The sequence below is a fragment of the Nicotiana tabacum genome, chromosome 13, assembly GCF_000715075.1.
Source record: "Nicotiana tabacum cultivar K326 chromosome 13, ASM71507v2, whole genome shotgun sequence".
Taxonomy (NCBI): domain Eukaryota; kingdom Viridiplantae; phylum Streptophyta; class Magnoliopsida; order Solanales; family Solanaceae; genus Nicotiana; species Nicotiana tabacum.
Genome location: NC_134092.1, coordinates 53,787,301 through 53,859,389, shown reverse-complemented (window position 1 = coordinate 53,859,389; position 72,089 = coordinate 53,787,301). Strand labels below are relative to the sequence as shown.

The window sequence follows — 72,089 nt, the reverse complement described above, 5'->3', positions numbered from 1 at the left end:
TTTACCAAAAATACCAAGTACAAGTAATACATAAAGCAAAGTGATAATAACAATATATACAGCTGAGAAAGACCCCTAAAATTTCGTAAAACCCGGTGTCACAAGTGTATGAGCAATCTAGGGAATATACAAAACTACTACAGTTACTGTCTGAAATGAAATAGACAGAACAATAATTAAGCTAAGAGGGAGACTCCGGGTGTTGCAGATTAAAGCATGGAAGACAGCTCACTACTAAGTCTCCGTGTGATGCGTCTACGTGCCCGTGTGACCACTAAGAGTACTTGTCTCAGTACCTACACAATTAGTGCAGAAGTGTAGCATGAGTACGTAAATTAATGTATACCCGGTAAGTATCTAGTCTAACCTCGAAGAAGTAGTGACGAGAGATCGACTTGACACTTACAAATGGTAAAATAATAAAATACATAAAGTAGATAGGTATGAAACACACCATGTGACAAAAAAATAATTAAGCTTTAATAATAAACTTCCAAACATGGATTATCACGAAATCACTAAAATGTCATAACTGGCCTCGAAGGCACAACATCAACTGATACCAATACCAAATCAACTCTCAAGTGCTACGCACTAGTCTGCCGAGGTGAACAACCCGATCCCATAGGAATGGTGTTATACAATACCGCCAAGGCGAACTGCCCGATACCATAAGAATAACTGACAATATTGCAGAGGCAAACAACCTGATCCCATAAGAGTATTTATAATCCTGCCGAGGTGAACGACCCTATCCCATAAGAGTAGAGAAACTCTCTCGCTTGCAAAAATACATGCATGTAGAGAAGACATGGACCTACCATTCATCAAATATTTTATGATTTCCAAAGTAAGAGACTCGGTCAATATTTTATTTTAGTTTCAATCCCAGTCATAAATTGAAGAAATCAAATATACAATATTAATACACACAGTACATTTAAGGAATGGTATGAATCTAAGTCTACTTAAATATAAACATGAATACAGCTACATACGAACTCTCATCACCTAGTGCGTACGTATCCCCCACAACAAGTAGAACACAACAATTTATATACCTAAGGGGATAATTCTGTGATGACCCAAAAGGTCATCTTTAAATTTAATTAATAATTATGTATTCTAAGACCTCGAAAAGTACTATTCATCATTCCTCGGCTTGCATGTGTAGTCCGTATAATTTTTCGGAAAGTTTTTATATGAAAAACTGATTAAATTGTGAAATAGAGCCTTAAAACTCAACTAAGTTGATTTTGGTCAATATTTTGAGTAAACAGACTCGGATCAGTATTTTGACAGTTCCGGTAGGTCTGTATCGTGATTTGGGACTTGGGCGTATGCCCGGAATTTAATTTGGAGGTCCCTAACTTGAATTATCACCAGTTGGCGAAAACTAGAATCTTAAAGGCTTAAAGATTTCAAAGTTTGACTATAAATTGACTTTTATTGATATCGGGGTCGGATTCGAGTTCTGAAAATTTTTATAGGTCCTTTATGTCATTTATGACTTGTATGTCAAATTTGGTGAGAAACGGAGTTAATTTGACGTGATTCGGACGTTCGGTTGTAAAAATAGAAGTTTTAAGGTTTTCTTAAAAATTTCATTTGATTTGGTGTCCGGTTTGTAATTCTAGGTGTTAAATTGGTGTTTTGATCGCGCGAGTTGAACAAGGCACGAATGTATATAGATTATCGGCAGTTGAATAAGGCTACTATCAAGAACAAGTATCCACTGCCAAAAATTGATAACTTATTCAATCAACTTCAGGGTGCCAAGGTGTTTTCAAAGATCGACTTGAGGTCTGGTTACCAGCAGTTGAAGATTATGGCATCTGATGTCCCTAAGACAGCTTTTGAGACTCGGTATGGGCATTACGAATTCCTAGTGATGTCATTTGGGTTGACAAATGCTCCAGCAACATTTATGGATTTGATGAATCGGGTGTTCAAGCCTTATTTGGATTCCTTTGTGGTTGTGTTCATTGATGATATCTTGATTTACTCCAGCAATCGAGAGGAGCATGGGCAACATCTTCGGAGTGTGCTCCAGATGTTGAAAAATAATCAGTTATATGCTAAATTTTCAAAATGCGAGTTTTGGTTAATCTCAGTTGCCTTTTTGGGGCATGTTGTATCGGCAGAAGGCATAAAAGTGGATCCTAAGAAGATTGAGATTGTTCAGAATTGGCCTAGACCTACTTCAGTTACAGAGATCCGGAGTTTCCTAGGTTTGGCAGGTTATTATCATCGGTTCGTGGATGGGTTTTCATCTATAGCAAGCCCATTGACCAGACTGACCCAGAAAGGTATCCCATTCAGATGGTCAGACGAGTGTGAGTTGAGCTTTTAGAAGCTCAAGACTGCATTGACTACGGTGCCAGTGTTGGTATTACCCACAGGTTCAGGATCTTATATGGTGTATTGTGATGTATCTCGCATTGGTCTTGGTGCAGTATTGATGCAAGATGGAAAGGTGATTGTATATGCGTCGCGGCAGTTGAAAGTTTACTAGAAGAATTATCATGTTCATGACTTAGAATTGGCAGCCATTGTTTACGCGCTGAAGATTTGGAGGCATTAGCTCTACGGCATCTCATGTGAGGTATTTACTGATCATCATAGCCTTCAGTATCTGTACAAACAAAAGGATCTCAATTTGAGGCAGAGAAGATGGTTGTAGTTGTTGTAAGACTATGATATCACCATTTTGTATCACCCCGGAAAGGCTAATGTGGTGGCCGATGCTTTGAGTAGAAAGGCTGTGAATAAGGGCAGCGTTGCTTATATTCCGGTTGGTGAGAGGCCATTAGCTATAGATGTCCAGATTTTGGCTAATCAGTTCGTGAGGTTAGATGTTTCAGAACCCAGTCGGGTTCTAGCTTGCACAGTCGCTCGGTCTTCTTTATATGAGCGCATCAGAGAGAGGCAGTATGATGATCCTCATTTACTTGTCCTTAAGGACACGGTGCGGCACAGTGATGCCAAACAGGTTGTTGTGGGGGAAGATGGAGTTCTGCAAATGTAGGGTCGTATTTGTGTGCCTAATGTGGATGGGCTTCGTGAATTAATTCTGGAAGAGGCCCACAGTTCCATGTATTATATTCCTCCGGGTGCCGCCAAAATGTATCAAGTTTTGCGGCAACATTATTGGTAGAGGAGAATGAAGAAGGATATAGTTGCATTTGTAGCTCGGTGTCTGAATTGTCAACAAGTCAAGTACGAGTATTAGAGACGTGGTGGTTTGCTTTAGAAGTTAGAAATTCCTAAGTGGAAGTGGGAGCGTATCACTATGGATTTTGTTGTTAGGCTCCCACAGACTCAGAGAAAATTTAACGCAGTTTGGGTCATTGTGGATAGGTTGACTAAGTCAGCACATTTTATTCCAGTGGCAGTTACCTATTCTTCAGAGCGGTTAGCTGAAATTTACATTCGTGAGATTGTCCGCCTTCACGGTGTGCCCGTGTTTATTATTTCATATCGAGGTACGCAGTTTACCTCACACTTTTGGAGGGCTGTACAACGTGAGTTAGGAATGCGAGTTGAGTTGAGTACAACATTTCATCCACAGACAGACGGACAGTCAGAGCGTACTATTCAGATATTGGAAGATATGCTACGCGCTTGTGTTATAGACTTTGGAGGTTCTTGAGATCAATTCTTGCCACTTGTAGATTTTGCTTATAATAATAGCTACCAATCGAGTATTCAGATGGCTCCATATGAGGCATTATACGGAAGGCGATGTCGTTCGCCAGTTGAATGGTTTGAACCAGGAGAGGCTCAATTGTTGGGTACCGATTTGGTATAGGATGCCTTGGATAAGGTCAAAGTTATTCAGGATCGACTTCGCACAGCTTAGTCTAGGCAAAGGAGTTATGCCGACCGTAAGGTTCATGATATTGCATTCATGGTTGGAGAAAGAGTATTGCTCCGGGTTTCACCTATGAAAGGTGTAATGAGGTTCGGAAAGAAGGGCAAGTTGAGCCCTAGGCATATTGGACCCTTCGAAATTCTCGAAAGGGTGGGTGAAGTAGCCTACAGGCTTGCACTACCACCTAGTTTATTAGCAGTTCATCCGGTGTTCCATGTGTCTATCCTCCGAAAATATCATGGTGATCTGTCCCATGTGTTAGATTTCAGCTCAGTCCAATTGGACAATGATTTGACTTATGAAGAGGAGCCAGTAGCTATTCTAGCCCGACAGGTCCGACAGTTGAGGTCTAAGAGTTACCCTTCAGTTTGGGTGCAATAGAGAGGTCAACCGGTTGAAGCATCTACCTGGGAGTCTGAGTCAGACATGCGGAGTAAATATCGACACCTTTTCACCAGCTTAGGTACTTTTTCTAACTCTGTTCGAGGACGAACATTTATTTTAGAGGTGGAGAATTTGATGACCCAAAAGGTCATCTTTAAATTTAATTATTAATTCTGTGTTCTAAGACCTCGAAAAGCACTATTCATTATTTCTCGACTTGCGTGCGCAGTCCGTATAATTTTCTGAAAAGGTTTTATATGAAAAATTGATTAAAATGTGAAATAGAGCCTTAAAACTCAATTGAGTTGACTTTGGTCAACATTTTGAGCAAACAGACTCGGATCAGTATTTTGACAGTTTTGGTAGGTCCGTATCGTGATTTGAGACTTGGGCGTATGCCCGGAATTTAATTTGGAGGTCCCTAACTTGAATTATCGCCAGTTGGTGAAAACTAGAAGCCTAAAGGCTTAAAGATTTCAAAGTTTGACTACAAATTGATTTTTATTGATATCGGGGTCGGATTCGAGTTCTGAAAATTTTTATAGGTCCGTTATGTCATTTATGACTTGTCTGTTGAATTTGGTGAGAAACAGAGTTGATTTGACGTGATTCGGACGTTCGGTTATGAAAATAGAAGTTTTAAAGTTTTCTTAAAAATTTCATTTGATTTGGTGTCTGATTCGTAATTCTAGGTGTTAAATTGTTGTTTTGATCATGCGAGCGAGTTCGTATGAGGTTTTTGGACTTGTGTGCATGTTTGGTTTGAAGCCCCGAGGGCTCGGGTGAGTTTCGGATAGCCTACGGACCATTTGAACTTTGAGAAAAATCTGGTTTTTAGCTTCTGCTATCATCTGGTGCATTGTGCTTCGCGATCGCGAAGCCATTCCTGCGATCGCAAAGAGGAAATTGTGAGTCGTGAGTTTTACCCTACGTGTTCGCGACCGAGGGAACGCGTTCGCGAAGGGTCCAAGTGCAAAGCTTCGCATTCGCTATCGAAGACTCGCGTTTGCGAAGAGGGAATAAGGCAGAAATTGAAGCACACAAAATTTTGCTACGCGATCGCACAAGTCAGTAAGCGATCGCGTAAGGTTGAGAAAATGTTCTATTCGATCGCATGGCCATTTACGCGATCGCGTAGAGTTAAAATTCCGGGCAACCAAAACATGATTCGCGATCACAAAGTATTATTTGCGATCGCGAAGAGTAAAATGGACCTGGGCAAAAGTTGTTCTACGCGATCGCGAACGAATTTCCACGATCGCGATGAATAAAAATCTGGGCAAACAGAACTTAAGTTCTGAAAATGGGATTTCGACCCATTTTTCACCATTTTCGATTTTGAGCTCGGGTAAGACGACTTTTGGGCGATTTTTATGGAAAAATATTGGGTAAATGTTTCTTATACTATATTGATTATATATCATGATTTCATACTCATTTACATCATGAATCCGTGAATTTATGGAAGAAAAATCAGACTTTTATAAAATCTTCCAAAAATGTAAAATGAAGATTTGAAAGCCAATCTGATGTCAAAATTTGATAATTTTTGTATGGTTGAACTCATATCAGAACGGGTGTTCAGATTTTGTAAGTTTTTTCGGGATTCAAGACGTGGGTCCCGCTGTTGATTTTTAAAATGAATTTCGAATTTTTATCCGAAAAATTTATAAATTCATATGGAATTAATTCCTACGATCTGTATTGAGAATATTGAATTGTTTATGACTAGATTTGAGGATTTAGGACACGAGTTCGCTTGGCAAAGGTTTATTGGATTCTTGAAATTTGATTGCAAAGCGAGGTAAGTGTCGTGGTTAACCTTGACTTGAAGGAATAGAACTCTTGAATTATTTATTATGCGCGATGCATGTGTATGACGTATAGACAAGGTGACGAGTGTCTATACGTTGTCAAATTAATTGTTTGCATAATTACTTGAAAAAATCATAAATCGTTTTAAATCATGAATTAATTATTATATTAATTATTTCACTCATATTCCTTGTCAAATATTAATTCTTGAATTCCTGCAATAATTGTTACATGCTTATTTGACTTATATGTCTTGATTTCTATTTGACATGTAGCATACTAAATATTAAACTGCCTATTTTCTCCATGATTTCCACAATTAATTGCTAATTGTCATTGTTTGTTCATAAATAAATTATAATTATTGTGTGCCTTAATGCTTAATAGTTTCTCATTGAACTTGGTATTTATTGGAGTAATTTTTATTATATTTATGAGTTGTTAAAATATATTGGGGGATCGGGTTGCACGCCGCAACGGAAATGAAAGTAAATCTATATTGGGTGATCGGATTGCACGCCGCAATAGACTTATTTAAAAGTCTATATTGGGGGATCGGATTGCACGCCACAACAGACTTATTTAAGAGTCTATATTGGGGGATTGGATTACACGCCCCAACAAACTTATTTAAAAGTCTATACTGGGAGAACGGATTGTGCGCTGCAATAGACTTATTTAAAAGTCTATATTGCGGGATCAGGTTGCACGCCACAACGGAATTGTTTAAAATTTATATTGGGGGAACGGGTTGCATGCCACAATAGAAACAAGTTGAGGGATTGTGACTGCTGAGTTGATTTCAATTATTAATATTATTTACTGGTCTTACTAATATTCCCGTTATTATTATTGTTGTTATTACTATTATTGCGTACAAGTTAAATGTAAGTGACCCGCCTTAGCCTCGTCACTACTTCGTCGAGGTTAGGCTCGGCACTTACCAGTATATGGGGTCGGTTGTACTGATACTACACTCTGCACTTCTTGTGCAGATTTCGAAGTTGGTCCCAGCGGCGTACCATAGACTTGCTCGGATTTCAGCTACTCAGAGGAGACTTGAGGTATAACTGCACAGCGTCCGCAGTTCTGAAGTCCCCGTCTATCTTATTTTAGTTGTATGTTTGCTTTCAGATAGCTTTATTTTATTCAGACCTTTATTTGTATTATTCTAGAATTTCGTTCACTTGTGACACCAATTCTGGGATGGTATTTAGACATCGCTATTTTTATGGATCATTCAATACATTTTAGACTTTACTTCCACATTTGTTTCTTTGTTATTTATTAATTTAAAATTGTTTTAAAATGGATAATATTATTCTAACGTTGGCTTGCCTAGCAAGTGAAATGTTAGGCACCATCACGGTCCCGAAGGTGGGAATTTCGGGTCGTGACAGTTGGTAACAGAGCACTAGGTTACATAGGTCTCACGAGTGACGAGCAAGCTTAGTAGAGTCTGAAGGATCGGTACGGAGACATCTGTACTTATCTCTCAGAGGCTATGAAGTTTAGGAACAATATCACTTCTTTCTTATTCTGTTGTGCAATTTTATTCTATCATCGATGATTGAACCATTCTACTCTTATTCTCTCGCAGATGGTGAGAAAACGTAATACCTCTACCGATGGTCAGGGACCAGAACCCCCGATGGAAACTATGGCCAGGGGTAGAGGTCGAGGCCGAGGTCGTGCTAGAGGCAGAGGCAGAGGCAGAGGCAGAGGTAGAGCTCAGTCTAGAGCTCGAGCAGTATCACTTGTTGTAGATCCTCAGGTGGATCTTCAAGAGGAGGTTCCAGTTCAGACTGTACCAGTTGGACCAGTTTAGGTTCTGGAAGGGTTCATAGCTACTCCGGTGCTTCAGGATGCTCTAGTCCGTCTGGTGAGTCTTATGGAGGGTGTGGCCCAGAATGGTACATTTCTAGTGGCACCAGCTGTCTCACAGGCTGGGGGAGGAACACAAACTCCCACTACTCCCGCTCCAGAGCAGATGGCTCCCCAGAATCGGGCTCCCGCAGCCCCGCTAGTTAGGGTAGTTCAGCCAGTTATTACAGCACAGACCGGTAATAGGCCCGCCATTTCTTTTGAGGCCTTATTGAGACTGGATAAGTTTACTAAGCTCTTTCTAGTTCACTTCAGTGGTACACCTTTTGAGGACCCATAGGATTATCTTGACCGCTGCCATGAGGTGCTGCGGAACATGGGTATAGTTGAGACCAATGAGGTTGATTTTGCTGTATTTTAGATGACGGGTTCCGCCAAGAGGTGGTGCAGAGATTATACATTGACCAGACCAGTTGGATCGCCTGCACTAACCTGGGAGCAGTTCTCGCAGCTATTTCTGGAGAAGTTCCTTCCTATCTCACTGAGAGAGGATTATCGCAAGCAATTTGAGCGTCTACAGCATGGCAGTATGACTGTTACTCAGTATGAGTCCCGTTTTGTGGATTTGGCCCGTCATGCTCTCCTTTTACTACCGACGGAGGGAGAGAGAGTGAGGAGGTTTATTGATGGACTCACCCACTCTATCAGACTTCAGATGGCCAAGGACACCGGAAGTGAGATTTCTTTTCAGGCGGCTGCTAATGTCACAAGGAGGATCGAGATGGTTCTTGCACAGGAGAGAGGGCAGAGGTCCGATAAGAGGCCTCATCAGTTCGGTGGTTAACGGATCATTTTTGGAACATTGGTCACATCAGGAGATATTGCCCTAGGTTGTTGAGTAACAGATCTCGACAGGATTCTCGTGCCATCATACCGGCACCGGTTGCTTCACCGTCTGCTCAGCCAGTTATAGGTAAGGGTCAGGCAGCTAGAGGTGAATGTCAATCCATTAGAGGTGGAGGTCAAACCATTAGAGTTAAAGGCTAGCCAGTTAGAGGCTGTCCCAGAGACACAGTTCAGAGTGGTGGGGCCTAGCCCCGATTTTATGCTTTTCCAGCTAGGCCTGAGGCCGAGTCATCTTATGCTGTGATCCCAGGTATTATTCCAGTTTGCCATAGATATGCCTCAATTCTATTTGATCCAGGATCTACTTATTCCTATGTGTCCTCCTATTTTGCTTCGTATTTGGTTGTGCCTCATGATTCTCTGAGTGTTTCTGTGTGTGTAGCTACACCAGTGGGAGACTCTGTTGTAGTAGACCATGTCTATCGTTCGTGTGTGGTTACTTTTGGTAGTCTTGAGACTAGTGTGGATCTTCTACTTCTTGATATAGTAGATTTTGATGTCATTTTGGGTATGGATTGGCTGTCACCTTATCATGCTATATTGGATTGTCATGCCAAGATGGTGACCCTGGCCATGTCGGGGTTACCTTGGTTAGAGTGGAAAGGAACTCCTGGTCATTCTACCAGCAAGGTTATTTCTTATATGAAGGCTCGGCGTATGGTCGAGAAAGGGTGTCTAGCCTATTTGGCTTATATTCGCTATTCCAGTGCGGATGTTCCTTCTATGGACTCAGTACCAATTATTTGTGAATTTCCAAAAGTATTTCCTGCAGATTTGCCGGGGATGCCACCCGACAGAAATATTGACTTCTGTATTGATTTCGCTTCGGGCATTCAGCCCATTTCTATCCCACCATACCATATGGCCCTGCCAGAGTTGAAAGAATTGAAGGAATAGTTACAATACTTGCTCGATCAGGGGTTCATTAGACCCAGTTTCTCGCCCTGGGGTGCACCAGTATTATTTGTAAATAAGAAAGATGGTTCTATGCGAATGTATATAGATTATCGGCAGTTGAACAAGGCTTCTATCAAGAACCGTTATCCACTACCAATAATTGATGACTTATTTGATCAACTTCAGGGTGCCAAGGTGTTTTCAAAGATCAACTTAAGGTCTGGTTACTAGCAGTTGAAGATTAGGGCATCTGATGTCCCTAAGAAAGCTTTTCGGACTCGGTATGGGCATTACGAATTCCTAGTGATCTCATTTGGGTTGACAAATGCCCCAGCAACATTTATGGATTTGATAAATCGGGTGTTCAAGCTTTATTTGGATTCCTTTGTGGTTGTGTTCATTGATGATATCTTGATTTACTCCAGCAATCGAGAGGAGCATGGGCAGCATCTTTGGAGTGAGACAAATGGGCTATGTTCCGTGTTAAAATCAAGTCAGCCCGGGGATTTATTCTTCGCGATCGCGGAAGGTCTCTCGCGATCGCGAAGGCTAACTGCCCATCTGACCAAAAATTCCCTTCGCGTTCGTGACCGACAGGCCGTATTCGCGATGCACCCTCTCCTAGCATTCCTCGTTCGCGATCCCCTTGTCGTGTTCATGAAGGCCAATAGCCTTCCTGCCCAGCTCCACTCCTGCCTTCATCGCGTTCGCTTTAGGACCCCCTCATTCACGAAGGAGAGCCAGGTCCTCCCTCGCGTTCGCAGAGCTTTCTTCGTGTTCGCGAAGAGCAACCTGTTTCTACCCAGAATTCATTCTTCACGATCGTGGGATACCCTTCGCGATCGTGAAGCACACCAACAATTTCAGCCAACTTTAACTTAGCTCCGGGTGGTAAAACATACACCCGAGCCACTCGGGGCCCCATCCAAATGTACCAACAAGTCCATAAGCATACTACAGATCTACTCAAAGCATCAGAACACATAAAATAATACTGGAACCAGGAATCTCACCTCAAAACCAAATTAATCAACTTCTAAACTTCAAACTCATTCCAACCAACTTCGAACATGACAAAACACACTTAGACAACTCGGAATGATGACAAATTTTACGTAAAACTCACAAATCACAATACGAACCTATTCCAGGGCTCGGAATCCCAAACGTACATCGATAACACCAAAGTCTACTTCAAATTAAACTTAGGAAATTCTAAAACCTTCAAAATGCCAACTTTCAACATTAAGCGTTAAAACACTCTCGGTTCAACATTAAGTGCTGAAACGCTCCCGGTCTACCCAAAACTTGATCCGAACATACGCTCAAGTGAAAAATCATCATACGAACTTATTGAAACCTTCAAATCTCGATTCCGTGGTTGTTTACTAAAAATATTGACTCAAGTCGAACTTGGCCACCTTAGGCCACTATTATGGAACTAATTGTTTCGAATTAAACCCGAACCCTTCCAAAACCAAACCAACCGTCCCCGCAAGTCATAAAACAGTAAAGGAATATAAGGGAAGTCTTAAATAGGGGAACGAGTATCTAGAAAGTAAAACGACTGGTAAGATCGTTATATTATTCACATCTTAAACAAATGTTTGTCCTCAAACGGGTATAGAATCATACCTGGAGTGCCCTCCTTGGTCCCCCAAGTGTGGATATATGCTCCACATGTCCTCCTTCGTCTCCCAAGTCGCCTCATCGACTGGTTGACCCCTCCACTGGACCTTCACTGTTGAAATATTCTTAGACCACAACTTGCAAACCTGCCTGTCACCAATAAAAACTGGCTCCTCCTCAAAACCCAAGCTCTCATCAAGCTGCATTGTACTGTAATCTAACACATGTGACCTGTCAGCATGGTACCTCCAGAGCATAGACATGTGGAATACCGGATTAACACCCGATAGGCTAGGAGGCAAATTAAGCATGTATGCAACCTCTCCAACCTGTTCCAACACCTCGGATGGACCGATGAATCTCGGACTCAGCTTGCCCCTCTTTCAGAAGCTCATGATACCCTTCATCGGTGAGACTTTCAAGAGAACCTTCTCGCCCACCATAAATGATAAATCACGCACCTTCTGATTTGTGTAACTCTTCTGTTTGGATTGTGTTATGCGAAGTCACTCCTGAATCAACTTTACCTTATCCAAGGCATCCTTTTACCAAATCAGTACCATAAAACCTAGCCTCGTGGGGCTCAAACCAACCGATGGGGGAACGACATCTTCAACCATACAAGGCCTCAAATGGATCCATCTTGATGTTGGACTAATAACTATTGTGATAGGCAAACTCGGCCAATGGTAAGAATTGATCCCACTGCACCTAGAAAACAACCACACATGCTCTGAGCATATCCTCCAAAATTTGAACTGTCCACGTCGACTGCTCATCAGTCTGCGGATGAAAGGCCCTGTGAGCTCTACTCGGGTACCCAACTCACTCTGTACAGCTCTCCAAAAATGTGAAGTGAACTGAGTGCCTCTATCTGAAATGATGGAAATAGGCATGCCATTAAACCGGACGATCTCTTGAATATAAATCTGGGCTAACCTATCTGAAATGTAAGTAGTCACCATCGGAATAAAGTGTGCAGACTTGGTCAGTCTGTTGACAATGACCCAAACGGCATCAAATTTCCTCAACGTTCACGGCAAACCAACCACGTAATCCATAGTAACGCGCTCTCACTTCCACACCGATATAACTATCTGCTGAAGTAGACCGTCTGGCCTCTAGTGCTCGTACTTAACCTGCTTGAAATTCAGACATCTAGCCACATACTCAACTATGTCCTTCTTGATCTGCCGCCACCAGTAATGCTGCCTCAGGTCATGATAAACCTTTGTGTCACCTGGATGAATAGAATAACGTGAACTGTGTGCCTCCTCTAGAATCGTCTCCCTCAGGCCATCAACATTAGGAACACATAAATAACCCTAGAGTCGTAGATCACCATCATCGTTGATAGTAACCTCCTTGGTGTCACCCCGTAGCAATGTCTCTCTAAGGACTACCAAGTGTGAATCATCATACTCACGATCCTTGATTCGCTCGAATAAGGAAGACCAAGCCACAACACATGCAAGAACCCAAATGGGCTCTAAAACATCCAACCTCACAAGTCGGTTAGCTAAGGACTGGATGTCCAAAGCCAACGGACTCTCCTTCGCTGAAATGAATGCCAAACTACCCATACTCTCGGCCTTTCTGCTCAAGGCATCTGTGACCATATTCGCCTTGCCCGGATGATAGAGGATGGTAATATCATAATCCTTCAGTAACTCAAGCCACCTGTACTGCCTTAGATTAAGATCCCTCTACTTAAACAAATGCTTCTTACTGTAGTGATCAGTGTAAACCTCACATAAAACCCCATAAAGATAATGCCTCCAGATCTTGAGGGCATGAACTATCACAGCCAACTCCAAATCATGCATAAGATAATTCTTCTCATGGGGCTTCAGCTAACATGAAGAGTATTCAATAACTCGCTCATCCTGAATCAATACATAACCCAAACCAACGCGTGAAGTGTCACAATACACAATATATATCCCTGAACCAGATGGCAAAACCAACACCGGTGTTGTAGTCAATATGGTCTTGAGCTTCTGAAAGCTCGCCTCACAATCATCGGACAATCTGAAATGAGCACCCTTCTGGGTAAATCTAGTCAAAGGAGCTGAAATAGATGAGAAACCCTCCACAAACCAGCGATAATAACCTGATATCCTAAGAAATGCCTGATCTCGGTCTCTATGGTAGGACAAGGCCAACTCTGAACTGCCTCGATCTTCCTGGGATCCATCTTAATACTCTCACCTGATACAACATGCCCTAAGAAAGACACAGAATCTAACCAGAACTCGCACTTAGAGAACTTAGCATATAGCTTTTGTTCCCGCAAGGTCTGAATCACTAACCTCAAATGCTGCTCGTGCTCCTCCATACTAACTGAGTAGATCAATATGTCATCAATGAAGATAATGACAAATGAGTCAAGATATAGACTGAACACAAGATTCATCAAATCCATAAACACCATCGGGGCATTAGTCAAGCCGAAAGACATCACTAGAAACTCATAGAACCCATATCTAGTCAGGAAAGTCATCTTTGGAATATTTGAAGCACGAATCTTCAGCTGATGATACCCAGATCTCAAGTCGATCTTCGAAAACACTCTAGAACCATGTAGCTGATCAAAAATATAATCAATGTGCGGCAACGGGTACTTATTCTTGATGTTGACTTTGTTCAGCTGGTAGTAATCAATGCACATCCGCATACTCCCACCCTTCTTCTTCACAAATAATACCGGTGCACCCCAAGGCGACACACTCGGCCTGATGAACCCCTTCTCGAGCAACTCCTGAAGTTATTCCTTCAACTCCCTCAACTCCTTTGGAGCGATGCGATAAGGCGAAATAAAGATAGACTAGGTGCCTGACACCAAATCAATATTCTGATCTAGTGGCATACATAGTAGATCAGCAGGAAATACATCGAAAAACTCTTGTGCCACCGGCACTGAATCTATCGTGTGAGTCTCTTTAGTGGTATCCCGAACAAAGCCAGATAGGCTAGACAACCCCTCTCGCCAATATTTTGAGCCTTCAAGAAAGAAATAACCCAACTAAAAGTACCAATAGATGAACCTCTCCACTCCAATCTAGGCAACTCAAGCATTGCCAAGGTAACGGTCTTGGCATTGCAATCAAGAATGGAATGGTATGGAGACAACAAGTCCATGCTCATCATAACCTCGAAGTCAATCATATCGAGCAATAGAAGATCCGCTCTGGTCTCATAACCACATAAAGTCACTACAAAGGACCGGTAAACACGATCCACAATAACAGAATCACCCATTGGCGTGGACACAAATACAGGAACACCCAAGGACTCACGAGATACATCCAGATAAGGAGCAAATAGAGAAGAGACATATGGATAAGTAGATCCTAGATCAAATAGTACCGAAACATCTCTACGATAGATAAAAATAGTACATGTGATCACTGCATCAGAGGCGACTGCCTCTGGCCTGACTGGGAAAGCATAAAATCTAGCCGAAGCGCCACCTAACTAGCCTCCACCTCTAGGGCGACCCCTACCCACCTGCCCTCCACCTCTGGTCGGGCAGACGGTGCGGTAGCTGGTGCAGTAATTATAGGCCGATGGTCCTTCTGCACTGCCATGCCCCTAAGCCTGGGACAAAATCTCTTCATGTGGCCCAACTCCCTGTACTCAAATCAACCTCTCTAAGTGGTGAACTGCTGGCTCGGAGTCTGACCCTGATAAACTGAATACCCACTAGAGAAACCTTGAATAGCCGATGGACGATAAGTACTCTCTAGACTACCACTGAAGTAGGGTCGTGCTGGAGCACTCCGAGTAGGCGGTGGTGCTGAATACATGGTCCTGCTAGGCTGGCCCCTTATAAAATGACCTTTGCCCCTAAACGGGGCACCATTGAATCCACTAAAATGTCGAGGACGTTTATCCCTTGATGCAAACTCTCTACTCTAGTTGTGGATACACTCGATCCTCCGAGCTATCTCCACAACCTAAAAGAATGGAGTCCACATCTCTATCTCACGGGCCATAGAAACATGAATCTGAGGGTGTAGACCCGTAATAAACCTTTGCACTCTCTATGCATCCGTTGGGAGTATAATAGCTGCATGATGAGAAAAGTTAATGGATCTCACATCATAGTCGGTCACAGACATCTGACCCTGTCAGAGTTACTCAAACTGACCCCGAAGTTGCTCTCTCTCTCAAGGTGGAATATACTTCTCCAAGAAAAGATGTAAGAATTGATCCCAAGTCAAGGGAGGTGAACTTGCTGGCTTGCTCTAGAGATAATCTTGCCACCATCTGCGGGCCTTGACCTCTAGCAGAAATGTGGTGAAGTCTACCCCGTTGGACTTCAATATTCCCATATTATACAGCCTCTCCTTACAACGGTCAATGAGATCATGTGGGTTCTCTGACCTGTAAGGCCACGTACAATTTTGCCAAGGAACTTGAGGCTTTGTGGTGCCGAGGTACAAACGTTTTGGGTTGAAGAATGCATTGAAGAAGTTGGTGGAATTTTTGGCAGAAGAAGACAATTATGTGGTCAGATTTGTGACCACATTTATCTATACTGTGGGCCGCATACCCGTCGCAGAGTTGAGCAGAAAAATTGTGAATTTTGAAGGTCGTTTTGCGGTCCATTCTGCGATCGCATATCCATTTCACGGTCCGCACTTCTGTCGCAGAGTTAGCATGAGGAATTACGTTGGGCAATTCTACGGCCCACTCTGTGGCTGCATAAGTGGTCTGCGGACCGTAGACCGGTCCAGGCCAGTCCAATTCTTGGCATCATTTTTGCAACCCATTTTGCGGGCTGCATATCTATTATGCGGTCCATTCTGCAACCACAGACCTGAGTTCAGAGGGTCCATTTTCCTATTTTTATAACCCGACCCCATTTTGATAAATAGCCTTAGGAGCTCATTTTGAAGCAAATGTCTGATGATTTTAGAAAGAGGTAAGAGTATTTTAGAGAGAGAAGGAGGAAACCTAGCATTCTAATCACCCATTCTTGCACCAATCTTCAAGAATCAAGGAAGCCAATCACTAGATTATGATTTATCCGGGTAAGTCCTACTCCTAAGCTTTCATGCAAGAAGTTATAAGTTCAAGTATATTGTGGGGGTTGGAAATAGGTCATGCATGTGACAATAGATTGTAGTGTGTGTGATTAATGAACCATTTTGGTTAGTTTCTTGTTGAAATTGGTTGAGGGAGGAAGGGATTACAATTGTAGAGCTTTATAGTCTATTTTGCATACTATGTGTTTGACAAAATTCCTAAGAGAGTTACACAATGAGAACCCTTCTAATTATTATCTGATTTTCGCTATCTTCCTATAGATTGTTATTGCTAGAAGTGTTGGGACGTTGTAGTAACTTAAGGAAATCTCAAACAAGGTATGTTGGATAAACTACTCTCTTAGAATTGAATTACATGTTCACGTAAGTTTCAAGTATGGTTGGCTCAAGTTCCTTATTCCCATGTTCCGGGTTGTTCCCAAGAATGTGTTCAAGAATGATACGTGTATTAAAATGTTATGACTTGATTCGTGTTTCAAATGAAAGTCCATTATGCTTAACTTGGAAATAATACTCCATGCGTCTAAAACTCCAATTGCTTATATGTGTACCTAAAGTCTTGATTTGAAATGCCTTATTGTTGATAATCTATAAGGATGCTTGAAAGTGAAAGAAGTGGGTTGGAGATATAAAGTGTGGCCAACGTGCCAAGAATGAAAGTTTTTCTTGTGGTCAATGGTGCCGAGGAAATGAAATGATGTGAGAAAAGTTGTGAAATAAGCCTTGATTCAGCTGTTCCAAACTGACTTCAAAAATAGAATTGCCTAAAAGCTTATATACCTAAGTCATGCCCAAATGTGGTTGTTTTAACAAATGCTATGCTTTGTAAGTATTTTCAATGTGTGTTGAGCTCTTATATCTTCATGAGTTGAAATTGTGTATTGCCCTTTTGGGAAAAGTATTTCAAGAATAAATGATGTGTTACTCGTTTATGATTTTAACTTGTGCTTCGATTGCCAATCATTTTACTCCATTTCTTGGAAAGAAATCCATTGTGTTTAAAGTCTTCATTACTAATAAACCTAAAGTTGTGATTACACCTCCACCCGTATATATTGGGGTGAGGCGGCAGGGCTGCTTTGTGTAGGATTATGGTATTGTGGTTACACCTCCACCCACATATATTGGGGTGAGGCGGTAGGTCCTCTTTGTGTAGAGATTGTGGTATTGTGGTTACACCTCCACCCGCATATATTGGGGTGAGGTGGTAGGGCCACTTTGTGTAGAGATTGTGGTATTGTGATACACCTCCACCCACATATATTGGGGTCAGGCGGTAGGGCTTCTTTGTATAGGTATTATGGTATTATGATTACACCTCCACCCGCATACATTGGAGTGAGGCGGCAGGGCCGATTTGTGTAGATATTGTGGTGTTATGAATGTGATTTGGTTGTCTCTGGTGAGACGGCTTAGCCGATCGGGCTGAGATCGGACTCCGTGCTAAAAATAAAACACTGTTGTATATCGGATATCGATGCTAATGATCCCCTAACCAAAAATATATATATTATATCTGTATTTTGAAAATTGTTATGTTTTAAACTTGGCATTTGGATATTGTTGATTGTTACTTGTTGTTTCCATAGTTTTTCCCCTTTCTTATATTGGCATTCTATTTTGAAAGAGGATATTTAGCTTTACATACTAGTACTATTCCATATGTACTAACCTCCCTTTTGCCGGGGGCGCTGCATCTTCAATGGATGCAGGTGGTTCGTCAGCGGGCGGTTTTGATCCTCGTTAGCAGTTACTCTCTATTCAGTAGATTTTGGTGAGCCCTACTATGTTCCGGACTTCATGTCATTTGACGTTGTACTTTATGTTTTGAGGTATAGCCGGGGTCTTGTCGCCGGCAGTTTCATACAACTCTTTTGTTATACTTAGAGGCTCCGTAGACAGGTTGTGAGTGGTGTTTAACGTTGGGAATTAAACTAGTAAGTGTTGGTATTTGGGCAAACATATTTTTCAACATATCTATAAACTTGTAATATTTTGGAAATCATAAATGAATATCCTTTAGTAATGGAAAAAGAATGTGGAACACTTGACTCTTCTCATATCTATCACTTGTACTGATTCTTATGTTGTTAATGGGCAAGGTTGGGTAGAAGGCATCTTGCACTACCCCATATTATGCAGCCTCTTCCTGTAACGGTCAATGAAATCATATGGGTCCTATGACTACTCACCACGAAAGACAGGAGGATGAATCCTAGTCCACTTGTCCAATCGCTTCTACTCCTCAATGGTCGCGGTCGGTCTAGTCTCTGCTCTAACCGCTACAACCGACTGAACCCCGCCCATAGGTAGTGCACTTGGGGTCTGATACAATAGCAGTAGCATGCCCTGGAGCATGAACGGTAGGAGGCTGTGCTCCCCCTCCTACCTGAGATGTGACTGGATCTTCTGGAAATAGCTTAGCCTGGGTCATAGAATCCATGAACCACAACATAAAGCTCATGACCTTCTAAAAGCCTGGTGCGATCATAAAATCTTATGGGGCCGCCTCAGCTGCCGGTACCTCATTATGCTCCTCAATAATAGGATCCTCCACTGGATCCACTAGTGGTACTACTAGAGCAACTCTAGGATGTCCTCGTCCTCTAACAGGAGTTGTGGCCCTCCCTCGGCCTCTGCCTCTAACAACCGGGGGAGCAGCCCCTCTACCGCTAGGTATAGCCGTAGCACGCGTTCTCACCACCTGTGAGAGAATAAGAGAAAGATACTTAGAACAACATCAATTGCATGATAGGAGATGAAGAAAAAGAAGTTTCCTAACACCTTATAGCCTCTCGAAGATAAGCACAGACGTCTTTGCACCGATCCGCAGGACTCTACTAGGCCTGCTTATGACTCGTGAGACCTATATGAACCTAGTGCTCTGATACCAAACTATCACGACCCAAATCCCATAGTAGGTCGTGATGGATCCCAACGATGTTGTTAGGCAAGCCAACAGTGAACCTCCAATTTAATTATTCATTTTTAACTTTTAAAATCAGAAATTTCTTTAATTACACAGAATTAAATGGAGATCTCATGGAAACATACATACCTTTTTACCAAAAATACCAAGTACGAATAATACATCAAGCAAAGAGATAATAACAATAATTACAGCTGAGAAAGTACCCTAGAAGTCCCCAAAACTTGGTGTCACATGTGCGTGAGAAATCTAGGGAATATACAAAACTACTACAGCTACTATCTGAAATGAAATAGACAGAATAATAAATAAGATAAGAGGGAGACTCCGGGTGCTGGAGATCAAAGCATTGAATACAACTCACTACTAAGTTTCCGTGTAATGCGTCTACGCGCCCGTGTGACCACTGAAAGTACATGTCTCAGTACATGTACAATCAGTACAGAAGTGTAGCATGAGTAGGTAAATCAACGAGTATCTAGTCTAACCTCGAATAAGTAGTGATGAGGGATCGATTTGACACTTACTAGTGGTCAAATAATAAAATACATAAAATAGACAGGTATGAAGCGTAACATGTGACAAAAAAACAATTAATCTTTAATAATAAACTCCCAAACATAGATTATCACGAAATCACTAAAATGTCATAATCGGCCTCGAAGGCACAAGATCAACTGATACCAATACCAAATCAACTCTCAAGTGTTATGCACGAGTCTGTCGAGGTGAACGGCCTGATCTCATGGGAATGGTGTTACATAATATCGTCGAAGCGAACAACCCGATCCCATAAGTGTAAAGAAACTCCCTCGCTTGCGGAAATACATGTGAGTCGAGAAGACACAAAACTACCATTCATCAAATATTTCACGATTTCCAAAGAGACTCGGTCAATATTTTATTCTAGTCTCAATCCCAGTCATAAATTAAGAAAATCAAATATACAAGATTAATACACACACTACATTTAAGGCATGGTGTGAATCTAAGTCTACTCGGACATAAATATGAATACAACTAAGTATGGACTCTCGTCACCTTGTGCGTATGTATTCCCCATAACAAGTAGCACACAACAATTTATACACCTAAGGGGATAATTCTCTCTTACAAGATTAGGCAAGAGACTTACCTCACTTCCAAGCTCACTACTCGGCTCTTAAGCCTCACTAGAAATTCCCAAATGACACCGAGCAATCCAAAACTAGTCAAAAGTCGTACAAACTAATCAATATATGCTCAAAAGTTCATAATTCATCTATTAGAGTAATTTCCCAATCCAATTCAAAAAATCCATAAAAGCTACCCCCGGGCCCACTTGCCCGGATTTCAAAAATGTTTTAAGTTAAATGTTACTCATAACATTACGAGCTCAAATATATAATTTATTTCCAATTCCATAATCGATATGTGGTCAAATCTCATTTTTACCAAATCCTAGGTTCTTAAACAAAAATCCCAAAATTCCATAATTTCTATGTTAAAATCTACTCGTAATCCATGTATTTAATTCAAGAATTGGTAGAATTCACTTATCTTGTGATGTTGATGAAAATCCCCCTCAAAAGTGCTCTCAAATGCGTCCAAAACCAAGTGGAAATGTGAGAGAAATGGGCTAAGTCTCATGTTAAAATCAAGTGTTCCCAGGGATTTCTTCTTCGCGATCACGGAAGGTCTCTCGCGATGGAGAAGGCCAGCTGCCCAACTGACCAAAAATGCCCTTCGCGTTCGCGACCGACCGGTCGCGTTCGTGATGCACCCTATCCCAGCCTTCCGCATTTGCGATCCCCCTGTTGCGTTCACGAAGGCTAATAGCCTTCCTGCCCAGCTCCACTCCTGCCTTCTTCGTGTTTGTGTCGGGACTCCCGCGTTCGCGAAGAAGAGCAAGGTCCTCCCTCGCGTTCGCCGAGCTTTCTTCATGTTCGCGAAAAGAAAGATGTTTACCCTATAATTCCTTCCGATCGCGGGATACCCTTCGGATCGCGAAGCACACAAGCAATTTTAGCCAACTTTAACTTAGCTCCGGGTGGTCCGAAACACACCCGAGCCACCCGAGACCCCATCCAAATGCACCAATAAGTACATAAATACTACGGACTTACTCGAAGCATCAGAAAACATAAAATAACACCGGAGCCAAGAATCCCACCTCCAAACCAAATTAATCAACTTCTAACCTTCAAACTCATTAAAACCAACTCTGAACGCGACGAAACATACTTAGACAACTCGGAATGATGCCAAATTTTACGTACAAGTCACATATCACAATACGAACCTATTTCAAGGCTCGGAATTGCAAACGAACATCATCGATAACACCAAAGTCCACTTCAAATCAAAATTAGAAAATTCTAAAATCTTCAAAATGCCAACTTTCAACATTAAGCACTGAAACTCTCCTGGTCCACCCGAAACTGGATCCGAACATACGCTCAAGTCCAAAATCATCATACAAACCTATTTGAACCTTTAAATCTCAATTCTGAGATCGTTCACTAAAAATGTTGACTCTAGTCAAACTTTGCCACTTTAGGCCACTATTATGGAACTAAGTGTTCCGAATTCACCCTCGAACCCTTCCAAAACCAAACCAACCATCCCCGAAAGTCATAAAATAGTAAAATCATATATAGAAAGTCTTAAATAGGGTAACGGGGATCTAGAAAGAAAAACGACCAGTCGGGTCGTTACACATAACAGTATTGCGAGGCGTTCAGCCCGATCCCATAATTGTGTACACTGTCGAGGGTCGACTGGCACGAACCATAGATGCATCTCATAATACTATCAAGGCAAATGGACCGATCCCATAATGATACTGCTAAGGTGTTCAGCCCAATCCTATAGGAATAGTGAAACTTGACGGGTCACTAGCCCCACTCACGACTATATGTGTGAGTTATGAGATTCAAGAAACTTTCGGACAAATTCGTACAGCGCGGGAGAAATCCGTAAAAGGAAGTGCAATTTTTACTGCTAATCAGGTAACTTGCCAAATATCTCAGATATCAAGTCTGATACTTACGCAAGTCTAGTCTCAGGCAAAAATGTAAATTAAAGCATGTAAGAAGGCAAGGATAACTCAAACAATACAATTAAAGAATGGCGTGACTCTAAGTCTACCCGGAGCTAATCAGGAAACGTACAAACACTCGTCACGTCATACGTGTGTAGCTCCCACAACATATAGCATATAACAAATATAACACCTACAGGAAGATTACCCCTCACTAGACAGGAGACATACCTCGCTCCGAAATCTGATAACCGGCTCCAACGCCCCTCTTACTCCTCAAACCAATGCGAAATGAATCTGAAACTAGTCAAAAACGTGCAAACCAATCACAATATACTCAAAACTCGTAATTTAATAATTTATAACAATTTTCAATTCCACTCGAAAAGTGAACAAAGTCAATCCCCGAGCCCAAGCGCCCGGATTTCAAAAACTTTCGAAGATAAATATTACAAATAGCACCACTAACACAAATATATGATTTATTCCCAATTCCATGTCTAATATTTTGGTAAAAATCCAAAAATACCATTTCTAGGTTTTCTTCCAAAATCTCACAATTTCAACAAATGTTCATGTTAAAATCCATATATAATCCATGTATTTAACTCACAATAAGCAGGAATCACTTACCTTACAATAGGTGATGAAAATCTCCCATCAAAGAGCTCCAAAAATCACCCAACCAAGTGAAAGTGTGAGAGAAATGGGCTAAGTCCCGAAATAAAAAGTAATCTACCCAGGCCTTTCCTCTTCGCGATCACGGAAGAAGCCTCGCGATAGTGAAGGCCAAAAATTCTAGCTTCCCAATGTACTCTTCATGTTCGCGGATACCTGGTCACATTCGCAATGACCAACAACCCCAGCCCTTCACGTTCGTGGTACCCCAGCCGTGTTCGCGAAGGCTATTAGCCTTCCAGCCTCCAGCGCCTAATCCTTCTTCGTGTTCGCGGAGAGGAGCAAGGTCCTCCATCGCATTCGCGTTGGACTCCTCATGTTTGCGAAGAGCAACCTTAGATCCCCCTCATAAGCCTTCTTCGTGATCGTGGGACCACCTTCGCGACCGCGAAGCACACCAACACACCAGCAGCAGTAAAACACCCAAACTTGGTTTGAATCACACCCGAGGCCCTCCGGACCCCGTCCAATCACACCAAAAAGTCCCCATATCTTATCCAAACTTATCCAAAGACTCAAAACACCATGGACAACATCAAAACCATGAATCGACGATCAAATTCCTTTTTTTATCTTTCAAATCATCAAACTTCGTCGAACGCATCTGAATCACGCTTAGACATATGCCAGATCATGACCAAACTTCACACACAAGTTCCAATCCATAAAATGAACCTATCCAAGGTCCCAGAATACCACCCGGAGTCTGATAACGCCAAAGTCCATTTAAGTCAAACTTAGAAAATTTTAAAACCTTCAAAATGCAAACTTCCGATATTAAGTGCCGAAACTCTCCCGGACCATCCGATACTTAATCCGAACGTACGCCTAAGGCCGATATCACCTTATAAAACATATAGGAATGTTCAAATCCCGATTCTGAGGTCATTTACTCAAAAGTCAAACTTTGATCAATTCTTCTAACTTAAGGCTTCCGAATTGAGAATTTCCTTCCAAGCCAACTCCGAAATTTAAATCCCACTATACGTGCAATTAGTATTACATGAAGTGAATCTAATCAATGTCTTAAGCAGGCGAACGACATGCTAGAACCCGAAACGACCGGTCGGGTCGTTACATTCTCCCCCACTTAAACATATGTTCGTTCTCAAATGTGCCAAGAAATCGTTTCAAGGTTACCAAAACCATTGTATAACTCCTCGTGCACCTACCCGTGCCATCATAATCCATATGATCATGTTAGATCAACCCAGACGGAGGATCCTTCCTGGCACCTTAGCGCACACACCTTAGAACCAAATTCCAACATCCGGAATCTTCTATAAGGTCTGATTCTAGCATACGTACTCTATATCGATCCCCGCAAGATGTACCATACATATACACCCAAGTCGTAGTAACACGATGCACCGCATAGCTCATATGTCCCTAGTAAGATCTTCAAACCACAATAGCTGCAATTTCCGAACCCGATGCTGGTAATATACCTCATGACATATAAAAATCATGTTCCCAACCTCACAATACCGCAGTGATGAAAGAGAGGTACAGACTCTCATAACCACCCGTCAAATCAATACATCATGGGGTTCTTCCTCTTGACAAAACCATTGCCGCTTTCTGAACTGATTAGTGACATTCCTTCTCTAAACATATATTATACTCATTTGATTACACTGATTCCAGGTCCAACAATTTTATCTCACCCAGTACAAGCTGCTCGGTTGAACAGCCACATCAAAACCATCTAAAATCTCATACGACATTATCAATGCGCCAATAAGCCACAACTCGAATATGACCAATAAGGAAAAGCGATCCCGAGTACAGAACTATCCAGCCCACGTAAAGAATAAAACAACCAAACAGATGCTATGAACCAATCTTAGAGATGAGAAACAAAACACACAAAATAAGTATAAGGAACCGTACTCAACATCTTAGTGTTGCGGCATTCAACCCGATCCACACATAATACCTGTGGCGACGTGCCACCCGATTTATACATAACAATCAATAAGGGAGTACCCATTGAGAAAAAATGCGCATACCCACTCGACACACACATATCAGCTACAAGCACGCCAAGTACATAAACATAACTCTGGGGAGACAGATAGCACCATGCGCTACAAAGGTCCAAGCACGTCTAAGGTACAATAAACAACAAGTATCTCGAGAGCCATCTCGCTCATATAACATCATAAGCTACACAGTATCACAACACACGTGTGAATAACCAAGCTGTCTCACAACCCACATGGTATAAAAGAAAAACAAATGAAATAGACGACAACATGAATAACATCCACCACGCTCGAAGATTCATCCATAGATAAATGTTGCGTCATATAAACATATTTGATCTGGTGTAGACACATTAGGCCTATCAATGGACCTTAAGCCAATTCTGATCATTCCAAAATAGGCCAATAACCTTCCAAAGATCCACAATGACCCTATCCATGACATATATGATCAACCGTCAAATCCGGGAAAAACTTCCACAGTCTGCAACCAAAGGAATAGAGTGTCTCTCAAATATAAACTCTCCAATCAGCAACAGTACCAAAATCTTCATACCTGATTTCAATCTCTACCACTTAAATGACTAACACGTCACACTTATACAATCATCCCATGGGAGATACTCCCACAACCTTCCACACCAGGTAGAAAAATCTGCACATCCATAGCTACCAACCATACTATTTCTGTAATGCAAATCAAGAATTCTCAATTCAATACACAATGCCTCTTCTACCCAACACCATTCTCAAGTGACACTAAAATAGCACCAGCATACTTTGAACATCTGAAATCTTTCCCCGTTCCTCCGAGCACATGGAATCCCGGTCAAACTAAACTGTAACCTTGATCCTTTAATTCTAATTCCACACTGCTCACTGCACCTATCATATTATTACGCGAGAGTGCAAGAATTCCATCATATATACTGAACCATCAATGGAATAACCACTCCATTAGCTAGAACCCTTTACTTAACTTTTTTCAGAAGAAAAATTGCAACATGCAACCAAATTCCCATAACCGCAGAAGACACAAACCTCAAGTTGTGGCCTAAACTGCCATAACTCTTTCGAGACCAATTTATACATAACCAAACCATCATAATTCAATTCTCTGAATCAACCAAATTATAGGGACTTCCAAGCCTATAGTATAGCCACAAAACACCTATATAGACTTATCGCATCGAAGAAATCGATCACTTCCTTTACCATGCCAATCCAAACTGCTACTAAGCTAACTCAACTCCTCAGTTTTCTCTTGGCTTACCTTAAACATTAATACCTATCCTTTCCAGCACACAATGGATCTCAATCGACACCCATCCCGAGTGACCCCAAACTGCAAGGCCACGTCGTCTCAATATCTATAAGCTAATTTATGCCCTTTCATGCGCTCAATAGTACTTCCAACTGCTACACCAGTTCCGATGAGACCTCTTGCGAACCCGAAACTATTTCTTCCATGTTTCTAACACTGTAATGCAGAGCCGATGATAACATATAATACTCCTAGCACCCTTCACACTCTACTGCAAAACCCAATCCTCAGCCATATAAAGAACCCAAAAATCCTTAAGCATCACCCTTAAATCTTGAATCCACTAGAACCATTATTGAGGGTCGCCCACTCTAAGCTAGTCATGAATATATCCAAACAACTAGCACTCTGTTAGCACACAAATACCTTAAAGAAGCAACCGCATGAATCCCTTTCCTTGTACATCACATTCACAAAGAAATATCTCATCTGAGTCATTCCACAACCTTCACACGTCAATAAGGTGAAATGTAGCATATATCCATCAAATTCCTTGCTCGAATTACTCTTGGTGTTCTCTTACACAGTCATAAAAAATCCAATAATGTATCGATAACCAAAAACTACAAAGCCACGTAACCACGTGACCCAATCATCAACGGTAGGCTCCCCCATTTGGCTTTAAGCCACAATCACATCAATCAAGAACCACCCGCAATGACTTCTCCTTCTAGCTACCATGATCCCACACTGTTACCTAGCCAAATTTCTCACAAGCTCTTGTTGCACTAATCATACACATCCCGAATTATCAGCCACAAACTCACACTCGACCTCCTGACAATCGCACCATCTTCTTCAAGCGATCAAAGCCCACATCGTAGTACATGCTTCTCGTTGGATAGAAAGTAGAACTATTCATAGGAACTTTTTCTGAAATCATGTAACCCTAACCTGCTCACAGGAGTTAGCCCACCTATGTAACCCCATATCGACATTCCTTAACGACTTTGCCATAGTTATACCCACTATGAAATCAGTTACTCCTCCTGAGCCCGCACTCGTCTACCAGCTGTTAGAGTCCATTTATTTCCATTAACATTAACTGAAGGACCAACATTGCATTCAAAACTCGAAGTCATATTACACCTCAAAATGATAATCAATCATTTATGTTCCTCTACATTCCAAACAAATCTTTCAATCACATTTGAACTTCCTAAGCATAGAAGTTGACACCTAAAATGGAATACACCGACTTAGTCATTTGTCCACCATGACCCAAATCTCGCATCAAGACTCCTCAAGTCCTGTGGCTACCCTGCCACAAAGTCGGTAACGATATGCTCCCACTTTTACTCCAGTATATCCGCTTCCAAATCAAACCACTCGATCTCTACTGCTCATACTCGACCTGCTAACAATTCAATCACCATGAGACACATTCCACCACATCCCTTCTCATCCTTTGCTGCCAAAAATTCTGCCTCAAATCATGATCCATCTCTATAGCACCCGAACAAATAAAATGCCATCAACTTTAAGCCTCCTTAATGATCATCTCCCTCGAGCCATCCATACTGGAAACATCGATCCGACTTGAAGGTCGCAATACACCGTCATCTCAGATTACCGCTTCTTAGGTACCGCTTCACAACACCATTCCTCCAAGGGCAATCAAATGAAGACCATCGTATCGACAAGCCTTAATGCACTCAAATAAGGATGACGATGCGACAACACAAAATAAAATTCCACCATGTTTGGAAATATCAAGTCTAGCTACTCTGTCAATCAAAACCTGAACATCTATAGTCCACTTGCCTCTCCTCTGCTGGAATTAAATATCGAATCTCCCAATCATGAGCCGAATAATTCTCCTCCTGAATCATTCATAGTTGTGACACATAGGTGAGCACCCTACCACTTACGCCAGTAATAGGTGATGTAAATCTCCCCTCAAAGAGCTTCGAAAATTGCACAACCAATTGAAAGTGTGAGAGAAATAGGCTAAATCTTGAAATAAAAAGTAATTTGCCTAGGCCTTTTCTCTTCGCAATCGCGGAAGCAAAAACTTTTAGCTACCCAATATACTCTTTGCGTTCGCGTTCGCGACCGCCTAGTCGCATTTGCGATGACCAGCAACCTCAACCCTTCACCTTTGAGGTACCCCAGCCACGTTCGTGATGGCCATTAGCCTTCTAGCCCCCACCGTCTCATCCTTCTTCACGTTCGCAAGGTTGGCTCCGCGTTTGCAAAGAGGAGCCAGTCTTCCATGCGTTTGTGTTCGCCTCCTCACATTCATGAAGAGCAACCTCAAGTCCCCCTCACCGGCCTTCTTCGCGATCGCGGGATTACCTTCACGATCGCAAAGCACACCAGCACACCAACAACAGCAAAACACCCAAACTTGACCCGACACCACCCCGAATCACACCCGAGGCCCTCGGGACCCCGTCTAATTATACCAACAAGTCCCCATACCTTATACAAACTTATTTGAAGGCTCAAAACACCGCGAACAACATCAAAACCATGAATCGATGATCAAAATCCTTCTTTTAACTTTTAAATCTTCAAACTTTGTCAAACGTGTTCGAATCATGCTTAGACATGCCGGATCATGACCAAACTTGGCACACAAGTTCCAATCCATAAAATTAACCTATCCAACATCTATTAATACCACCTAGAGTTCAATAACGCCAAAGTCCATTCTAAGTAAAACTTAGAAAATTTAACATAGAAGATGCAGACTTTCGATATTAAGCGCCAAAACGTTCCTGGACCATACGATACTCAGCCCGAATATACGCCCAAGTTCGATATCATCTTACGAACCTATAAGAACCTTACAATCCCGATTCTGAGGTTGTTTACTCAAAAGTCAAACCTTAGTCAATTCTTCTAACTTAAGGCTTCCGAATTGAGAATTTCCTTTAAAGTCAGCTCCGAACTTCTCAAAATTCAAATCTGACTACACGTGCAAGCCATAATACATGAAGTGAAGCTACTAAAGGTCTTAAACCACCGAACGACATGCTAGAACTAAAAATGACCGGTCGGGTCGTTACAATAATGGATATAGAAAAAGAAAACAGGTTATCCACTATGAGATTTAAACAATGGTTTCATGTCTTGCTTCTTAATTAATATCTAATAATTATTTACAATTTTTATATAGAAGTTTAAATTTTAAGGTTATTTGCACATAATCCAAATAACCCAAATCAAAATTTTACATGATTTATGTCTGCGCATTGCGCGAGTACTAATACTAGTTATTATATATTGGATTGGGTTGCACGCGCAATAGTATTATTAATATTTGGGATCGGGTTGCGCGCTGCAACAGAGAGGATGTTATGTAGTTGCTTTTGGTTGTTATGCTCCATTACCGTATTGTGTTAGGAGGTTGTGAAGTGATGTTATTCTAGGGCCCTCTGTTAGCTACTTCTTTTATTCCATTGGTTATGTAGTTATCCATTTCCCTATACTATTTTTGTTTCTCTACTTATTACTTGTCAGGTTTACGGTGAGTGTCTTGTCATAACATCGTCACTACTTCGTTGAAGTTAGGCCCAATACTTACTGAGTACATGGGGTAGGTTGTACTCATACTATATTTCTGCACTTCTTGTGAAGATCTCGATGTTGGTTCTAACAACGTTTAAAGGTGATTGCTCGGACCCTTTTCTTCTAGGAGACTTGAGGTAGTGATGTTTGGCGATTACAGACCCTAGAGTCCCCTTCCTATCTCTTACTACTGTTTATTGTACCAGACAATATTGTATTTCCATTTCAGACTTTTATTTAGCATTGTTAGTGGCTCATGTACTTGTGACACCAGATTTTAGGAATAGTTTTAGACAGCGATGGTTGTACCTAATATACGTTTATGTTATTTTACCTTTTTATTATTATAACAACCCGACCGGTCATTTTAAGCTCTATCATGTTGTTCAATGGTTTGAGACCTTGAATAGCTTCACTATATGTATTATGACGTGTACGCGTAGTTGGATTTGATTTTTGAGAAGTTCGAAGTTGAATTGGAAGGATAATTCTTAATTCGGTAGCTTTAAGTTGGAAGAGTTGACCAAGGTTTAACTTTTGAGTAAACGACCTCGTAATTGGGATTTGAAAGTTCCTATAGTTTGTAAGGTGATTTTGAACTTGGGGGTATGTTTGGGTTGAGTATCGGATGGTCCGAGAGCGTTTCAATGCTTATTATCGAAAGCATGCATTTTGAAGGTTTTGAAATTTGCTAAGTTTGATTTAGAGTGTACTTTGGTGTTATCGGACTTCACACGGTATTACGGGAACTTGGATAGGTTCATTTTATTGAGTATAACTTGTGTGTGAAGTTTGGTCGTGATCCGATATGTTTAAGTGGGATTCGGATGCGTTCGGCAAAGTTTGCAGATTTGAAAGTTAAAAGAAGGATTTTGATCAACGATTCGTGATTTTGATGTTATTCGTGGCGTTTTGAGCCTTTGGATAAGCTTGGGTAAGGTATTGGGACTAGTTTGTATGATTGGATGGGGTCCGGGGGGCCTCAGATATGTTTATGGATGGTTTCTAACCATGTTTGGGTGTTTGCTGGTGCTGGTTTATGGTGTTGTTCTTCGCGAATGTAGTGGGAAGCACGAGTTCGCGATGGAGGATTTTGGCTACTAGAAATTTGTGCTATATGAACGCGACAAAGGCGTCGCGAACGCGGAGAAGGATCTGGGGCCAGGGGACTTTTACCCTACGCGAACACAACATGGGAATCGCGAATTCGAAGGATAACGGGCTGGCAAATTTTCCCTTCGCGAACGCAGGAGATCGACCACGAACGTGAAGGAGGGGATTGATGCTGGAGGAATTTAGTCATCGCGAACGATATGGTTTGCTCGTGAATGCAAAGTTGTGGGGAGGGTAGGCCTTCGCGAACGCGTTTGTTTTCTCACGAACATGATGAATGGCTTGGCAGAGGCTTATAACAGTGAGCGTGGGGGTGAGCTCATTTATTTCAATTTCTCTCTTATTGAGGCGATTTGGGTCAATTTTGAAGTGTCATTTTCATCATCTATCATAAGATAAGTGATTCCTACTCATTATGAGTTAATTACATGGATTATATATGAATTTTAACATGAAAATTGGCATAAATTGTGAGATTTTGGAAGTAAACCTAGAAATGGTATTTTTGGATTTTTTCCGCGAAATTGGATGTGAAATTTGAAATAAATTATATATTTGAGTTTGTGGCACTATGGGTAATATTTATCTTCAAGAATTTTCGTAATCCAAGCGCGGGAGCCCGGGGTTGACTTTGTTGGCTTTTCGTATGGAGTTGGGAATTATTTTTAATTGTTAAATTACAAGTCTTTGGGTATATTTTGATTGGTTTGTACGTTGTTTGATTAGTTTCGGATCATTTGACATCGATTTGAGGTGCTAGAGAGGAGTTGGAGCCAGTTATTGGATTTCAAAGCGAGGTAAGTCTCTTGTCTAATCTTGTGAGGGGGAATTTATCCCGTAGGTGTTATATTTGTTATGTGCTATATGTTGTGGGAGCTATACACGTATGAGGTAACAAGTGTCCATGCGTATGCCAGAATTCCTGATTAGGTCCGAGTAGACTTGGACTTACTCCATGCTTTAGTTGTAATATTTGGGTTATTCTTGCCTGTTTATTTACTTTAATTTACATTTTTGCCTGAGACTACATTTGCGTAAAGTATCGGACTTGCTATTTTAGATATTTGGCAAGCTACTTGATTAGCAACAGAAATTATACTTTCTTTTATTGATTTCTCCCGCGTTGTACGAAATTGTCCGAAACGTCTCTTAAACTTTATAATTCATACATATATTCGTGAGTGGGGCCAGTGACCCGTCAAGTTTCACTATTCCTATGGGATCGGGCTGAATGCCTTAACAGTAATATTATGGATCGGGTTGTACGACCTTGGCAGTATTATGAGATGCATCTATGGTTCAAGTGGGTCGACCCTCGGTAGTGTACATGATTATTATGGGATCGGGCCATACGCCATGACAGGAAATCATGCCATTACTGTTATGGGATTGAGCCATTCGCCTCGGCAAAATCGTGCGAAATATTTGATAAGGAGTCAGCGTACTTATGAGTCTTCCTGACTTGAGATGTGACCGTTTAGTTGGTGTTGACCATTATGTATTCTATTTGAAGAAGTATCCGCTACTTGAGTTCTTTGTGTTTACTCTTCAGTTGAGGATCATATTGTATACTTATATATGTTTTTATTGTTTTACTTTCCATGCTTCATACTTGTCTACTTTTATCGTACTTAATTTATTGGACCACTAGTAAGTGTCGATGTCGGCCTCTCGTCACTACTTTTTCAGGGTTAGGCTAGATATTTACTGGGTACGCATTGATTTACGTACTCATACTATACTTTTGCACTAATTGTGCAGGTACCGAGATAGGTTCATCTGCTGATCATCTTGGCGCAACTGCTAAGGGACTTTATCGTGAGTTGCATTCCATGTTACGATCTGTAGCACATAGAGTACCCATAATATTCATTTATTTTATTCTGTCCATTTTATATTCCAGGCAGATATTGTATTGTACTCCCTAGTAGATGCTCATTTACTTGTGATACTGGGTTTTGGGAGTTTCTAGTGGGTGTTCATAGTTGTACTTATTGTTATTATCACTATGTTTTATGTATTATTCGTACTCAAAATTTTGGTAAAGAAATATGTATGTTTCTATGGGTTCTGGATTTAAATTCTATTTATTTAATGAAATTCATGATTTTAAAGGCTAAAAAGGATAATTAAGTTGGAGGTACGCTCATTAGCTTGCCTAATAGCATTGTTAGGCGTCATCACGACCTATTATGGGATTTGGGTCGTGACAATTATTATAAATGTCTCTTTAATGGTTTAACTATTTAATTGTTGTGTTAATGTTGGCTTGCCTAGCAAGCTGATATTAGGCATCATCATGACCCCATGATTGAGATTTTGGGTCGTGACAGTTTCTCATCTGAATTATGAGCAACTATATCTTCCTAGGCCACAATGATGTTGGAAGAAGTAACCTTGTGTGATTGTGATACTAGATCCAAAATTTATTTGGTTTGTTGAGTGAAATAAAAATCGAAAACACGGCATTGAATTGGGTAGTGATATTGTTAATTCACTTATTAGATATCTTGTAATTGAAGCGAGGACAAAAATATTATAGGAGTTGGATTCCTCAAAAGTTCGAAATTAAAGTTGTGGATTCTTTAGGTGATAAATTTGGACTTGAGAATTGAAGTGTTTACCTTTGTTCGGTAAAACTTATTTGGAAAGTATTGTCTGAAACTGTATACGGCCAAAATCGGGCTATCCCTTTGCTTGACTAATCAAAACTGGAATATGATAGATTAAGGTCCGACCTCGAGTCATATCGAACCGGGGTGTGAAATTATATCGCCAAGCTCGACACCCCGGGATCGAACAAAGTCGAGATCAGGCGAGATCGGGGGAAACTTGCTGAGTCGGATAACAGAAAGGCGAAATATCCACGATCAAGCGTAGATCACGACGGAGATCTCGGCATGTATCAAGGATAGGCCAATTAATTAGCCAATCAGGAAATTTCTTACTTCATTTAGAACTGTATGAAGAGTAGGACTCCCCTACTATATAAAGGGGGTATGATCATTTGTAAATAGAGGAATTTTACGCAACATAAAGCAATACATTGTCATTTTCTAGCTTTCATTATTGTTTAAGTTGAAAGCAATACTCTGTTCTTATATCAAGTTGAAACTTCTCTTGGTTCAAAGGTGGTCTAACACAAGGGCCAAGGCTATTCGTCTCGTTTGGTTTGCATTTATTTCTTATATCGTCAAATTCAATATTAATATATTTGTAATACCCAAAATTTTTACTAATATTTGCATTTTCGATTGAACATCTTTATAATGAGGAGATAATTTTACTTCGCACTTCCTAAACATGAAATTTACAATACATGAAAATTCCTTACTCTAGGTTGTGTTAATATTGACAAAGAAGTTCCATGGTATTGCTATGTATAACACTTAATATTATTTTGATGAATTATTGTTAAATATATTATAATTAAGTTTTTGGGCTGCCACCCTTTTGTATTTATCTAAGGATATTTAGTAGTTGGGCAGCCATTTTTATTTCATATTTATCCAAAATTCTTAAAGATAACTTTGATTGACTTAGTCTTCTATAAACTCCCCATTTTCATTCTTTCAAGAAAAATAAAACCCCTACTCTCTCTCCTCTTATCGCCTGAAAAATTCATGAAACCTACCATAAATTTTCACTAAACTAACCAGCAAAATTCGTTCTTGGTGAAGCTCAAGTTGCTCCTCTCTTTTGTGGTAAGTTACTAAACCCGTTTTTATACTAGACAGCTATTAGTACTTTCTTTATATCTTTTTGTATAGAGCTCCGTTTAAAGTGATATAAGACTTTCTGGAAAGCTATTTCATAGATCTATAACTCTTGTGAAGGAACAAAAACTTGGTTTGTCTTTTATTTACCCGAAAATAGGTAATGAAGTACAAGACAAGTGCTGCCCAGATTTTCTGTTTTATAAACCCTCCCTGTACTACTGTTAGTAAGTTTAGCATAACGTTTTGTAACAAATTGATACGGGGGTGATTCAAGATGTTCTTAAACTCTAAGATACATATCTACAACTGTAAAGAAGACCACACAGTCTAGTTTGTCCTTTTTCATCTTCCAATCTGAGTCACAACACGAGACAGTGATATTGTCCAGAATTTCTATTTCAAACATTTTGGGTAATTTTTACCAATATCATGTTTAGTTTGACATGTTAAGTTACTGAACTTATATAGATATTTTATTATGTATTTAAGGTATATATATCCTTCTAAAAGCTAAGGGGAAGTGTTTGAGGAAGTGGACGGATTTGGTTTGTCTATGGCGTAGACGATTCGAACGTTCTCAAGTTGTGGTTGAACTATTTTGTGGTAAAACACCAAGGTTTGTGTATAAACCTTGTACTCTTTACTTGTTGGAATATTTTGAAATATCCTAATATTTTATTTTTCTTGTCTTCAATTTATATCATTGTATTCGTGTTATATCAAGTATTGTAAGATATTTGCTAGATCACCCACTCGTGCGGATTTGCTTGATCATTTTGCATTCTTGTTGGGACTTTGTCCTTCTTGTGGCAGTGACTTTGTCAATCATCTTGGAATGCCTCTTGATTTGGATCTTTTGCCATCTTGACTTTGGATTTGTAGTTCGTTCTTAAATTAGGGAACTTGTCCGTGTTAAGTACGAACTAGGAAGCCATTTTTAATATGGTTCTTGATTCTCTTGACTATTGGGTTTTAACCCTACTTGATTTGGGGCTTAGAACCATCTTGATATCTGATTTTGCTTAGTCTGATGGCATGACGTACATATTGGGAGAAAAATAGATATTTGACAAACTCTCTTGGATTGATAGTATATGCTTTCTCAACTCTTGAATCTTTAACATTGTTATTGATATTTGGAAATACTTCAAAGGTTGATATTTGATAATTTTGATATATTTATTCACTTGTTTTAAATTATATTTTATTTGAGCTACCTATGACTGGAAATGGGAATTGGAGAAGTTAATGGCTCCAAGCATAAAGCTTATACGCCACTAAGCTTTATGCTTAGCGATAATTATTTTCTATCGTAGGTAATGTACGGGATAAAATTTGAAGGCGGCCTTATGAAATAGTCTTTTGGGGAGCACTTATGGAGATCACATTTGCATATGCACCATACTTTTATATAGTTTTGGGACTTGTACATGATATATATGTCACACTTATGTATATTATTTGGAGGCTTGGATATTAAGACCAAAATCTTATAACTTGAATTTGGTAACTTATTTTGCTATTTTAAGGTGTGTTAATAACTCAACTCTTGTAATATGTTGAATTTACACTTTGTCTTATACATATGTACAAAGGAGAAAATTAGTTTTCCTTTTTATACTCGATAGTTTGAAATTTATGTACAATACAAACTTGCAGTGATGTTGATTATTCAAGAAGGGTTATATCACCTTATGTTGATATTTTGACATTGTATTTTATTTTTAAAAATAAAATAAAATTATGAAGAGTATTTTCAAAAAAACAATAAAAAAATATTGCACTTTGGACCTCATCGCATTGGCCTATTTCCGCTACTAAATTATTCTAAATATTTTTTTAAAATAATGTCTTCTTAATGTTGTAAGTAGTAAATTAGATTTATTTCGTAAGTAGCACCCTTCCAAAGGGGTTGCTACAAGTTTTGGTACCAGCGCCTAAGTTTTGTGATTCTAGGATTTTTGTTATAATCGTACCTAATATTTTTGTTATTTTCTTTCTTGAAAATGACTTGGATATTATAAATTTTTGCATACTTGTTTAATGTAATTTGATGTATTACTTGTGCATATGCATCATGTACATGTCCCTAATATAGTGTGATCTTATCTTTTATAGGAATTTTAATATGGCCTCTTCTTCGAATAGATCTATTGAATCTGTTGATGAAAGTCAGACCCATTATAATGCTCCACCTCACTTTCAAGAAGGAGATGAGGCACCCTTGCCTAACCTAAATCATCATCGTGTTAGTGAAAATGAAGTGGACAATAATCCAAGAGCAATGGGTCATAATACTCCTATTATGACTCCTCCATGGCTGGGGACAATGTCAGAAACCTAGTGAAATAAATTTTGAGAAGATGAGGAAAATAAGTGGAGTTGAATTTGAAGGCACTACTGATCCCACGGTAGCTGAACAATGGCTCGAGCGCATGGAGAGGGTCTTTGAACAACTAGAGTGTACTTGGCAAATTGAAGTATGCTATCTCTCTTTTACAAAATGATGCCTATGATTGGTGAATAAGTGTGCCAAATGCAAAAGCAAAACCTTCGGTGCTGACTTGGGATGACTTTGTGAAAGCATTTCGTGCGAAATATGTCCCCCATGTCTACTGTGATGCAAAGAAAAAAGAGTTTTTGAATTTAAGACAAGGGAGTATGTCTATTGCAGAGTATCAACAAAATTTTCTCAGGCTTTCTCGCTATGCTGGAGGTATTATTGATGGTGAAAGAGACAAGTGCAGAAGATTTGAAGAAGGTTTGAATGGTTACATTCGAAAATCTATGGCAATCTTGCAACTTGAGGATTTTTCCAAGCTAATTTCAGTTGCTCTTACTTGGGAAAGAATTGACAAGGAAGAAGCTAGTAGGAGAGAAAACAGGTTTAGGAAGGGTAATTAAGATTATGGCGGTATATCCAAGAAGGGAAAGTTTGACTATTGCAAGACAGAAAGTGTACAGAAGTCATCATATCATAAGTAGAATAAGCCAAATTTCTCTACTACTGGTACTCCAAATTATGGCCAAGGCAAAACTTATACACCTACTTGTGCACATTGCGGAAAGAATCACTATGGTGCCTGCAGAAGAGCTTCTGGTACTTGTTTTAATTGTGGAAGTATGGATCATAAAGTGAAGGATTGTCCTAATCCTAATCCTCTTTCTTATACACATACAGAGGGATCAGTTCTAAAGCCTATCACTACTCATTCTCAAGCTAATAGCGGTGCAAGACCTAAAAATATGCAACCGGCGGGTTCAGGTGGTGCTAATCAGGCTAGTGGGTCGAGATCTACTGCACGAGTCTATGCTATGAGACAGAAGAATGACCAAGATGGCCCGGACGTGGTTGTTGGTAAATTTCACTTATTTGGCATATCTGTTGTTACATTATTTGATCCTGGATCTTCGCACTCTTATGTTTGCTCATCACTTGCATTTCCTCATACTTTTAAATCTGTGAGACTTGACTTTGATGTGCTGGTCACGAGTCCATTAGGTCATCAGGCTGTTGTTAATAGGATTTACCGAGATTGTCCATTCATGATTCAAAATCTGGTCTTCCCTGCAGACTTGCTTGAAATGCCCTTCAAAGACTATGATGTTATTATTGGTATGGATTGGCTCCATAGGCACCATGCATTGGTTGATTATAGGTTGAAACAAGTGACTTTTAGAACTCCTGCATACTCACACATAGTAGTTTAAGGAGAAAGATCATTGACAACTAATATTATTTCTACGGTCTTGGCAAGGAAGATGATTTGTCAAGGTTATGATGCCTATCTTGCTCATATAGTCGATACACGATTGGGGAGTCCAAGTCTTAAGGACATACCAATAGTGTGCGACTTTCCTGTTGTATTTCCTGATGATCTTCCTAGGTTGCCTCTAGAAAGGGAGATTGAATTTCCTATAGAGCTTGTCACTGGAACTACTCCTATTTCTATCGCTCCTTATAGAATGGCTCCAGCTGAATTAAAAGAGTTAAAGGCTCAATTGCAAAAACTTCTTGAGAAAGGTTTTATCCGTCCCACTATTTCGTCTTGGGGAGCTCCTATTTTATTTGTGAAAAAGAAAGATGGCACTCTTAGGCTTTGCATTGATTACCGACAGCTGAACAAGGTAACAATCAAAAACAAATACCCACTGCCTAGAATCGATGACTTGTTTGACCAACTGAAGGGTGCCAGCTTGTTCTCAAAAATTGACTTGAGGTCTGGATATTATCAGTTGTGCGTGAGGGAGCAAGATGTTCCTAAAACTGCTTTTAGGACCAAGTATGGCCATTATGAATTTTTGGTAATGCCATTTGGTTTGACAAATACTCATGCTGCATTTATGGATTTAATGAACCTTGTATTCAAGCCTTACCTTGATCAATTTGTGGTGGTCTTTATTGATTACATTTTAGTCTATTCCAAGAATAGAGAAGATCATGATAAGCATATTCGGATTGTCATGCAAATTCTGAAAGAGAGGCAACTCTACGCGAAGCTTTCCAAATGTACTGAGTGAAGTGGCATTTTTGGGGCATATTGTATCAGCTGAAGGTGTGAAGGTTGATCCTAGTAAGATTCAAGCTATTGTTGATTGGAAACCTCCTAAAACTCCAACTGATATTAGAAGTTTCTTGGGTTTAGTAGTATGCTATAGGAGGTTCGTGAATGGCTTCTCTATTATAGCTTCTCCTTTGACCAAACATTTGTGTGCGATGACAAGTGTCAAGAGAGCTTTGAAAAGCTCAAATCCTTATTGACACAAGCTCCAATACTTTCTTTGCCAGCTGAAGGGAAAGATTATGTGGTATACAATGATGCATCTCACCATGGCTTAGGTTGTGTTTTGATGCAAGAAGGGAAAGTAATTGCTTATGCCTCTCAAAAGTTAAAATCGCATGAGTTGAATTATCCCACTCACGATCTTGAACTTGCTGCCATTGTTTTTGCCTTAACAATTTTGAGGCATTACTTGTACTGGGAGAAATGTCATATATTTACTGATCACCAGAGTTTGAAGTACTTGGGTACACAAAAAAGAGTTAAACTTGAGACAACGTAGATGGCTTGAACTCATCAAAGATTATGATTGCAAAATTGATTATTATCTTGGTAAAGCTAATATGGTTGCAGATGCGTTGAGTCGCAATTCCCTTACAAGTTTAACTCTAAGTCCTTTGCACTTGCTTCTTGAATTAACAGCCATGAATGTTTCTCTTTCATTTAATTTTAATGGTTATATCATTGCTAATTTGCAAGTCAAGCCAGTCTTACTTGAGCAGGTCCAAGAAGCGCAGAAGTTAGATGAAAAGCTTGTAAAACGGGTTGAAGAAGTCCAAAATGGAAGAGAATCAGATTTTACATTGAAGAAAGATGATACCTTATTTTATAAAAATAGGTTGTATGTTCCTAATGATGATGAATTGAGGAAGCAGATCTTGATTGAAGCAGATAGTTCGCCTTATGCAATACATCCTGGAGGTACTAAAATGTACCAGACCATCAAGGAGCACTACTGGTGGAGTGGTATGAAGAAAGACATTGCAGAGTTCATTTCTAAATGCTTGGTATATCAACAAATAAAAGATGAACATCAAGTCCCAGTTGGTCTACTGCAACCCTTTCAATACCCGAGTGGAAATGGGAAAGGATAACGATGGACTTTATTTCTGGACTTCCACGCACTCAAAGGAATCATGATGCAATTTGGGTCATTGTAGATAGACTAACTAAGAGTGATCATTTCTTGGCAATCAGAATGGACTACTCAATGGAATGTTTGGCAGAATTATACATTAATGAGATTGTGAGGTTGCATGCCAGTCTGAGAGGGTAATACAAATCTTGGAGGATATGCTTCGAGCCTGCATTATTGAGTTTGAGGGTAGTTGGGACAAACAATTAGCCCTGATAGAATTTGCTTACAATAATAGCTAGCAATCAAGTATAGGCATGCCTCCTTATGAAGCTTTGTATGGGAAAAAAATGCAGAACGCCTCTTTGTTGGAACGAGGTTGGTGAAAGAAAATTGGTGGGTCCTGAGATTGTTAAACAAACTGAAGATAAGGTAAAAATCATCAAGGATCGCTTAAAAATTGCCTCAGACAGACAAAAGTCTTATGCTGATCTTAAGAGGCATGAAATTGAGTATAAAGCGGGTGATAAGGTATTTTTAAAGGTTTATCCATGGAAGAAGATTATGAGATATGGCCAAAAAGGTAAACTTAGTCCACGATTTATTGGACTTTATGAAGTGCTTGAGAGAGTTGGCCCGGTTGCTTATAAACTAGCCCTTCCACCAGAGTTAGACAAGATCCACAATATCTTCCATGTTTCTATGCTTAGAAGATACCGCTCAGATCCATCTCATATTCTTCCTATTGAATCTATTAGGCTCAATCCTAATTTGACATATGGAGAAGAACCAATCCAAATCTTAGCGCGTGAGTTAAAGGAGTTTAGAAACAAGAGCATCCCCTTAGTGCAAGTTTTTTGGAAAAAATCATTCTTGCAAAGAAGCTACCTGGGAGCGAGAAGAGGATATGCGAGATCAATATCCACATTTGTTTAGGGACTAGTACCAGGTAAATTTCGGGACGAAAATTATTTAAGGGGGAGAGAATTGTAGCACCCTAAATTTTTACTAATATTTGCATTTTCGATTGAGCATCTTTATAATGAGGAGATATTTATACTTCGCACTTCCTAAATGTGAAATTGACAATACATGAAAATTCTTTACTCTAGGTTGTGTTAATATTGAAAAAGAAGTTCCATGGTGTTACTATGTGTAACACTTAATATTATTTTGATGAATTGTTGTTAAATACATTATAATTAAGTTTTTGGAATGCCACCCTTTTGTATTTATCTAAGGATATTTAGTAGTTGGGCAGTCATTTTTATTTCATATTTATCCAAAATTCTTAAAGATAACTTTGATTGACTTAGTCTTCTATAAACTCCCCATTTTCATTCTTTCAAGAAAAAGAAAACCCCTATCCTCTATCCTTCTTATCGCCTGAAAAATTCATAAAAACTACCATAAATTTTCACTAAACCAACCAGCAAAATTCGTTCTTGGTGAAGCTCAAGTTGCTCCTCTCTTTTGTGGTAAGTTACTAAACCCGTTTTTATACTAGACAGCTATTAGTACTTTCTTTATATCTTTTTGTATAGAGCTCCATTTAAAGTGATATAAGACTTTTTAGAAAGATATTTTATAGATCTATAACTCTTATGAAGGAACCAAAACCTGGTTTGTCCTTTATTTACCCGAAAATAGGCGATATAATATAGGACAGGTGCTGCCCAGATTTTTTGTTTTACAAACCCTCCCTGTACTACTGTTAGTAAGTTTTCCATAACTCTTTGTACAAAATTGATATGGGAGTTGTAACACATATCTACAACTGTAAATAATACCACACAATCTAGTTTGTCCTTTTTCATCTTCCAATCTGAGTCACAACACTAGACAGTGATACTGTCCGGAATTTCTGTTTCAAACATTTTGGGTAATTTTCACTAATATTATGTTTAGTTTGACATGTTAAATCACTGAACTTATATAGATATTTTATTATGTATTTAAGATATATATATCCTTGTAAAAGCTAAGGGGAAGTATTTGAGGAAATGGACAGATTTGGTTTGTCTATGGCATAGACGATTCGAACGTCCTCAAGTTGTGGTTGAACTATTTTGTGGTTAAACACCAAGGTTTGTGCATAAACCTTGTACTCTCTATACTTGCTAGAATATTTTGAAATATCCTGATATTTTATTTTTCTTGTCTTCAATTTATATCATTGTATTCATGTTATATCAAGTATTGAAAGATATTCGCTAGATCGCCCACTCGTACGGATTTGCTTGATCATTTTGCATTCTTGTTAGGACTTTGTCCTTCTTGTGGCAGTGACTTTGTCACTCATCTTTGTATGCCTCTTGATTTGGATCTTTTTTCATCTTGACTTTGGATTTGTAGTTCGTCTTAAATAAGGGAACTTGTCCGTGTTTAGTACGAACTAGGAAGCCATTTTTAATATGGTTCTTGATTCTCTTGACTATTGGGTTTTGACCCTACTTGATTTGGGGCTTAGGTCTATTTTGATATCTGATTTTGCTTAATGTGATGGCATGACGTATATATTGGGAGAAAAATAGATATTTGACAAACTCTATTGGATTGATAGTATATGCTTTCTCAACTCTTGAATCTTCAATATTGTTATTGATATTTGGAAATACTTCAAAGGTTGATATTTGATAATTTTGATATATTTATTCACTTGTTTTAAATTATGTTTTATTTGAGCTACCTATTACTGGAAATGGGAATTGGAGAAGTTAATGGCTCCAAGCATAAAGCTTATACGCCAATAAGCTTTATGCTTAGCGATAATTGTTTTCTATCGTAGGTAATGTACGAGATAAAATTTGAAGTCGGCCTTATGAAATAGTCTTTTTGGGAGCACTTATGGAGATCACATTTGCATATGCATCATAATTTAATATAGTTTTGGGACTTGTACATGATATATATGTCACACTTATGTATGTTATTTGGAGGCTTGGATATTAAGACCAAAATCTTATAACTTAAATTTGGTAACTTATTTTGTTGTTTTAAGATGTGTTAATAACTCAACTCTTGTAATATGTTGAATTTACACTTTGTCTTATATATATGTACAAAGGAGAAAATTAGTTTTCCTTTTTATACCCGATAGTTTGAAATTTATGTACAATACAAATTTGCAGTGATGTTGATTATTCAAGAAGGGTTATATACCTTATGTTGATATTTTGACATTGTATTTCATTTTTAAAAATAAAATAAAATTATGAAGAGTATTTTCAAAAAAAAATATTAAAAAATATTGCACTTTGGACGTCATCGCATAGGCCTATTACCGCTACTAAATTATTCTGAATGTTTTTTGTAATTAATGTCTTCTTAATGTTATAAGTAGTAAATTAGATTTGTTTCATAAGTAGCACCTCCCAAATGGGTTGCTACAATATTCTCTTAATTTGTGCCAAGTTATATCACGTATCCTTAAAATCGCGTATAAATTCAATTGTTATCCGTTTTAGGGTAAATAGTTTGGCGCCCACCGTGGGGCTAAGGATAATAATGATTGCCTGGTACTTACTTTCATAACACACACTATTTTTCACTTGTTCTTGTGAGTATCTTTGATTCCAGGATCAAAATATCGAACTCTCAGGCAACACCCGTACATGTGGATAATGACTTCGACCACCATGATGAAAAAGACAACATAGCACCAGGGAACGACGTACCTCCAATTGGCCTCGATGGAGTTTCGGCTATAGACCCAATCGACATCAGCTCGCATGTAGCCGTCAATGCAAATTTAGTCATCGATCTCGAGAGTAGCGTCTATAGTGATGTCCGATCGGCCGCTTAGAGCATACATGGCCGCGAAGAGGGCAGAATCAGCCTTCAAGTGATCTTCAAGATGTTGCAGGCTCAACAAGCTGCGATAGCCCATCTCCAAAACCAGAATCATGCGCCAAGCAGGATTGAGCCCGAGCCATCCCAGGAAGTTGTTCACAGGGTCGAATCGGTGTCAAGGAAATCGAACGGGAATGAATCAGGGACTGATCCCGCAATCATAAAGATTCTTGAAGAACTAACGAAACAAGTTGAGTAGGGGGAAAAGAAGATCGAAGAAAATGATAAGAAGGTGGAAACTTATAACTCCAGAGTTGATCAAATCTCGGGGGCACCACAAATATTAAAGGGTTTGGATTCAAAAAAGGTTCGTACAAAAGCCCTTCCCCCCGAGCGCGGCTCCCAAACCGATCCCCAAGAAGTTCCGCATGCCCGAGATTCCTAAATACAATGGAACGAACGACCCAAATGAGCATGTCACATCTTACACATGTGCAATTAAAGGGAATGATCTAGAGGACGACGAGATCGAATCCGTGTTACTAAAGAAATTCGGGGAGACCCTGTCAAAGGGAGCTATGATATAGTACCACAATTTACCACCTAACACTATTGATTCTTTTGCTATGCTTGCAGATTCTTTTGTAAAGGCACACGTCGAAGCCATAAAGGCCGAGACTAGGAAGTCGGACCTTTTCAAGGTAAGACAGAAAGATAACGAGATGCTTAGAGAGTTTGTGTCTCGGTTCCAAATAGAACGAATGGATCTGCTACCGGTCACCGATAATTGGGCCGTTCAAGCTTTCACTCAAGGACTCAATGTACGAAGCTCAGTTGCTACACAGCAGCTGAAGCAGAACTTGATTAAATAACCGGCTATTACCTGGGCCGATGTACATAATCAGTATCAATCAAAAATTAGAGTCGAAGATGACCAGCTGGGACTCCTTCTGGGTCTGTTTATCCTATCATGCCCATTGACAGAATCAAAAGGAACATTGATCGAGAACCAAGGTTGAACAGGGATCGATACCAGCCATATAATGGAGATCGTAGGAATAACGGATCTGGGCGAAACCCTATATGAAGTGAAAGGAGAAATGACCGAGGTCAGAGCTCACGAGGGCTCATGAGCAAGAATGTCTTCGACAGGCATACCGGACCTAAAGAAGCACCACGATTGTCAGAATATAACTTCAATGTTGACGCAGCCGCCATCGTATTGGCTATCGGACGCATCAAAGATATTAAATGGCCTCGACCTTTGCATATTGATCCAGCCCAGAGAAATCCCAATGAAATGTGCAAATATCATGGCACCCATGGCCACAGAGTGGAAGATTGTAGACAGTTGAGAGAAGAAGTAGCCCGGCTATTCAATGACGGGCACCTTCGGGAGTTTTTGAGTGATCAAGATAAGAATCATTTCAGAGACAGAGATTCCAACAAACAAAATGAACAAGAAGAACCTCAACACGTCATTCACATGATTGTCGGAGGGGTCGATGTTCCCCAAGGGCCAGTGTTAAAATGCACCAAGGTGTCGATCACAAGGGAGAAACGAACTCGGGATTACGTACCAGAAGGAACCTTGTCCTTCAACGACAAGGACGCAGAAGGAATCATGCAACCCCATAACGATGCACTGGTAATATCTGTACTCATGAATAAGACTCGAGTTAAATGTGTGTTAATTAATCCGGGTAGTTCGGCCAACATCGTTCGATCAAGGGTCGTAGAACAGCTCGGCCTACAGGACCAAGTTGTGCTCGCAGCCCGAGTGCTAAACGGATTCAACATGGCTTGTGAGACTACTAAGGGTGAAATAACTTTGCCAGTGAACATGGTCGGGACCATCCAGGAGACCAAGTTCCATGTGATCGAGGGTGATATGAGGTATAACGCCCTGTTCAGGAGACCATGGATCCACAACATGAGGGCAGTGCCCTCGACCCTTCACCAGGTTCTAAAATTCTCGACACCAGAGGGAATCAAAATAATTTACGGGGAGCAACCCGCCGCAAAGGAAATATTTGTCGTTGACGAAGTGATTCCAGTATCGACGATCTCATCGACGAAGGGGTCAAGTTCGAAGGGAAAATAGGAGGTCAAATAGCAACCACAGACGCCAGCCTCGACCCTACTAGAGAAGCAGGGAACTGATAAAGATGATGATTATGGGGTCCCTCGATCCTTCATAGTACCCGATGACTCCGACGCTACCAAATCAACGGTCGAAGAGCTGGAGCAAGTCATACTAATCGAACATCTGGCCGAATAAAAGGTATACCTGGGCACGAGGTTAACTCCCACCCTCAGGAAAAAACTTATTCAATTTTTTATAGCTAACATGGATTGTTTTGCTTAGTCCCATCTCGACATGACAGGGATCCCACCGGAAATCACCACCCATAAACTAACTTGGACCTGAAGTTCCATCCGGTGAAGAAGAAAAGGAGACCCCAGTCCGAGATCAAGCATGCCTTCATCAAAGACGAGGTAACCAAGCTCCTTAAAATAGGGTCTATCCGGGAAGTAAAATACCCCAAGGATGTGTGTAGATTATAAAGATTTAAATAAAGCATGCCCCAAGGATTCTTTTCCTTGCCTAATATCGATCGCATGATCGATGTCACGGCCGGCCATGAGATCTTCAGTTTTCTCGATGCCTATTCCAGGTACAACCAAATACAAATGAACCTGGATGATCAGGAAAAGACCTCGTTCATCACTAAGTATGGTACCTACTGCTATAACGTAATGCCACTTGTATTAAAAAATGCTTGTGCCACATATCAACGCCTAGTAAACCGGATGTTCGAAGAAAAAATAGGGAAATCTATGGAAGTTTACATTGATGATATGTTAGTTAAGTCCTTGCGAGCAGAGGAACATTTGAAACATTTGCAGGAAACCTTCAGTATATTGAGGAAATATAACATGAAGTTGAACTCGGAAAAATATGTGTTCGGGGTCAGGTAAGGCAACTTTCTCGAATTCATCGTATCCAACCGAGGAATCGAGATCAATCCCCAACAAGATAAAAGCTATCAAGGACATCACGGTAGTAGATAATGTAAAGGTCATATAAAGGTTAACCGTGCGCATAGCCACCCTGGGGCGATTCATCTCGAGGTCCTCAGATAAAAGCCATCAATTTTTCTCGTTGCTGAAGAAGAAAAATAACTTCACATGGAATCCGGAATGCCAGCAAGCCTTGGAAAAACTTAAACGATACTTATCAAGCCCACCGCTGCTTCACATACCGAGGGCAGATGAACAGTTGTACTTATATTTTGCAGTATTGGAGATAGCATTAAGTGGAGTCCTAGTTATTATGTTAGCCAGACCTTGGGCGAGGCCAAAACTAGATATCCCTACCTAGAAAAATTGGTGCTCGCTTTGATAAGTGCCTCTAGGAAACTGAAATCGTACTTCAATGTCACCCCATATGTGTTGTAACAACTTATCCATTGCGAAATATTATGCACAAACCCAATCTTTTAGGACGGTTGGCCAAATGGGCCATAAAAATCAGCGGGTATGATATTGAATATCGACCCCGAACAACCATTAAGTCTCAAATTTTGGTAGACTTTGTGGCTGACTTCACACCGACCCTAGTACCCGAGGTCAAAAGAGAGTTGTTAGTGAACTCGGGTACATCCTTGGGAATCTGGACCCTCTTTACGGACGGCACATCAAATGCAAAGGTGTCCAGACTCGGCATCGTACTAAAACCTCCCACAGGCAACGTGGTTAGACAATCTATTAGAACTGTGAAATTGACTAACAACGAGGCCAAATATGAGGCCATGATTGCAGGTCTCGAACTAGCCAAAGTCTTGGGAGTGGAGGTGATTGAAGCCAAATGTGACTCCCATCTTGTGGTGAATCAGGTTAATGGAACCTTCGAAGTGAGAGAAGAACGAATGCAAAGATACCTCGATAATTTACAAGTAACTTCATATTGATTCAAAGAATGGACTTTGCAACACGTGCCTCGAGATCAAAATAGTGAAGCTTATGCCCTCACAAACTTAGGGTCATCGGTCGAGGACAACGAGCTCAATTCGGGGGCCATCGTGCAACTCATGAGGTCAGTAGTCGAAGAAAGCCACGCCGAGATAAACTCCACAAGCTTGACCTGGGATTGGAGAAATAAATATATAAAGTATTTGAAGACCGAAAAACTTCCTTCAGATCCAAAAGAATCAAGGGCCCTACACACGAAGGCAGCACGATTCACCTTGTCCGAAGACGGAACCTTGTTCAGAAGAACGTTCGATAGTCCACTAGCGATATGTCTGGGACAGGGAGATACCGAGTATGTTCTGAGGGAAGTTCACGAGGGCACTTGCGGAAATCATTCCGGTGCCGAATCATTGGTTCAAAAGGTAATCAGAGCCGGCTATTACTGGATCGGCATGGAAAAAGATGCGAAAGAGTTTGTTCGAAAATGCGACAAATGCCAAAGACAAGCACCGATGATTCACCAACCCGGGAAACTACTCCATTCAGTCTTGTCACCATGGCCATTCATGAAGTGGGGAATGGGCATCGTTGGCCCTCTTCCATGGGTACCAGGTAAAGCTCAATTTATTTTATTTATGACTAACTATTTTTCTGAGTGGGTTGAAGCACAGGCCTTCGAGAAGGTTAGGGAGAAGGAAGTTATCGACTCCATTTAAGACAACATCATATGTCGGTTCGGGATGCCATCCGAAATTGTGGGTGACAACGGGAAACAATTCATCGACAGTAAAGTAACCAAATTTCTCGAAGATCATAAGATCAAAAGAATCCTATCAACACCTAATCATCCTAGCAGGAACGAGCAAGCCGAATCTACCAACAAAACCATCATCCAAAATTTTAAGAAGAGGCTAACCGACGCCAAAGGAAAGTGGAAGGAAATTTTGCCCGAAGTTCTTTGGGCATACCGCTCAACCTCGAAATTCAGTACCGGGGCTACCCCATTCTCATTGGTTTATGGCACCGAAACACTAATACCAGTCGAAGTTGGAGAGCCGAGTATCAGGTACCGATATGCACCAAAGGAATCAAATGACCAGGCCATGAATATGAGCCTGGAACTATTGGATGAAAGGCGTGAAGCCGCCCTCGTCAGATTGGCCGCCCATAAACAACGGATCGAGAGCTACTACAATCGAAGAGCCAATCTTTGATATTTTAATGTCGGGGACTTAGTGCTAAGGAAAGTCACCCTCAACACCTGAAATCCGAACGAAGGGAGATTGGGTCCGAATTAGGAAGACTGTACCAGATTCTCGAGGTCACTGGGAAAGGGTCCTACAAGCTCGGAACGATGAATGGAGAACAACTACCGAGCAATTGGAATATATCTCACCTAAAACGGTATTACTATTTATGTACGAACCCATTTCATTTCCTTTTTTCAGACTAACACTTGCATGTGGTCAATGAGAAACGACAATGGATTTTTTGGCGAACACCACGAAGTCTTTAGGTATGAAAGCACGTGTTGCACTCTTTTTCCCTTAGACCGGTTTTGTCCCAAATAGATTTTTCAGCGAGGTTTTTAACGAGACAACAATGAATCGTGCTAACTTAGAATCAATCCCGATTATGAATCGGCACCGAAGATCAATTTAACAATATCCGAGGTTCCTTTGCAATCAACCTCGAATACTGGTGGGCTACCCTCGAATATGCATTATCTCCTAATATCAACTCTAGCGAGGAAACTACTTCATAAAGGAAGGGTTTTGATAGATAGGATTTATTGTAAGGGCCAAACGGTCGAAAAGAACCGTGCCCACGTAGATTGCTTGAGCCTTGGCCTAAAACGTGTACGTATGTATGACTATTTTGATCGAGAATAAAGAGAAGTACTTTCCTTGCAATCATCTTATATTTTAAAAATCTTCCTCTTTACATCACTTAAAGAGCTTCGTACTTCCGAAAATAACGAGCCCAAGGGCAACACATAACTGGAATGCGAACGACCACTCCCTCACTCGGGGACTGCCGTCCAACTCAAACGGCCCAAGCCATTGGGCCTCGGGAGCAAAAGACCTATTAGGCAACTCCCCAGTTTTTAAAGGCCACGGCCACCCCACTCGGGAACTGTTACCTCGGGCAAGCCCGGATAACTCGGGAAAAAACAAGCCCAATGGGAAGCTCCTGAACTAAATGGCTACGACCAAATTAACACGGCTCGGAGACGTCCAAAATCCGTAACAAAAACTAGGCCTTCGAAAAAGAAAAAATTTCACAACGGGTTCTAAAGGCTACCCTCGGCAAACTATAATTTGAGTTACTTACTTCTGGAGAAAGTTCTCGGTAACAATGAACCCCCGAAGTACCTCAAAACAAAAAAATTATAAAGGCAAGGTTTGTCTGAACTTACACAACCTAAGTTATTGTATGCTAAGGCATTCCGACCTTTGTGAATATAAGTGATAAAGCAAAAGAAAAAATTGAGAGACTATAGGGGAAGAAAACCTTATATATATAATAATTCTTTTATACAAAGGCCATAATGGCCTAGTATAAAAATTTACAATGGTCAAAACGACCTCAAAAAGATGCAAAAGAAAGCAAAAAATATAAAGGCCTATGTGGCCTGGTCTTCATCGGAGGTAGCATCTCCATCCTCGAGATATTCCCCATCTTCGGACTCGCTTAAGCTCTCGGAATCTTCCTCAGGAAAGGCTAGCTTCCGGGCCCTAGCTTCCTCTGCCTTGGCATTCTCAATTTCGGCCAGGACATCGAAGCCTTGAGCATGAACTCTCTCGAGGGCTTCTCTCAAGCCTGCCATCTTGCATGATCCAGCATACTCTTGGCCTTCGCCTGGATGGCCTTAACATCGACCTTGAACTGGGCCACTTTAGCATCGGCTTTGGTGTTGTCCACGGCCACCTCAGATCTGGCCACTTCGAGTTCATTGGCCAAGTTTGCCTTATCAAAGATAGCTAAGTCTAATTGAGATTGAAGCTCCTCGATTTTCTTGACCTGCACCGAGGCCTTCTCTTTTGCAGCTTGGAGTTGGGTCTCGGCCGACTCCAATTGTGCTTGGACATTTTCCTTTTTCGAGGCTAAGATGTCCATATTCTTCTTTAATTCTTCAGCCTTGGCTTGTATCACATCTACCTATGTCTTGTGCTGCCCGATCTGTTCGAGTCTCTGCCAGACCTACAGGATCAGATTATTAGTTACTATCTCTAATTCATCTTCACTATCGTGAAGCACTCGAAATACCTGCTCGTCCATCTCGACATGCTCACTCTGAGTCGCTTCTAAATCGGCCCAAAGCTTCTCACTCAGAAGCTTGTAAGTATCCTCCTTCTCGGTGAATTCCCGGGCCTCAGCCACGTGCTCTTCCTAAATTCTGAAGAAAGCCTCATGATGCAACACCGAAGCCTGCAAGCCCGAAGAGAGATGTTAGAATTACTTACAACTTCAAGTTTAAAATAAATAATGAAGTGAATCTCGAACTTACCCGATTCAAAGCATGTTGGGCCTCATTAAATAGGCAAGGCGCCTCCACTGCATTCATCACGGCTTGGTCTTCCTCGGTCACCAAGCATCTGAGGTAGCTAGCAAACCCTACAAGGGCAGAGAAAACCCGGGCATCCTCGGGGACAGAAAAGGTTATCGATCGCCTGCGGTCGGGGTTAACACTTGGGGCAGGGAATCGATCCACCAATTTTGGGCTCAATGATGATCCAGTAGCACCCGATAATGGTACCTTATTTAGCACCAATAAGTCGCCCAAACCGATAGCACCTTCCGAAGCTATAGAGTCGAGGCCATCAAAAACGTTATTGAAAGGATCGGCTGCACCTTGCGCCCCTTCTCCAAGTTTACCCTTCAATGCCTGAGCCTTGTTAATCATAGAATCCGTAAATGAGGGTGACCCAGAAATGTCAATCACCCCAGGCACTTCCTTGGGTACGTTATCTTCTGACTGGGACATACCGGTCACACTTTCTTTTTCGACCTCACTGGCTTGGGCCAAATCGGTCTCGACCCTCTCGGGGACTTCACCCATTGTCTCTACTACGGCCTCCATGGCTCGAGGCATCTCGGAGCCACATCTTACTCGGGCCATCAGCTCAGAATCTTCTTCTTCCTCGGACTCGTCCCTCAACCGATTGAGTGAGTCCGATGAGAGTTCTCGGGCCCCAGCTTTTTTGCGCTTATGCGCCAGCCGCTTCCTCGGTCTCTACTTTTCAGAGTCGGAGGGAATCGGGGATTTTTTTCCCCCTTCTCTTTGACATGTTTCGGAGTAGGGGGATTGACGTGTATATCATTATCAGCTGATGGAGGCCTCATCTCGACGTCCTTTGGTAAACCTGCGAAATAAAATAACAAATCAGGGACCGATGATAAAAAGAAATAATTTCAGATGTATCAGGGAAAAGCTCTTACCATGATTGCGGGCCACCCATCGACCTTTCGATAATTCCATCCAAGCACGCTCAGAATACGGCCTCTGTGACACAAGGCCCTCGACCCATTCCTTAAGTTCAGGAACTGCGTCCGGCATCTGGGCCACAGCTGCGACACCAAAAATATCAATGAAGAAAGAGATAAGAAGGAAGATAACGAGATTGAACCTTCGAAGTGAAACACTACTTACGTTTTATGTTCCATTTCTCGGGAAATAGCATGTTTTCAGCAGGGATCATGTCCGAAGTCTTTACTCGAACAAATTGGCCCAACCAACCCCGATCCCAAGTTTCGTCTATACTCGAGAACGGAGCCTTACTTGCCCGGCGATCAAGCATGATCATCCCCCCTCGATAGAGTCGGGGACGATAGAGGCGCATAAGGTGGTCGAGGGTAAAGGGACACCCCTCGATTTTGCTTGCGAAAAATCAGAGGAAAATCACTATTCTCCAAAATGAGGGGTGAATTTGGCCAAGAGTCACATCATACCTCTTGCAAAAGGCAATGATGATGAGTCTAAGGGACCAAACGTGAAGGGATAAATGTAAACACTTAGAAAATCCTCCACGTGGGTAGTGATCGATTCCTCGGACGAAGGAACCACCACATGCTTATTGACCCAGTTACAGTCCTCTTTGACCTTGGTGAGGAGATCCTCGGTGATTGAGCATATGTATCTCAAGATCGGCTGACAACGGCCTGGTACCAAGGAGGTCTTTTTAACCTTAAAATCGGTAACAGTGGGGTACCCTACCGGAACGAACTACTCAGGTGAGGCTCCGCCGCACCCCCGCCACCGGCGGGTCGTGATGAAGAAGCGGCCTCCTTTTGCGGTATGATCTTAGAAGTTTTCGCCATTGAAGAACATGAGGAAAGAGAATTAATATGGTATACGATTTGATGAAAATTTGGGTACGAGAGTTGCAAAGTAAAGGGATTTTTGAAAGAAAAATAAGAATATGAGGAGCTTTGAGCGTAAAGTTTGAATGAAGAAAAATTAGATACTTATAGCTTGTTGGTGACGGCTCAGAACCGGTAGTGGCCGACCAGCGACTGGCACGCATTTAATGCCTTGATAACTGGACCGACGGAATGTTTCGATATCCATTTGTCGCTTACGTCATAGTCGGGTTCATCACTTACGTCATGGCCCATCGAGACGGGATTCAGAAATTCATGTCGTTTCTCGTCATTTTCTCTCCGAGAAACGAGGGGACTATCTGTATACGGCCAAAATCGGGCTAGCCCTTTGATTGACTAATCAAAACTGGAATATGGTAGATTAAGGTCCGACCTCGAGTCATATCAAACCGGGGTGTGAAATTATATCGCCAAGCTCGAGACCCCGGGACCGAACAAAGTCGAGATCAGGCGAGATCGAGGGAAACTTGCTGAGTCGGATAACAGAAAGGTGAAATATCCGCGATCGAGCGTAGATCACGGAGGAGATCTCGGCATGTATCAAAGATAGGCCAATTAATTAGCCAATCAGGAAATTTCTTACTTCATTTAGAACTGTATCAAGAGTAGGACTCTCCTACTATATAAAGAGGGTATAATCATTTGTAAACGGAGAACTTTTACGCAACATAAAGCAATACATTGTCTTTTTCTAGCTTTCATTATTGTTTAAGTTGAAAGCAATACTCTGTTCTTATATCAAGTTGAAACTTCTCTTAGTTCAAAGGTGGTCTAACTCGAGGGCCAAGGCTATTCGACTCGTTTGGTTTACATTTATTTCTTGTATCGTCAAATTCAATATTAATATATTCTCTTAATTTGTGCCAAGATATATCACGTATCCTTAAAAACGCGTATAAATTCAGTTGTTATCCATTTTTAGGGTAAACAGAAATATAGAATAGTGATAAATAATTATTTGTTATTCAAAACATTGAAGAAAATTTCAAAATTCCAAACTGATGGATCTATGAGATTTGAACTGTTTGTGTGACTAACATTCAAAGCGGTGGCCCATTTGTGTTAAAACCTTTTTGGAAATTACTAATTGGAAGTTAAAAATCGTTGGTAGATATTGTTGAATGTTGGATTCTTTACAATTTGAGGAAGAAGCTAACCCACGGTTGAAGCTCAGAAATAGTGGGTTGGTTCCATTGAGACTAGAGAAAAATAAGAGACAAGAAAAAAAAAAGGAAAAAAAGAAGAAGAAAAAGGTAAACTAATAAGAACAGAAAAAAATGTAAAAAGGATTTTTAATATATACACACACGGCGTCCAAGTATGGACTGCCGTTAGAAATAGAAGATTAATTAAACTTTGGTAACTGTAAAGGTGTATTTAGACGAATAGTACAAGGAATGATAAAAGTAAAAGGGTAAATCTAACCCTTTTTTATAATTTATATAGATAGATATAAAAACTAGATAATAAGCAAATATAGGGTCGAGATCGTAATTCACCATAGGGTTCGTTTGGTTAGAAAATAATATCTGATTGAATTAGTTATATTGAAATTAGTTATGTCGATATTTGACATATTGTATTAATTCTGTTATTATTAATTTTACTACTCAATAACTTATCTCCCCATTACTAACACTGAATGATAGATCATAAATATAAATTATTTCGATATTTATTTTTATGATACAATACTAAATATTTTTGCTTATCCGCAAACGACCCCTTAATCTTTTCCCCTCGAACAAGAAAAGAAGCAGTGATATTTAACAAACTTTTGCTCCAAACTATGCACTGCTTTGATTGAATATAATGGCGTCAGCGGAAGTAGAGAAGAGCAGGACGGAGATGGAGAGAGAGGAGAGTTGTTCGGCGGCAAAAGGAACGAAGCAAGGAGAAGGGCTGAGACAATATTATATGCAGCATATCCATGATCTCCAGCTTCAGGTCCGGCTCAAGACTCACAATCTCAATCGACTTGAAGCCCAACGCAATGAGCTCAATTCCAAAGGTTCATTCCAAATCTCGAAACCGGAACTTTATTAAACCTAGATGTCTGTATTTTAGAATTTCTTTCCTGTTTACGTTTGGGGGCACTCCTATATGCTACGCGTACTGCATTGCTATGTGCATCTATGTGATTATATTATGAATTTTCAAATTAAAGCCAAGAATTTCTATTTTTAGCACGGTAACTGCTTCCACTGTGTTAATGGACCCCAAAAACTTCCAGTTAATTCTGATGATTAAACAAGAAGAATGAGTTGTCATTCTTTCCTCTTTTATAGAGATCCTTTTTTCTATTTTACCCTTCTGATATTTTAGTTTAAATTGCCTAATATTTCCCGAACATCCCAAAAGTTCTTTCTTTAGCTTTATTTTTTTTTCTTGGGGTGGGGTTTGGGGGGGGGGGGTACCCGACTTTGTGTGATGTTTTTGATGCCTGTCGTTTTGAGTTGTAATTTGGAATTTTACAGTCTATGAACGGAACAGTGTTTTGTTTGGCTCATAAGATGTGTTTTCTTGTATGTGTATGCCCAGTGAGAATGCTTAAGGAAGAATTACAATTGCTTCAGGAGCCTGGATCATATGTTGGTGAAGTTGTTAAAATGATGGGGAAGTCAAAAGTTTTAGTTAAAGTAAGTAATGCATCTAAACCTTGTTATTTTCTTACTTATATCCAAGAAAAGGAAAAACTTCTTGTTATCTTTGAAATTCGAAGTGTTTGTCCTACAATATAAAATCTGTCAAACACATGCTTTCATATTACAGAAGCTTCTGTGAGCTTTCCCTTGGCAAAGGATTCATTTGGTTTATTAAAAATATTCCTGTCAATGTTTATTTTCCTAATGCATATCCACAATCATTTATGGTTCATGTGCTTTTGGTTCACTTCTGTGAGTTTTTCCTTGGGAAATGTTGCACTTGGTTCATTTAGCGGCACATTGTTCACGGTGATGTTTACATTACTAATGCATGTAGCAACGACCATTTATGTTTCATGTGCTTGGTTGACTTGCTTGCTAGCAATTTGCTCCCTTAGTGCTTGTTTTTGTTGATGAATGAAATAGCTCTTTTTTTGTCGAATTGATTTGCATTCTTTTTCTGCTAAAAGGAATAGTTTTTGCCCCTGAAGGTCTTCCTAGGTGGCGGGAATGAGGGGATTTTCTGTGATCACACTAAAATTTATGGAAATAGTTGACTGGAAATGCATATTCTCTTAGTTAGTGCACATGTGTGCACACACACAAATACACATATGTCAGCATATTTCACCAACCAAAAAAAAAAAAGAAGTTATCTACACAGTTTGCATTTTTGGAGCATTTTGTGGGATGACTTCACAAACATGGTTATATCAAAACTTTTTAAGTGCTTATGTGATTGCAATGAAAGATGAGGCTCTAAATTATACAACAAGTTAAAAGCATATTATGCTTTTGAAGACCATCGTCACAGATGAAAGGTTGTAATGGGTTTTTGAGTTGTCTGGGGCAATAAATGGTCATCTCAGCTTAAGTTTTAATGTTGATATGTTATTATGCTCAGGAACTTATTCCTTGACTTAATGATCTTATTTCCCACTTCATGAGTTGTTTGGGTTTCTATCTTAATGTTAATCTTTGGTCTATTGTTTCTGACTGTCCATCATAATTTTCATTTCTATTTCTTCCCTCCAGCATTAATGGTGACAAATTCAATTCTTTAATAGTTGTGTTGAATAACAGTTATCTTATCGCTGCTTGTATTTGCCCTCTTTCAATGCTTCATGATAGTATTTGAACGAATAACAAAACCTTAAAAGATGTTTCTACCTTTTTATTAAACTTTAAAGCATGTCATTCAATATTTGTTTACCTTCCCACCTCTCCTTGGAGAGAATTTAAACAATTATGAGACAATGATAGCGTGCCATTCCATGTGTGTGCTCTATGATGAATATAAACAACTTATATTTTAAGATGCTCATCCGCTGTCTGTTTCTAATTTTGATCTAAATAAATATTATCATGTAGCTTTTACATGACCTCTAGAAGAGGGTGATGATGAGAACCTTTTACTATTTATTACTTATTCATATGGTATGGGCAGAAATGATTTTGCTTCATTGAGTTTATTAATCTGCTCTACTTTTTGGTAACCCAAAGTAATTTTGTTACTGCTATTTTTGTTTGGATTGTAATGCAAAAATGAAGGATGAAGAAAGAAAATTTTAGAAGCTGGGTTGAGGAGCAAAGATACTAGGCTACAGTGCAGAATATCCTCCCTTACATAAAAATGTGAATGATTACTGAAGTTTGTTAATTCCTTATCAAAAAGAATTACTGAAGCTTGTTAATTTCTACTCTATATCAGTCAGAACTCCTGGAAAAAGCCTTGCGCGTCGCACAATGATTAGGATGCAGTGTTTCTATAGTTTTCTGTGGATCCACTTACCAATACTTATTCAACTTGAAATGTTGATCAAACATAAGTTTTCATACCTCTGTATCCCTCTTTTCTATACATCTATAATTAATTTCCAAATGCTTATTTTCTTATCTTTGTGTTATGCGCCAGGTTCATCCTGAAGGAAAATATGCTGTTGATATTGATAAGAATATTGACATTACAAAGATTACTCCATTAACCAGAGTAGCCCTCCGCAATGACAGCTATGTTCTCCATCTAATTTTGCCCAGCAAAGTGGATCCATTGGTCAACCTAATGAAAGTTGAGAAAGTGCCTGATTCCACTTATGACATGATTGGTGGCCTTGACCAGCAAATTAAAGAGATTAAGGAGGTTTTGCCTTCATTGTGTTATTGTGTTTAGTTAGTTTTATGATCTATCTTGAGACCTTGGTCTTTGATGCATTGTACATTTGTGTAACCTTTTTGAACTTTGGCCTTTTATGCATTAGGTTATTGAGCTTCCCATTAAACATCCTGAGCTGTTTGAGTCTCTTGGAATAGCTCAACCTAAGGTATATTCAGTTATTCACCATTTACCATGTTTTCTCCATTTCTTCCATCAGTATTTTAAGCATAACAGTGGTTGGACAAATTTATGTGTGCTTATTCTATCTCCTCCTTTTCAAATGAAGGGAGTGCTTCTTTACGGGCCTCCAGGTACTGGAAAAACATTGTTGGCTAGGGCAGTTGCACATCATACTGATTGTACCTTCATTCGGGTCTCTGGTTCTGAATTGGTGCAGAAATATATTGGAGAAGGTTCTCGTATGGTGCGAGAACTCTTTGTGATGGCCAGGTTAAGTTTCATTATAGCTTGAGTACTCAACACATATGTATCTCTAATGTCCATAACTTTTATTACATAATCAGTTCTGTTATGCATCTTTCTGATCTTATTACATCCAAATCATTGGATAGCCATTTCTAGCTCACTATGTTGAGCTGCTAAGGTCAAATTCGATCCTTACATTGGGTTAGCCTACGATATACTACTGCAATTTGTTCATTTTTGTGGGCGACAGTGAAAAAGGGAGGGAGTTTTGCAGTAGGCAGCCTGAATATTCATGCATTAGGTGTGCCTATTTGCAGATGTGCTTTTTCATTCTTTCATTATTTGTGATTGATATGGATGAAATGCCCAAGTATGCCAGCTTGAAGATTTTAAGAAGAAGACTTCTTGTATTTTTGTGTGTATTTTTACATCCCATGAGAATAGGTTATACAATAAGTCCGAAGACTAAATAAGGAAAGACAATCAATTACAATTAATTATAGTGAAGGAAATATTCTAGAATCAATCTACTCCTACAATTAAACTAGGAAATCTCTAATTAATCAACACCCCCCTCAACTTGGTGCAACGATATCGCACATACCCAACTTGCAAACCAGTGTTTGAAAAGTCAATGTGTTGAGACCTTCAGTAAACACATCAGCTAGCTGCTTTTGTGATAACACATGGAACGAACTTAAGATGCCACTTGTAACTTTTTCTTTGATGAAATGTCAATCAATCTCAACATGCTTTGCTCGATCATACTGGATTGGATTATGAGTTATACTAATTGCAGCCTTATTATCACTAAACAAGGAAAGTTTCCCGTTTTCGGACAATCTCAATTCCTCTAGCAGCTTTTGTAACCACAAAAGTTCACAGACACCCTAGGCCATTTGTGCTCCATGAATAAGAATTCATGGATGTCTAATATCTGAAACTATCTTGTTGCTTGAAAGTTGGGGCATGAAGCTTGTAATACCATAAAATCTGCTAACTTGATGAAACTTTCCAAAAAATCACCGGACAGTCCTATTCTGGAGAAGTACATTTAGCTCAGTGCTTCATTTTCGCTCTCTTGTTATACATTTAGCTTTAGAAAAGGCTGGTCTTGAATGTATTTCAGGGAACATGCTCCTTCTATCATTTTTATGGATGAAATAGACAGTATTGGATCTGCTAGAATGGAATCAGGAAGTGGCAACGGTGATAGTGAAGTGCAGAGGACAATGTTGGAGCTTCTTAATCAGCTCGATGGATTTGAGGCATCAAACAAAATTAAGGCAAGTTTTGTCAATCTGGATCACTTGCATGTTGCCTAGTTTACAAGTGTATTATTCTGAGATTGTTAAGCTGAAAAAGAAGGGTCCTGGCTTCAGGTTTTGATGGCTACAAACCGTATAGATATTCTGGATCAAGCACTCCTGAGACCAGGAAGGATTGATAGGAAGATCGAATTTCCAAATCCCAATGAAGAGGTACGGTTCCTCATAGCTTGTAAGATAGTAAGATGTTAACATGAGGATGCATTGGTTTCATATACTGTTTCTAGGTTCATGGATCTCAGGTCTTCCCTTTGTGATTGCTTACTTTTTTTTTTTTTTTTTTAAATTACTCCTGCTGGTCTTTTTTATCTGTGGCTTTACCCAAAACCTTAAACGACAAACAAAAAGGACGGAAGGGAGTATAGTACAAGAGGTGTTTAAACATGATTGAAAGGATGCGGCAATATCTACCTCTCTGCTTCCTCACAGAGCTGCATGCCTTCTATCGTTATTTCTATAACCCTCTGATGATTCATCTTAGTCATTTATGTTCTCATTATTCTGCAGTCCCGTTTCGACATATTGAAGATTCATTCCAGGAAGATGAACTTGATGCGAGGGATTGACTTGAAGAAAATTGCTGAGAAGATGAATGGCGCTTCTGGGGCAGAACTTAAGGTGTGCAGCGATTGCATGTCTTTTTGGCTTTAATTGATATCTGACGTATCCTTTTAATGTGCACTTTGATTGCTTGAGAGCATGCGCATGCTTAGTTTAGCGGTTGAACTTGTGATCTAGCATGTGAGAGACTTGTGTAACTTCTACTTTGACTGAGTGCCATCTGACGCTTCGCTTGCTTATATTTTGCCATGCCTTTGATGCATCTTATGATCTGTTTACAGGCTGTGTGCACAGAAGCAGGAATGTTTGCTCTAAGGGAGAGGAGGGTACACGTGACCCAAGAAGATTTTGAGATGGCAGTTGCCAAGGTAATGAAGAAGGAGACGGAGAAGAATATGTCTTTGCGAAAGCTGTGGAAGTAAATGACGGTAGCATACCAATGGCAAAAATATTCTACTTGTGGACGTTAGTGCATAAACTCTGTGCTCAACTTTTCTATTCAGTTGATATCGAATGTACAAAATTCGTGCTGACTGATTTTTTTTCTAATATATAGAAGAGGCTTTGAAGCAGCTGGGCGTTGTCTTGCCAGCTTGCCGACAAAGGCCTCTTCTTGTTATTTCATATGTAACTTTATTGTTGTGAGCTTTGATTGGTCCAATAAGTTGATAACTACACTAACTTTAGTAGAATTTGACTGCGGAGACTTTTTAGCCCTTTGAGGCAACCTTATAAGTTTTCAGTGGGTCCACCTCTCATTATGATTGCGGCTGACAATTCCATTTCCACAGCTAATTTTATTTTTTTGTATATAACTTGTCCATTACCATTAGTATTTATTATGTTTGTGAGCAAACAAAATTTTCATTTTTAACTCATTCAACCAATTATCTATTAGAGCAAAATTTAAAATGTCCCAGCCATTGTTACCCTTCATTTGTTCTGCTTTATTTTCACTACATGAAATGGTGCATCATACAAATAAAAGAGATGATTTTAAACAGTATATATCTATGTCTACTTTTAAAGTTTTGAGCTGTCGTTATCAAGCTATTTAAGAATTATCAAGGACTATATTTTTATATCATAAATTGCAATTATATATTATGACAATTGATTTTTATAAATACTCTCTAGGATTAATGATGTATATCATAAGTTATAATTATTTTATGTGGTAATTCATTTTTTTACTTGAAATTGTTTTGCACAAAAGTTATAGTAGATTTAACTTGTGTCAACAAAGACTTTATTTTTTTCAAGAGCTAAATGATTTACAGGAAAAGATTTATCAAATCATCTTTTTGTAATACCTTTTACTATGGTTAACTTGAAAATTTCTATTCTAAAAGCTCTTAATATAGTTGTTGTGTCAAGTACTATTTAGTTTAATAAAATACTTGCACAATATTTTGTGAAGTAGTTAATTTGGTTTAATCAAGTTGAAAAAAAATAATTTGCAAAAGACATATTTTATTTTCCTGGTCATTCTTTGTTTAGTTTTCTATTACGAAGTTAAATTTTATTTGAAGTTCTTTTTATTTATTTAAAATTTTCTCAAAATGTTTCTAAAGGTCCGCGAAGAATAAAGAAGGGAGAAAGTAAATAAAAATAGAAATTAATGTTTACTTTACAATTATTAGAAATCAACGTGTATATATTAACTAAGCTTACTTTCTAAATAACTCAAACGTAAATGAGATAAATGGAGCACACAAGGGTATTATGAGTTCACTACTTATAACTACGCTCAAGTAAGCAAGATAAAGCTAATGGAGAAAAATAACTTTTTAAAATACCAAAGAAATGAGAATCATCCTTGCATATTTGCAAGGTTTATTTTTAAAAAAATATCCATCGAGCGTCAAATTGAAATAACAAAACTTATTAAAAATATTATAATTAAATAATCTAGTGTTTATACATATGGCACCAGGAGCTTCCTGAGCAAGGAGATATAGCAGCATTGCTTCTTGTTCTCTGGCTCGTTTAAGGATCTTCAATCTTCCGTTTGATTTTATCATGAAACTCGGAATACTCTATCTATTACCTGTCCTGTGCTGTTTCTGTAAGTCGAGAGTATCAAATTCAGACCCACTCAAGTGTTTTGACTTTTGACTCATCTATAGTACTTCTTCAATATAAGTTCTTGATGTTTGTTGCTATTTCGATTATAAAGTTACTTTATACAACTCACAATTTCTGAAAGTTCGTTTAATCATCCAAATATTAAATATTGATTAGATATTTTTTTTCCTATCAAACAAGCTTTTCAACCTTTATGTTTTAACGGTTATTTTGTTTCGTTATACCATTTGTATATGGGTAGAACCGAGCTCTATGTTTGATCGAGGCATCTGGAACAATAGATCAAGGCTCGGTACCTGCGTAAGAGATCGAAGTTACAGATGTGACTGAGCTCGATATTGAGGATCGAAGTTCGAACAAGACCATCAGATTTGCCCTCGAACTTATCGGGGGCACGACCGACCCTGCTTCTAACAACCTCGAAGAAAAGCTTTGCCAACTCACAAGACAAGTATCCGTGATTCTCGCCACTGACCAATCATTATGGCGAAAATTAGCCGATTAAGTCAAAAAGGGAGCCAACGGTATACATAATTTCATATAAAATAATGTCTTAAAAGTTTCATCTCCCTGTATATATAAAAGGAATGGAGTAAGTCTTTGGACACATTGTAACATACTTTAGAGAACAAGATACCATTTTTTCCAGCTTTGTTCATATTATTCTGGCTTCAATAATATCACATCTAAATTCGAAGGAACTTAACCTTGCGAGGCCTAAGTTGTTCAATCTGCATGGTTTGTATTTATTTTTCTACTTATTCTTTCATATTAAATCTGATTTCTCATTTTGTATCAAATTAGATCACTTATCCTTAAAACCACATATAAATTCAATTGTTATCCGATTTTTTGGGGTAAACAGTTTGGCGTCCACCGTGGGGCTAAGGATAATAGTGGTTATTTGGTACAAACCTTCATAATACACACTACTTTACACTTGCTCTTTGAAGTATCTTTGATCTCAGGCCGAAAATGGCAAACTCTCAACTGGCACCTCTACATATCGACAACGAGGCTGGTCATTTAAGGTAAGAATAACAACATGGCGCCCGCTAATGCAGGGCCACCCGCTGATGTTGTTGGGATTCAGACTGCAGATCTAATCGATGTAAATTCACATGTGGCCATCGACGCAAACTTGCAGACCGACCCTGAAAATAGCGTCTGTGGTAGAGCCCGATCTGCAGCTCGAAACACACAGAACATTGAAGAAGATGAGATTAGTCTACGCATGATCTTCGAAATGCTACAAGTTCAACATGTGGCGATAGCTCAATTCGTGTCCCATTTTAAAATAGAACGAATGGATCTGCCGCCAATCGCTAATGATTGGGCTATTCAGGCTTTCACTCAGGGACTCAATATTCAAAACTCGGTGGCTTCGCAACAATTAAAGCAAAGCTTGATAGAATACCCTACCGTTACCTGGACCGATGTACACAATCGGTATCAATCAAAAATCAGAGTCGAAGATGATCAACTCGGGGCACCTTCGAAGTCTATATACCCGCCAGGATTCTCGATAGACCCAAGAGGGACATCGATCGTGAACCAGAATCAAACAGGGATTGATATCGGCCCTATAATGGAGATTGAAGAAGCAGTGGGTCGGGGCGGAACCCCGTGAGGAACGACTGGAGAAGTGATCGAGGTCGAAGAAACTGGGGGCTCATGACCAAAAATGGCTTCGACAGGACCATCGGGCCTAAAGAAGCACCAAGGCTATCAGAGTACAACTTTAATGTCGATGATGCCGCCATCGTATATGCTATCAGGCGCATCAATGATACCAAATGGCCTTGACCTCTACAATCTGATCCAGCTCAAAGGGACCCTAACAGATGTGCAAATGTCATGGCACTCACGGTCATAGAACGGAAGATTGTCGACAACTGATGGAAGAAGTAGCCCGTTTATTCAACAATGAGCACCTTCGAGAAATTTTGAGCGATCGAGCCAAAAACCACTTTAGAAATAGGGATTCTAACAAACCGACAGGACGAGAAGATACCAAACCCCAACACGTCATAAATATGATCATCGGTGGAGTCAACATCCCACAAGGGCCAATGTTGAAATGCAGCAGAATCTCCGCCACCAGGGAGAAACAAACTCGAGACTACGTACCTGAAGGAGCCTTATCCTTTAGCGACGAGGACACAAAAGGGATCATACAACCTCACAATGACGCACTGGTAATATCTGTACTCATAAATAAAATTAGAATCAAACATGTGTTAATTGATCTAGGTAGCTCGACCAACATTATTCGGTCAAAGGTCGTAGAATAGCTTGATCTACAAGACCGGATCGTGCCAGCAGTCCGAGTCCTAAACGGGTTCAACATGGCATGTGAAACCACCAAAGGGGAGATAACGTTACCGGTCAACACCGCCAGAATCGTACGGGAGGCAAGTTTTATATGATCAAAGGGGATATGAGGTACAACACCCTTCTCGGAAGGCCATGGATCCACCACATGAGAGTAGTACCCTCAACTCTTCATCAAGTGTTAAAATTCCTAGTCCCAGGGGGGATCAAGACAATCTGCGAGGAACAACCAGCCATAAAAGAGATTTCTGTCGTCGAAGAAGTGGTTCCGATATCAACGCTCACAACACCAAAGGAACCGAATACTAGCGCCAATCCAAAAGCCAAATAGCAATTACTGATCCCGAACTTCATCGGATCAGATAAGCAAAAAACTTACTCCGACGATGATCACGGGGTTCCCCGATCTTTATAATCCCCAATGATTCCGACGTAACCAAATCGATGGTCAAAGAGCTGGAGCAGATTGTATTAATCGAGCATTTGCCCGATCGGAAGGGATCCCACCAGAAATAATCACTCACAGACTAAGCATGGACCCAAAAATTAATCCGGTCAAGCAAAAGAGGAGGACCCAGTCTGAGGTCAAACATGCTTTCATCAAGGACGAGGTATCTAAACTCCTAAAAATAGGGTCCATTCGAGAGTTTAAATATCCGGATTTGTTAGCAAACGTAGTGGTAGTCCCTAAAAAAGAGAATAAACTAAGAATGTGTGTAAATTACAAAGATTTGAATAAGGCATTCCCCAAAGACTCTTTTCCTTTGCCCAACATCGATCGTATGATCGATGCCACGGCCGGCCACGAGATCCTCAGTTTTCTCGATGCCTATTCCGGGTACAACCAAATACGGATAGACCCGGGTGATCAAGAAAAAACCTCCTTCATCACTTAAAATGACACATACTGTTATAATATAATGCCATTTGGATTAAAAAATGTCGGTGCCACATAACAACGCCTAGTAAATCGGATGTTCGAAGAACAAATAGGAAAATCGATGGAAGTTTACATTGACGATATGTTAGTTAAATCCCTGCGAGCAAAGGACCATTTAAAGCATTTGCAGGAAACCTTCAGTATATTGAAGAAGTACAACATGAAGCTGAATCCAAAAAAATGCGCATTCGAAATTGGGTCAGGTAAATTTCTCGGGTTCATGGTATCCAACCGAGGAATCGAGATCAACCCTGACAAGATCAAAGCTATCACGGTAGTGGACAATGTGAAGGCCGTGCAAAGACTAACCGGGCGCATCGCCACCTTGGGGCGATTCATCTCGAGGTCCTCCGATAAGAGTCATCGATTTTTCTCGTTGCTGAAGAAGAAAAATAACTTCTCATGGACCCCAAAATGTCAACGAGCTCTAGAAGAGCTCAAAAGATACTTATCGAGCCCACCGCTACTTCACACACCGAAGATGGACGAACAACTATAATTGTATTTGGCAGTATCAGAGATAGCGGTAAGTGGAGTACTAGTCCGGAAAGAACAAGGTACGCAATTTACGATTTATTATGTTAGTTGGACCTTAGGTGAGGCCGAAACTAGATACCTCCACTTGGAAAAATTGGCGCTTGCTTTGCTAAGTGCCTCGAGGAAGCTAAAACCATACTTCCAATGTCACCCCATATGTGTCGTAACTACTTACCTGTTAAGGAATGTTATGCATAAACCCGAACTCTCGGGCCGATTGGCCAAATGGGCCGTAGAAGTAAGCGGGTATGATATTGAATATCGACCTCGAACCGCCATTAAGTCCGAAATATTGGCAGATTTCATGGCCGATTTTACACCGGCCCTGATACCCGAGTTTGAAAGTGAGTTATTGATTAACTCAGGGACACCTTCGGGAGTCTGGACCCTCTTTACAGACGGGGCCTCGAACGCCAAAGGATCCGGACTTGGTATCGTACTAAAGCCATCAACAGGTAATATAATTAGACTGTCTATTAAGACTGTGAAATTGACTAACAATGAGGCTGAATATGAGGCCATGATTGCAGGCCTTGAATTAGCCAAAAGCTTGGGAGTAGAGGTGATCGAAGCCAAGTGCAACTCCCTCCTTGTGGTAAACCAAGTTAACAAAATATTTGAGGTCAGAGAAGAGCGAATGCAGAGATACTTAGACAAGTTACAGGTGACTTTACATCGGTTCAAAGAGTGGACTTTGCAATATGTACCTCGGGATCAAAACAGCGAAGCCGATGCCCTCGCTAACTTGGGATCGTCGGTCGAAGAAGACGAGCTTAAAACAGGAGAGGTCATACAAATTATAAGATCTGTAGTGGAAGAAGGCCATGCCGAAATCAACTCGGCGAGCCAAACTTGGGACTGGAGGAATAAATACGTGGAATATATCAAGATCGGAAAACTACCCTCGGACCCAAAAGAATTGAGGGCTCTATGTACCAAGGCAGCCCGATTTAGTTTATCCGAGGATGGAACCTTAGTCAGAATAACGTTCGATGGACCGATGGCAATATGTTTAGGACCAGGGGATACCGAATACGTTTTGATGGAAATCTACGAAGGTACCTGTGGAAATCACTCGGGCGCTGAATCATTGGTTCGAAAAATAATCAGAGTTAGTTACTATTGAATCAACATGGAAAACGACACAAAGGAGTTCGTTCGAAAATGCGATGGATGCCAGAGGCATGCCCCGATGATTCATCGGGCAGGAGAGCTGTTACATTCGATATTGTCACCGTGGCCGTTCATGAAATGGGGGATGGACATTGTCGGCCCCCTTCCGCGGGCGCCCGATAAGGCCCAATTTATTTTATTTATGACTGACTATTTTTCTAAATGGGTGGAAGCATAGGCATATATAAAGGTCAGAGAAAAAGAAGTCATCGATTTTATTTGGGAACACATTATATGTCGATTCAGAATACCGTCCGAGATTGTGTGCGATAACGGAAAACAGTTTAGTGGCAGCAAAGTTAGCAAGTTTCTTGAAGACCATAAGATCAAAAGGATCTTATCCACTCCTTACCACCCCAATGGGAACGGACAAGTAGAATCCACCAACAAAACCATAATCCAAAACCTCAGAAAGAGATTGGTCGACGCCAAGGGGAATGGAAAGAAGTGCTACCCGAGGTCCTATGGGCGTATCGTACAACTTCGAAGTCCAGTACCAGATCCACATTTTCTTTGGTTTACAGCACCGAAGCTTTAATACCGGTCGAGGTCGGAGAACCAAGCATCAGATTCCAACATGCAACAAGGGAATCAAATGATGAGGCTATGAGTACGAGCCTAGAACTGTTAGATGAAAGGCGCGAAGCCGCCCTTGTCCGTTTGGTCGCCCAAAAACAGCGGATCGAGAGATATTATAATCGAAGGGCCAACCTTAGATATTTCAATACTGGGGACTTAGTATTAAGAAAAGTTACACTAAACACTCGAAACCCGAACGAAGGAAAATTGGGACCGAACTGGGAATGACCGTACCAAATTATCGGGATCACCGAAAAAAGATCCTACAAGCTCGGGACAATGAACGGCGAGCAATTACCATGCAAGTGGAATATATCTCACTTAAAATGATATTATTGCTAAGGTACGACCCCAATTCTTTCTTCTATTTTTCTTTTTTACATTTCAAATTGACACTTGCAGGCAACTTATAAAGGATGATACGAGATACTAGTTCTGAAAGTACGCGTTGCACTCTTTTTCCCTTGAACTAGTTTTGTCCCAAATAGGTTTTCCGACAAGATTTTTGACGAGGCAACAAGTAATCGTGCTAACTTAGAATGATCACGACAGCATTCGAGGCCTCTCATCGGTCAATCTCAAACACTGAGGGCAATATCCTCGTGTATCGAATTTTACAAGGCATTTCGATTTCGTAATTGAAGGGCCTCGATCAACGGGATTTATTGTAAGGGCCAAACGGTCAAATGAATCGTGCCCGCTCAAATCACTCGAGTCCTAGCACAAAACGTGTATACATGTACAACTATTATGCATAGGAATAAAAAAGGAGACTCTTCTTTGCATATAAACATCTCGTCTTCAAAAACGTCACTTGCATTTTTCAAGGAATTTCCTACACCTGATCCCCTAAAGATATCGAGCCCAAGGGCCACTTTAATCTGAGTTCAAACATTCACTGCACTCGAGGACTGTGGGCATTGCCTAACTTAAAAGGCTAAGGACGTTCCGAGTTAATAAAACACGAGGGCATATGGCATGCCCGAATTAAAGGTTAAGGCCATTCCGAGTTAATAAAACTCGAGGGAATAAAGCTTATTTGGCATGCCCGAACTTAATGGCTAAGGCCATTCCGAGTTAATAAAACTCGAGGGCATAAAGATTATTTGGCATGCCCGAATTTAACAGCTAAGGACAGTCCGAGTTAATAAACTCGAGGGCATCAAGCTTATTTGGCATCGCCCGAATTAAAAGCTAAGGCCATTCCGAGTTAATAAACTCGAGGGCATAAATCTTATTTGGCATGCCCAAACTCAACGGCTAAGACCGTTCCGAGTTAATAAAACTCGAGGGCATAAAACTCATTTGGCATGCCCGAACGCAATGGCTAAGACCATTCCGAGTTAATAAAACTCTAGGGAATAAAGCTTATTTGGCATGCCCAATCTCAACGGCTAAGGCCGTTCCGAGTTAAAAAAACTCGAGGGCATGAAGCTTATTTGGCATTGCCCGGCTAAGGCCGGTACGAGTTAATAAACTCGAGGGCATAAAGCTTATTTGGCATTGATCGAATTAAAAGGCTAAGGCCATTACGAGTTAATAAACTCGAGGGCATGAAGCTTATTTGGCATTGCCCAAATTAAAAGGCAAAGGCCGTTCCGAGTTAATAAGCCCGAGGGCCTGAAGCTTATTTGGCATCGCCCGAGTTAAAAGGCTAAGGCCATTTCGAGATAATTATTTCATGCTAAGGTATTTCGATCGTCGTTAAGATAAATAAAAAAGCAAGGGAAAAATTCGAGAAACGATGAAAGGAAAAAGCCTTATACATATATATATCAAAATTTATTTACAAAGGCTGGATAGCCCCGACACACGTTTTTACAAAGGCCAAATGGCCTCAACAAACAAATGAGTACAAAAGACGAAAAATGGCCTAATCCTCATCGAGAGCTACGTCGCTGCCTACAGGCTCTTCTTCACCACCGGACTCCCCCGACTCTTCAGATGCCTCAGAATCCTTCTCGGGAAAAGCTAGCCTCCGATCATTGGTTTCGCATGTCTTGGCGTTTTTGATTTCAATCAATATGTCAAAATTCTGAGAATGGACTCCCTCGAGGGTCTCCCTTCGGGATTCCCACCTTGCATGCTTCACCATGTTTTTTGCCTGCTCCTGGATAGCCTCGACATCAACTTCGAGTTGGGCCACTTTTTTATCAGCTTCGTTCCGGGCCGTAATAACTTCCGACTTGGTAGCCTCGAGCTCCTTGGCCAGATTCTTTTGACCAGAAACAGCCGAGCTAAGCTAAGATTGGAGTCCCTCGATCATTTTGGCCAGCGCCAAATTCTTCTCCTTTACAGCCCGAAGATGAACCTCCGCAGAAGCAAACTGTGTCCGGGCAGTCTCTTTTTCCGATGCTAAGCGATACATATTATTCTTCCATTCCTCGGTCTCGGCTTTGACTGCATCCACCTCACCTTGGAGTTTCTCGATCACGTCAAGTTTATTCTAAACCTGCGAGTTCGGATTGTTAGCTACTGAGTCTGACTCATCATCACTAACTCCAAAAACTCTCCTTACCTGCTCAACCAGTTCGGTATGTTCCCTACGAGCCGCTTCCAGCTCAGCTTGGGATTTTCATTAAGGAGTTTGTAAGCATCCCTTTTTTCGGCAAGCTCCTGAGCCTCGGCCTCGAAACATTTTGACTCCTCCCGGTATCAAAGAAAAGGCTCGTGATAAAGCACCGAGGCCTACAAACACAAAGGAAAATTGTTATGATTATTCATGATTAAAGCTAAGTACATAATAAAGGGACATTCGAAATTACCCGATTCAATGCCTGTTGAGCTTCGTTGAATAGGAAGGGCGCCTCCACCTTGTTCATTTTTGTTTGATCCTCTTCAGCCACCAAGCACCGAAGATAACTGGCAATCCCCACCGATTGAGTGAGTCCGATGAAAGTTCTTGGGCGCTGGTTTTCTTAGGTTTCTGCGTAAGTTGCTTCCTCGGTCTTTTCCTTTCAGGGGCCGAGGGACTCGGAGCTTTTATTTTCCTCTTCTCTTTGCCCTGTTCCGAAGCAGGGGGATCGGTATGTATATCATCGCCAGCTGATGGAGGCATCATCTCAACGTCCTTTCCTTAACCTACAAAATAAAAATATGATGGATCAGAGACTGATGATGAGATCAGATGTATCATTAGGGAAAAACCCTTACCATGATTACGGGCCTCCCATCGGCCCTTCGAGAGCTCGCTCCATATGCGATCAGAATAAGGTCTCTGTGTCACAATGCCCTCGACCCACTATTTTAGTTTAGGAATGGGGTTCGGCATCTGGGCAACAGCTGCATCACATAACATCGATGAGAAACCAAACGAAATGAAAAGCAATAAAAGGAATACCGAAGGCAAAGCAAAACTTACGTTTCATGTTCCATTTCTCAGGGAACTGCATGTCCGCAGCCGGGATTAAGTCCGAGGTTCTCACTTGAACAAATCTACCTAACCAGCCTTGGTCTCGATCCTCGTCGATACTCAAGAACGAGGTCTTGGTAGCTCGACGTGCAAGCTTAATTAACCCTCATCGGTAAAGTCGAGGACTGTACAGGCGCATGAGATGGTCGATGGTGAATGGACATCCCTCGACCTTGCTCACAAAGAATCGAAGCAGAATAACGATCCTCCAAAATGAAGGATGTATCTGCCCGAGCGTCACATCATACCTTTTGCAAAAGGCTATGATAACCGGGTCTAGAGGATCTAATGTGAAAGGGTAAGTGTAAATACCTAAGAAATCCTCCACGTAGGTGGTAATTGATTCTTCAGGGGTAGGGACCACTACGTGTTTGCCTACCCAGTTGCAATCCTCTTTAACCTTATCGAGGATGCTGTTCGTGATCGTACATATGTATCTCGAGACCGGTT

At 40.4% G+C, this 72,089-nt stretch overlaps 3 protein-coding genes across 3 annotated transcripts; all 3 read left to right on the top strand.

The window, feature by feature from the left end:
- Positions 1-37,795: 37,795 nt before the first annotated feature.
- On the top strand, positions 37,796-38,383 carry LOC142168123 (uncharacterized). The gene has a single exon (XM_075228784.1). It carries the CDS (start codon positions 37,796-37,798, stop codon positions 38,381-38,383), a length of 588 nt encoding a protein of 195 aa, XP_075084885.1.
- A 1,947-nt stretch (positions 38,384-40,330) lies between these two features.
- On the top strand, positions 40,331-41,245 carry LOC142168122 (uncharacterized). The gene is made up of 2 exons (XM_075228783.1): positions 40,331-40,506; positions 40,666-41,245. The coding sequence occupies exons 1-2, from the start codon at positions 40,331-40,333 to the stop codon at positions 41,243-41,245; spliced, it is 756 nt and encodes a 251-aa protein (XP_075084884.1).
- Positions 41,246-55,168: 13,923 nt separating this feature from the next.
- Positions 55,169-61,314, top strand: LOC107816419 (26S proteasome regulatory subunit 8 homolog A). The gene is made up of 9 exons (XM_016642168.2): positions 55,169-55,472; positions 56,003-56,100; positions 58,022-58,246; positions 58,365-58,427; positions 58,548-58,711; positions 59,817-59,973; positions 60,070-60,168; positions 60,523-60,633; positions 60,858-61,314. Exons 1-9 carry the CDS (start codon positions 55,274-55,276, stop codon positions 60,996-60,998), a joined length of 1,257 nt encoding a protein of 418 aa, XP_016497654.1. The 5' UTR covers positions 55,169-55,273; the 3' UTR covers positions 60,999-61,314.
- Positions 61,315-72,089: the final 10,775 nt, after the last annotated feature.

Bases quoted from the DNA above. Each gene is read 5' to 3' on its own strand.
- LOC142168123 (XM_075228784.1), top strand. From the start codon at position 37,796: ATGGATCATAAAGTGAAGGATTGTCCTAATCCTAATCCTCTTTCTTAT.
- LOC142168122 (XM_075228783.1), top strand. From the start codon at position 40,331: ATGGACTTTATTTCTGGACTTCCACGCACTCAAAGGAATCATGATGCA. The intron at 40,507-40,665 runs GTAATACAAATC...AAAAAAATGCAG, and splicing joins TTGCATGCCAGTCTGAGAGG to AACGCCTCTTTGTTGGAACG.
- LOC107816419 (XM_016642168.2), top strand. From the start codon at position 55,274: ATGGCGTCAGCGGAAGTAGAGAAGAGCAGGACGGAGATGGAGAGAGAG. The intron at 56,101-58,021 runs GTAAGTAATGCA...GTTATGCGCCAG, and splicing joins AGTCAAAAGTTTTAGTTAAA to GTTCATCCTGAAGGAAAATA. The intron at 59,974-60,069 runs GCAAGTTTTGTC...TCCTGGCTTCAG, and splicing joins AGGCATCAAACAAAATTAAG to GTTTTGATGGCTACAAACCG.